Here is a 71,403-nt window from a genome sequence, read left to right as displayed (position 1 = left end):
TCAGACCAACCGCAAGACGACGGAGAAGTGCACCTTCCTGATTATGACTCCCAAACTCTACCAGCACCTCGTTTCAGCATCTCCTTAATATGTGGTCCTCGCCACCAGATCAGGTCCACAGTCAAGTAGGCAGTGTTACAGACGGGGAGAAAGAGCCTGGCAAACCAAACGGAAACAAGTGAAAGCAAAACGCTCACTGTAGAACCTGGGTGGTGGATACACATCCACTGGAAAACAACTCCAACTCTCTTATACGTTTGAAAATTTTCATAATAAAACGTCGGGGGAAAAAAGTACGCGAACAACCTAACTTGTCTTCTCCATGAGTTTATACACCCCTCTTCCAACGGAAGCGGGAGCTCTATTCCTAACTGGGTGTACACTAAATCATTAAGGGCACAATGACTTGACATTTGTTAAGAGTCAAGATGACACTTGCATCTTTTTGGACTGGAAGATGCCATCAAACCTACGCACACCTGTTGAGCACGCACTGCATGCGACAGAGAGGACTGGCGTCCCCAGGACGATGACCTCCTCCAAGACTCCTATCACTTTTAGGAAATAGGAAAACAAGTCTCTTCAGAAGTTTAAGGATTTCATCCAATATTTACTGGCTCATCGTTAGCAGACAGGCAGCGGTCTTTAAACTCCAGGTCTGGGCAGGTGGAGAAATGAGCCTCGGCCCCATCTACCGGGATTCACATCCCAGGGGCAACAAGGAGCTCCCTGACTCCTGGTTTCTGGCAGCCTGAAGTCCAAGCTTAGATTTAGGCATATATTTTAAATTTGCCAATTACAAACACAATCCCCTTGGTAACATGGCAAGGCCCAATCTTGGAAAAGAACACTCGAAAAGGCTCCTGACTTGAACTCATTATTTTGTGGTCACTTTCAACCACAGCCAGTCACCAGCTTGTAAAGAGTAACGAAATTATGGCTAAACTAGAGCTGAAAAACCCACTCCCACCTCCAGTGAAGCCGGCCACTGAGATAACCAACCACGACTCTCTCCTCATGGCTGTCTCTGCTATTTTTGTACTGTCCCATACATACAGATCACAAAGCCACGGGGCTGGTTCATAAAGGGAAGGGAAAATTACCTGTAAATGTAATTATGTAATTAGCTGTAAACATAAAAATTAGCTAACTTGAAAATTCAGATTTCTTTTTCTAATGCACCTTTTTATCTCTCAGAAAATAACTTTTCAGGCTAAAAGACAGAGCCAGAGTTCATGGGTCTGAATTCATCTGTGATCGGACTACCAAAGAACTTAAACCACGGAGGGCAGGCAATCTCTTCCAGGAGAAAAGTTTATTTCCATTGCTTTTTATCAGTGGGCAAACACATCTTACAGTATCACCGATATGAGATTTCCACGCTCAGCAGGTTACTTTACACACCAGCCCCAAACAGTAAGCATCAGAAGCATTTGGGGTCACGGGGTAAAAATGTAACACGCAGACTCAAAAGTAAAACACTGAGTTGAGTTTCATTTTGGATACTTACCAATCAGGAATTCTAAATTACATGAAATAAAAAGCAGTACCTCAAAACCACCACTACTGGCAGCACGAGTTAAGAGCATTTCCCATGCAGGGGACCTGGGCTCTAACTGGAAGGCCACACGAAAGTCACCCACACGGCCTGTCCCTCAGCACAAGGACCATCCCCGTTTCAGTCACAGGACACCTGCCCAGCAGAAGCGAAAAGCAGCAGGCATGTTAAAGACAGGAAGGGAGGAAGCAAAAGAAGAACAGGGTCAAACGCCACCAACGCTTGGAGAGGCTGTGGCCACACACTCCACGTGCAGACATGACCACAACTCAGGACTCCCTCTCTCCTAAGGTGCAGGGTTTCTGCACTTCCCAAAGGGCATCTGAAACCACACAGCAAACCCAGAGATGCTGCTGAGCGGGATGACCTCTTCAGAGCTTACAGGGTGGGCAAGAGGAGAGACGGACAAAGGGAGCTAGTAGGCAATCGTCAAAATATTTTATTACAAAATACAGTACAGGTTCACAGACTGTTTCCCAATGTTCTCTAACATGTACACGGCCGAATGAAGTGCTGCCTGGCAGTGGCCCACAAGACTCTAACTTCTGTAATGACTTCAGTCTCCTTAGAGTTACAGAGGACGTCTGTAACGGGCAGTGGAATGGAGAGACGGCCGTCGCCGCGGCTGGCGGGGCTCCTGACTGCTGAACAATAGCGTCGTTTTCTCCATGGCTTACAACCCACCAAAAGCTGGGACCCAATTCGTACAGAGACGAGGCAGAGCAGAGAGAAAACAACTCTGGCCAACCCAGAAGTCTCTGGCCACTACTTCTTGTTCCTGGGTTTTAGCTCTTCAGCTGCATTACGCAGGAAAATGTAATTTTTCTTCTGGGGATTATAAAATTCATGTCCCTAAAGGGGAAAAAAACACAATGATCTTATTTTCAAAAAGCAAAAGTTAGCATTTTTTATATGCCAAGTCCTGTGCTACGTCCGTGAAGCATAAACTCTCCTCCAGGGGAAAAAAACAGGCAGATGGAGGGAAAGAAAACCACACTTCAATCAACAGCATAGGCCTCAGAGAAAAGGTTAAGGACTTGGTGGGAAGTTGTCTTCATGTCCCACTTGGACGACCTTTTACATAGCTATTTTTCCCGAGTCAAGACTCTCTAAGCCACCAGCACTCTAAGCCAAGACAACGGCCCTCAGGGAGCGAGGTCTTGGGGACGAGGCATCCCACATGGCATGGAGAGAGAAGTGGAAGTACGCGGGGTGGTGGTGTGTCTGCTCCTGCCTGCGCTGAGGTGGAGGGGGGCCTGTGTAACTTCAGGGGAGCCTGGAAAACCAGGATCAGGCCAGGCTTTATAAAGGGCTCTGAACATCAGACTGAGGCCTTTGAACATTATCCCAGAGGGAAAAGGAATGGCAGCCACAAAGGCTGTAAATGACAATGACAGTGACATGAGAGATTTGTGTCTTAGGAAGACAGTGGAGTGCAGTGGGCAGGGCAGGTAAGAGGGACTTTCAGGTGACCCGAAGGGCCTCTGGGTGCACTCTGGCACCTGTACTGCAATGACATTTTATTTTCATCCCTGGACAGATGTGCTGAGATGGTTAATTCTCATTATGATGTGCGAAGTGCAGCTGCTCTTAAAGGCTGTGCTCAAGCAGCAGCGCATAACATTAACACACGTGGTCATGATTTCATGCTGGAGGCAACTGGCTTTAAACTAAGAACACTGGAAAATTCCTGAAGCAACTTTTTAAAAATTAAAAAGACAATAATTTAAGTAACTGCCACTGAGAGCTGATGTTAATTGCTCGGATGAATTCATTTTGAGCAGCCTTCCAAGCAACGAGCTTTCTCAGTTGTCTCAATTTACTACTATTTTTTCAATGCTTGCAATGCAGAAAGCCCTGAGTGTGATGTCAGTTAAACGCAGAGTTTTAATGCAGCTGCAGGCTGAGCATCTGAAGAAGAGGAGATCCACTGAAGAGCCCCATGGGGAAACTGAGGCCTCAAGCCACAATGTAGCTCCCACCCCAGCCAGGCAGAGCCAAAAAAGTGCACTCTTCAAAACTGAGCATGTGGCTTCCACGGGTGAGTGGATAAACAAACGGTGGTACAGCCACACCATGGAACACTACTTGGCAGTGAAAAAGAAAAAGACTACTAAAACACTCAGCAGCATGGGTGAACTTCAAAATCATTAAGCCGAGTGAAAGAAGCCAGCCAAAAAAGAATACATAGTATATGACTCCATTTATATAAAATTCTAGAAAATGCAAACATCTCTAGTGACGGAAAGCTGATCAATGGTTGGAGAAGGGGCGGAGGATTACAGTGATACACAGGAAACTTCTGGGGGAGATAAAAATGTTATCTTGACTGTGGTGATGGTTTCATGGGTATGTACAGAAATTGAAACTGATCAAACTGCACACTTCAAATATGTGCAATTAACTGCATTTCAATTAGACCTCAGTAAAGCTGCTTAAAAAGGCCCACATAAGCAAAAGCTCAGAGAGCGTGCATACTCCCACAGGCCAGAGCAGCATCCATAGCAATGTGCTGAACGGGCAAGAAGCATCACAGGAGACTGGACAGAGCTGGTGACTGCCCAGCTCTTCTGAGAGAGAGAGACTCAAAGGTGACACAAGAACTTACACCCCAGTGATCGGGCGGCGGTTAACTCAGAGGAACACGGAGAAGCGGCGAGCTGGGGGACAAAAGGAGACGGTGATGGGAAAAGCAGCCGGATTTGCGTCTCCTAAGTTAAGGGACTTAGGGGACGCCCAGGTGCAGACACCCTGATGGGACTGGGATAGGGGAAGTGGGGAACGAAGTCAGGAAGCAAGTTAGAAACGGCGAAGTCATCAGCTTACGAGGGAATGCAGGCATGCCTGGAAGAAGCCTACGCAGAGCCAGTCAGGCGAAGCCGGCGGAAGGCTGGCCTCTAAGAGGCGCCGAGAACAGAAGCTAGCAAAGGATGGCGAGGAGCAGTCAGAAGCAGTAATAAACAAGAAAACAGAAACACCAGAGAAACCAAAGGAGAGAGGTTTGTGAAGGATGCAGGAAGGAATGGACCACAGTACCCAACACACACAGAAAGGAAGCTTCTCGACTAGACGACGAGGATGTCAGCCAACGAGACTGACTACAGTTCCAGGAGGCCAGGACCCTGCAGCGGGCTGAAGAGGGAACAGAAGCCGTGGGAGCGCAGAGGGCAGGTGTTAACCACTCTGGACAAGTTTAACAGAAAGGGACACAAGGTTTCCTCAGGCTTGCTTTAGAAAGGCCAAAGTGTGCGTGCTAACCAACAGATGGGAAGGAGCTGGTGGGCAGGAGAGGAGAGAGTTTGAGAAGGGGCAGAAAAGAGCAGAATGGAGGGAGGGAACCTCGGAGGGAGGAGGGGGCAGGCGGAAGGAGATCAGGCCAGTGAAGACGGACTGTGTGGAAACCAACGGAAGGACGGAGGGGGAGGCAGAGCCTCTCTGGGCGAAGCTGGCGACCTCTCCAGTCAGGAACCTCAGTTGCAGTGGTCTGGAACCTCAGCACCTAAGTGCTCTCTCTACCATTATGCTGAGACACCTCAAAAATGCAGCCAGGACCCTGTCAGCCCTTCACTCCCCCCGGAAATGACAAACAAACAAAAATGAACGCCTCGGGCAAAAGCTCCATGCCCTGGCCCTGCTGACCCCTCCCGCCCCACCCCTTGCCGTGCCCACTTCGCCCTCTCCCAACAACCCCAGCATCACTGAATGACCACACTCTTCCAGAGTGGCGGCCTCCAGTTCACCTGTCTTTACCAAGAGCTTCTGGGGGGCGGGTTCCCAGGGCAAGGCTCAACACGCGTGCTTTCTCTGAGTCCCCACAACCTGCAAGGGAGGCCCTGCCATTTCCTTCCACAGTGAGGTGACAGTGACCTGCCCCAGGACACAAGGCAAGTCCGGAGAAGAGTCTCAACTCAAGCCCAGGCCCTCCGACCCGGAGAGCCCACAGCGGGCCTGGGAATTCTCACCTTCGACCAGTCGTAGCTGGAAGCATACGCAAATATGTTTCCATTGTGGTTGAAGCAGCAAGCTGCTATCGGCTGATCCAACTGTTCCGAAGTTTTTAGTTTTGTTCTGGCATCTTTGTCCCAAAAGCTGAATCTACCATCAGATCCCACGGTTGCAAGGGTGCCATGAACAGGATGGAATGCGATTCCATTTACCTGCAAGGAGTGACACGTACAAGGAGGAGTGGAGACAGCAGAGGGAAGAGAAGTCAGGTCTTCGCCAGTGCGTGCCCCCCACTGCAGTTAGGAAACAACATGCACATTTCAAGAGAGCAGCTGCTGGCTGATCACAGGAGGAACCAGCCACGCTTCCTCCGTCAGGCGCCAGCCCAGAACCGCGTGTCGTCTCTTGTCATGAACAGAGGGCAGCAGAAGTTAACAAGCATATAGTGAGCGACACCAAGGAGTGAACCTAGGAAAATGTCTTTCCTTTTTTAGCAAACAGCAACTCCTCAGTTTTAAGTAAGTGTATCAACTGTCCACCAGCACTCACTGAGCGGGTGGAAGACCCTCCCCAAAGTCCTAAGCTTACATTCAGAATCAACAGTGAGAAAACGAAGACAGTCAATATGTTCACAAAAACAGAAAACTGAAACCTACGGCATAAGCCGTTTGTCGCCGGACATGAACCCCCACAATGACAAAGTGATCTTCTCTGATCCCATAATGACTCAGCTACCACCTCCAAGTCTAGTTTCTAGACGTATTCTCAAGGTTAAAGTTTCTAAAAACATACCGCATAGATGTCCTGAGGAGCTGAAGTATTGGTTCCATTCGATCGATGACATTTGAAGGTGAAGTTATCTTTGGCACTGAAAAACAAAGCCCCAGCTAAGTTTTCCTTTGTAAAAAAAATGTCTCAAGTGAAAATCTGCAAGCCGACTGAGTCCCACTTACGGGTTTGGGGGGTTGATGTAGTGAATAGCGACTCTCCCCTCGATGCTGCCCAGAGCAAAACCAGTTGGCTTGTTCTGTTTGTCCTTAAAAATAGCCACACATCGATGCTACAATTTGAATAAAAAAAAAAAGTATATCATCACCATGTAAAATATAAGATTGCATAACTACTGTGAAGTTAAAGAATTTTCACCTCATTTTTGGGTTTTAGAAGAACCAGAAAGACATTACTCAAACATGGTATTTCTGTTCCTCTACTAAGCACTATTTTCTAATTTGAATAACCACTTGAATTCAGCCACGTGATTCTACGAATAAACTGTGCTTCTGTCTAGCTGCTGCTCTCCCTCTGCCACGGGGAAGGCCTTGCTGTCACTCCAGCAGTGCAGGTTGTCCTCAGGGCCTCCCAGCCCCTAGGCTGGTGCTGGCTCCCTCCTGGGGAGGGAGGAAGGCACTGCAGTTTTAACCCTCCACTGACGAGGTGGATGCCCTCCAGCAAGTCACCCCATGTTTCTGTGCCTGTGTTTCCCCAACTGGAAAAAGGGAAGTAGGGTCTCCCTGGCAATCACAGGGGAACAAGGGTAAAGTGGGACAGCAGCTGGGCCAGCACTTGCTAAACTGCAAACACGCTACAAGAAGGGAGACACTGCACTTGATCCAACATTGAGTTGAAGGGGCCCAAAGGAGGGTCCCCTGGACTCTATAGAAGATCCCACAGAAAGAGCCCAGGGCCCAGCCTCCTGGGGGAGAGAAGCAGGGACAGGTCCATCTGGGTTCTCACGTCCTCCTTCCAGTCATGACAACCTGGCCCAACCCAGAGGACGACCACTCTGCCCGAAGTGGACATTTTGGCTTCTATAAGGAGTTCTGGAGGCACTGGAGCTGGATCAGGGCCTGGGGCTAAGCCATACAAGAGAGGGTAAAGAGCAGTTTCGGTTATCATGATACATGCTAGAGTATGCGAATTTCCTAAGTAAGTGGAAAAGTGTAGGCTAGTTCTATCTCTGCACCATTTGCCTTTTTTTTTTGAACAGTAAGTGCATTAATTTTGTGAATAGAAAAAGAATTAAGGAAAAGAGACAAAATTCTGTAAGTTCTTAGAGGTCAGGAGGAACTATGGCCGGCAAGGCTGTACCCATTGTGCTCAGCACAGAGTTTAACACCTGGCGCACAGACCAGGAACCGCACCACTCCAGAAGGTGCCATTTACAAGAACACACTGCACAGTGGCCCACGCAAGGTTGACGGCACTCCTCACAAGTGAAAGGCCAGACTGCCTGGCACAGGGTGGCAGGAAGTGAAGCCAGACCAGCCTAGGTTTTATCAAGGAGTCTGGGATTTGTCCGAAAGGAACTGAGGAGTCAGTGATGGCTTTTAAGCAGGGGCATGGCAAGACCAGATGCGCAATTACAAGAAAGAGCCCCTGACTCATGGATGCAGAAGGGACGGAAGGAAGGCAAAGATCCAAGCTCTCACAATCATTGAAAGAGACTTAACTAGAAGTGGTGGTAAGAAGGGAGTGAAACAAACAGATTCCAAAACACTGGCAGGGTAGAAGTGAGCCCAGAGATGAACGAGGCAGGAGAAGAGCAAAGGAGGGAGGAGGGATCGAGGATGATGCCTAGATTTCTGGCTGAGACAGCTAAGCAGCAGAGGGCCCGCTTAATGAGACATGGAGCACACGGCAAGGCCCAGGCTTGGGTGAGGTGGCAGGGAGGAGCAGGGTGAGACTGGCTGTTCACTCAGCAAACGTTTACAGAAGCCTCCACACATCAGGCCCGGCACCAGAGGCGGGGAATGAGGCAGCAATGAGTACAGAAAACAGTCTCCGGTGTCATGAGCGTATGTTCCAGGAGGCAAAACAAGACAAAGTAAGTAAAATATGTATGTGCGTGTACGTCAGATATACGCACACGTTAAGGTAGCAATTCCTTACCACATCTATTAGATATCTGTAGCACTAGGGCGAGCAGCCAGGGAGAAGCCTGAGAAGAGGTGACAATGACTCAAGATGTGCAGAAAGTGCTCCTGCGTGTGATGTGGGACAGCTCTGGGCTGAGCTGTTGGAAGACACGCAAAGGAGCCGTCAGACTGCAGATGTCCTTGTCGGGGGGCAGAGGGGAGGTCTGCTGGAGGTCTGAGTCTCCAGACCACAAGATGCGCCTCAGCAACAGCAGTGGGCGGGGTGAGGCTTCACTCAGGCAGAGAAGGCAACGGCCAAGGGCAGGCACCTGCAGGACCTCAACATACAAGAACCTCCAAGACAGATGCGGCAGCAGCCAGAGAGGCAGGACGTAAGAGCCTGGGACAAGAGAAACCAAGGACAAGACCTACAACTAGAATACACAGCTATGTACTTGGGGGCGGGGGGCGCTTTGGGGAGAAGGAGAAAAAAAAAGACACCAAGGACATAATGTTCAAGAACACGTAAAAATAGCATTATGGTAAGACCCTGTTATGGTAAAATGAGTGCTGATCAGTATCCACTGGAATTACTGATGAGGAAACCACTGGTGGCCATGCCAAAAACAGTTTCGGTGAAGTAATGGGGGCAGCAGTCTCCACAAAGGAGGGTGAGAAATGAGTGGGAGGTAAGAAAGCTCATGCAATACGGCTGACTGCAATGGGAAAAAGGGATCCAGGGGGTACTGGAGGAGGGTGTGGGATCTAAGAGTCCATGGCAAGTGGAAGACCGAGCTGAAGAGAAAACTGCCTGGGCACAACGAAGGCACAGCTGAATCTGGAAGCTGTGAACTGATAATGGGACCGATCCATGAGATGCACAACTTCATTCAACAGCATGCAGCTATCCAGGGGGATGTTTGGAGAGGACAGGTAAGTTGGGGCTCATCCAGAAATGGATAGTACGTACTCACTAAATATTTGTGCTTGCATCCTTAAAATCATCCCCTACAAAAATACTTCTGGGTTTCTGAAGTACAACTGCACCCCCCATGTGGCACTGACCACAAACGACAGGGGCCACAGACACGCTTCCAGGCCCGACTGAGAATCACCTGATGCTTCAGTGGCGACTCTATCCTCCTGAACTCAGAAGGTTGGCTCTCTAATTGGTAGACGATCAGTCCCCTCTCCGCGGTTGCCACCACGGCCATAGGATATATCTAGGGAGTGGAGGAAAGCAGAGACATACTTAAAATGAAGGAGTGTGCTTCTTTCATACCAAAGCATCAGATCAATTTTTTTAGTCACAAAAATAAGCGATTTTTTTAAGTTTAAAAATCTAATGATATCAACACGTTTTTCATGAAAACCTAGAGAAATCATATTTGAAAGGAGAACATTCATATATTATTAAAAGACTCATTTTTTAAAACTGTAATAGACATGCATATTTAGAAAACGTACTGAGGAAGAGAGAAGAAATGAAACCAGCTACAGCATCCCTTCGAATGCTAAGTGGTGTTGGCAGTATGGTACATTTTACTCCAGTCTTTTCTGAGCACTGTACATGCACAGGTGAGTGTGGAAAGCTCTAAGGATTCGTGCCCTTTCCTCCAAGCATGCACCTGTCCCATGTGCCCGAGTGAGCCCGCCAGAGGGCTCAGCTGACCACTGCAGACTTGCTGGCCTGTTAGGTCACCTCCAGTGTTTCACCACAGTACACAGAACAAAGACCATCTAAAGGTTTATTTTTCTCCTGATAAAATCCTAAAAGTGGAATTACTGGGCCGTTGGTATAAAACTTTAAGACATGACTAAACAGATGGAGAAAGTTCTTGAGTTTCTCTCCCACTCAGAGATAGTCCCCCAAAATCTAGTAGGACATCACAAAGTTATTGCCAGGTTTCCCACAGCCATACCATAAACGTCATATACTGACGGCATGTTGCTAATCTGCATATGCTCAAATAACAAGCGACAAAAAACATGACACCAGTATTGAGGAATTCTGGAAGAGATGCAGCACAAAAGTCTCCTGCTTTATAAGATGACTGAGGCAATCTGAGCCATATCCCCTGTGTCTAGTGTTGAAGTTTCAGGGATTTTAGATTACCCTCTAATAGCAAGATGTTATAAGGTAAGAAACGCTATTTGCTTAAAGAAAATATATATTAAGGTAGAAATTCCTTACCACGTCAGCACAGTAACACCTTTCGGGGAGTTGCAAAACCATCATAGGATTTGAGGATCGTGTATCCCAAAACTAAAAGAAAAAAAAGCCGGCAGTAAGTGACCATTCAGAGCTAAAGCACAAGCAGTGTAGAAAGAAACGCCAGCCTTGGGCGGGCCATGCAGTCTGACAGCAGACCATACCTTCAAGGTCTTATCCCAGCTCCCAGTCATCACACAGCTGTAGTTCGGTGCTTTGATCCAATGTATGGTTTTAACGGGAGCATCATGCTTTCAACAAGACAAAACCAAAACCGATGAAGGTAAACATAACAAGGCACTCAACAGCTTTAATTCTAGAAATTCAAGGATGAGGAACTAACTTAAATATTGAGGGCATACCCAACAAAACCCAAAGGACTATTTTAGCCCCTCCTCACGACCAAAATACTCAATTTAACACAGAACAAGTATCTACCTTTCACTCTAACAAACTTGAGTTTGATTTTGCCCATAACTAACTAGTATGTGAGAGAGAAAGTAAGCCTCTCCCTCGGAGGAGAGGTTCAGAAATAACTGGTAGGGAACTCCACCAGTTTCATTTATTCTCTAAGGTGGCAGAGTTAAGAGATCGAGGAGATGCATCTAGCACCCAGCACTGTGACCTCAGAGTAGCTAACACTTTTCTAAAAATGTTTCAGTGTCAAGAGACCCCTCCTCAGAGTCAGAGCCTCTGGGTCTAGGTTCTCTCACCTTCACTCCTTCTGCCCTTCCTAGCGGTCGTCACACAAGCACCTGCGGTGGCCCCTGAGCAGGCTGTAAAAGCTCCATGGCCATGAGGGAGTGGCCCTCTCACGGCTGCCTCTCCCTCAATGCTGGCGCCTGGTGGATGGCAGGCACTCAACAAACACTCGTGGAACGAACAGGTGACCAAAGGCAGTGGAACAAGGCAAGTCACATACGAGTGCTGGATGTCACACACGGCAACACTGAGGAGCACCTGTGACATTTTCTTTAATAGATTTGTGTCACTAACTCCTTATGACGCCATCCTCATCTACACATACATGGAAGACCCATGACAGAATAATCTGTGAAATGCTAGTGAGAATGTGAATGGTTATGAAACTGGTGTTATTTTTGAAGTACAATTGATTTGGTACAGTCAAACTGCATTTTTCCCATCAGAGTCATTATAACTGAAGAGTCACCCCCCCCACCCCCGCACACCAGCCTTGCCCCCCTCTTTGCAGAGGGTGAGTTTCTATACCTGTGCAATCTGTATCGCCTGATTACTGTTGAGGTCCCACATTTTGGCAGTTTTATCACATGATGCTGTAAATACTTTGCTCCCATCCTAAAATAAAATGGAGAAAATCTCTCATTCTAAGAAAAATAAAATCTCTAAATGTACATTTAGATATTAGGGTGAACATAATGAGGCCGGTTTTGTTTCGAAATTTTTATTTTTCCAATTTTTGGGGGCTAGTGTATTGCAAACTATAATGTCATATATAAAACACACTTTCAGCCCTATTGTTTATTATTGATTTATTTTTCTAAGAGCTACTACATAAACAGGATAAAAAAAATTTAACGGGTACTTAAAGTTATATTGTGAAAACCACGTCTCTCCCTACCCCTGACCCCTCAGAGCAGCCACGGGCCACTGTGTACCCTCCAGGAACAGCCTTTGTACAGCACGTATCTATGTGTGTACCAGGGGCCACTTCAAAAATCTTTTCTGATTTTCATCAATTTGAAGCCTTCATAAAAGTTGCTAGAAGAATACAATCAGTGCCCATAAACCTGCATTCACCAGGGTAAACGTTTCGTCACATTTACTGTTTCTCTTCCCCCTCTCCGTATATATCTATATCTCTATCTAAATCATGACTTTTGTTCAGCTCAATATCTAACAGCATTCCAAATGCATGCAATAAAACTACACTAACTGACAAAAGTCATCGGTCCTACAGAACCTATAGCTTAAAAAATTAGCAGTCGTGTAACAGTTTTCAACATATTCACGTACAGAACTCATACAGTAGGTCAGTCAAACAGAAGAAGCACAAGGTAACTTAAAATGAGAGGAAAAGTACTGAATCGAAAGTCTAGACCAGTGGTCAGCAAATATTTTTCTTAAAGGGCTATACAGTAAATATTTCAGTCTCTGCAGGTCAAAAGGTCTCTGCTGCAACTCCTTCACTATCACTGCAGCTTGAAGGCAGCCACACACATTGTATAAATGAAGAAGCGTGGCTAAAGTTCCAATAAAACTTTATTTACAAAAGCAGGCAACGGCCCAGTTATGGCCCATGAAGCACGGTTTGCTGATCCCTGGCCTAGACTGTTTCCTTTCTGGTTCCATAGCTCAAAGAGATTCACTACCATCCTCCCCCAGCAAAAACTTCCTCCCAACTGAAGTCACCAGTCCTCTATCGGAAAAAAGGGAGAAAATCTGCTTCTCCATTAACGAAGCTATAAGGAGAACTTTGCTGGTCCTTGGAAACATATCGCCGTCTGGAGTGAAGGCTGAGGCGGAGGGAAACCGTGGCCTCTCCATGTCGTCAGAAATGACGACCCTCCCAGCCATAAGCAGCACTACAGTGTAGCGCACGCCAAACCCCAGTGGACATACAGACCCCAGCGCACATACAGATCTAGAAGCTAAGCCACCAAAGGGCCGGGCGGAGGAACGACAGCTAAGTGCTGCCCGCCCAGCTGCTCCAAGGTCTGCCTGCCAGGGCCGCACAATGAGCCGTGTCCTCGGACTGCCAAAGAACCGCCTTCACCACGCTGGGCTTTCACGCCTCACAGGAGCTCTGGCTCCTGCGCTTATGCGCCCTCCTCTCCCTGAAGGCCACCCCTCCCAGGCTGGTGCGCATTCCCGCGAGCCCCAGGAGGGAGGCTGCCAAGCGGACGGGCCCTGGAGCCAGGAAGCCCTGGGTGTAGGCTCAGCCTCTCACCTACTACATGCCTCCAGCAAGTCCCTCAACCACCTCCTGACGGGTCCCACGCCAGTCACTATGTAGACTTAACCGAGCCATCCCGACTCCACTGTCTGAGATTCTTCCTTGTTTCGGTGTTTGTCCTGAGAGACCAGGAGTCCCATGGGCACAGAAGACTCGCCCACCTCGGCTACTGTGATTTCCACCACATTCCCAGTGGTTGGCACACGATGATAGGTGCCTGATAATTATTTGCTGAATTAAATCACGCTATTATCGGTTGTAATTTTCATTATTATCTTCATTTTATAAGTGAGGAAACAGACTCAGAGAAATTAAGAACTTGGCAAAGTCAAAAAGTAGAGGAGAGAGTTGAAATTTGAACCTAGGCCTGGACGGGAAGAGACAGACAATGCTCAAAAAGCTAGAGGCACATGGTTTACTTTTCTGTAAAGATTCAGCTCAGTTCTTGCCTCTTCTGTGAAAGGCTCATGGCGCCCTTCCCAAACCTTTCCACTGCGTTCTGCGCTCCCTCCAACCCAGCCCCACTCCTCGTGCCTCTCTCAGAACTCAGCTCACTGCCTGGGGCTCTCCATCCCACGTGGGAGTCCTCCACTGGATGGGGGCACAACATGCAGAGAGGAAACAGCTGTACACATTTTTGTAAATGCCAACAGCCACTCAGTAACATTTGAGCGACACAACTCCTGTATCTGTTAAGTCTATTTCTTACCATAATTTATAAGAAAGTTTACAATTCTGATCCATTACCTGATCAGTAAAGAAAGACAAGCAAAATATATTAGAAACATTTAAAATCTACTCGAGCTGCTACTTTTCCATAAACTAACAATAAGGCAAATTAAAAATAAGTTGTATCTGTAATAAACGTGTCACTTTTTAAACTGTTTTCATATATCTATTATTAGCCTCACAATAACCCAATCAAATCTATCAGGAATACAAACAACAGAAAGGACTTTAATCACTCTCAGAGCTAGTGATTAAAACAGGAGCAACTATGGCTCCTGAACCAATTCAAAATATTTATAAAATAGTAGAATCATTTATTATTTATAATAAATAAATTTATAAACAAAATTACATAAATGTATGGTGCAAATAAAAATGGTGATGTAAAATAGAGGAGTCTGGTGTTTCTCCTGAAGTTAAACATGCACTCGCCATATGGCCCAGCAAGCCCGCTATTGGATATTCACCCAAGAGAAGCGAAAACTTGTATTCACAGAAAATCCAGTACACAAATGTTGACAGCAGCATGACTCACATGACCAAAAATGGAAAACCACCCAAATGTCCTTCAAGTGGTGGACGGTACACAGGAGAACCCGCGCAATGGAACACTGCTCAGCAGTGAGAAGACACACTGCTGACCTGACCTGTGGGACCTCGACTGCATGATGCTCCAGGAAGCCAGACACAAAAGGCTACACACGGGATTCCGTTTATACGACATCCTGGTAAAGGCAGAACTACACGGACAGAAACTCATCAGTGGTTTCCAGGGTCTGGGAGTTGAGACTTGACTACAAAACGGCAGGAGGGAATTCTGAGGCTGAGGATCTGTTCTATCTCTTGACCACAACCCTACGCATTTCTAAAAACTCACAGAATCATACACTAAAAAGATTCAATTTTATTGTCTGCAAATCATATCTAACATGACTAAAAAAATACACACAAGGCCTGGGCAGGGCCTCGAGGCTCAGCTTCCTTAGCATGGAGGAGCACCCACCTGCCTCTGACCTCATCAGGGCCTGTCTCCTCCCTCCTCCCAGGTCAGCCACAGGCAGGAGGGAGGAGAGCCAGGCTGGGCCCCTCCCCTACTGCCTGGGGGCCACTCCACAGCCGCAGCTCTCGCAGCTCTCGCTGCACTTGCCACAGGTACCTCACTCCCTGTTGGTTCCTTCGGAAATGGTCCCTTCACTAAACCCTCCCCAATCACCCACACTCGTCCCAAAAGGAAAAAAAAAGAAAAGCTCAGAGCTGAATAAACTTGAACACATTTACTTATACTGCTGACGTTCAGGATTTGAGAGGAAAAAGAATTCCAAAAAACAGAGGCCAGCTGGTGGCATAGTGGTTAAAGTTCACACACTGTGTTTCAGCAGCCCGGGGTTCATGGGTTTGGATCCCGGGAGCAGATCTACACACTGCTCATCAAGCCATGCTGTGGTGGCATCCCACATACAAAATAGAGGAAGATTGGAACAGATGTCAGCTCAGGGCTAATCTTCCTCACAAAAAAAGAAAAGAAAAAGAATTCCAAAAAATCAAAACACCTCAAAAGTCTAATACAGGCATACCTCAGAGATATTGCAGGTTTGGTTCCAGACTATTGCAATAAAGGGAGTCACACAAATTTTTTGGTTTCCCAGTGCATATAAAAGTTACGTTTACATTATGTCTTTAAAAAAACCAATGTGCATACTTCAATTAAAAAATATTTTACTGCTAAAAAATGCTAACCATCATATGAGCCTTTTGTAAGTTGTAATTTTTTTGCTGGTGGAGGCTCTTGTAAAAAGCACGGTTATCTGCAAAGTGCAATAAAATGAGGTATGCCTGTAATGGAAAAGGATTAATTTTTTCCATAGGATTTATTTTCTGGGATAGTAAATTTCTAGCTTCTTTTTTTAAAGATTGGCACCTGAGCTAACAACTGTTGCTAATCTTCTTCTTCTTCTTTTTTTTTTTCCTTTTTCTCCCCAAATCCTCCCAGTGCACAGTTGTATATTTTAGTTGTGGGTCGTTCTAGTTGCGGCATGTGGGATGCCGCCTCAACATGGCCTGATGAGCAGTGCCATGTCCACGCTTAGGATCCGAACCTTTGAAACCCTGGGCCGCCAAAGCGGAGCTTACAAACTTAACCACTTGGCCACGGGGCTGGCCCCAAACTTCTAGTTTTAAAACAACATAAGGTCGTGGCACATTTAGAGGTAGGAAAGGCTTCAAGAAATTATCTAATCCCTTGCTCAAGGAAACATGTCAATAAAATAATGGATTTTTTAATGCAAGAAAGGCTTTCAGAGAGACCAACTAAAGCTAACATGACGAAGGGTAACTGCTACATTAGGAACATCAATAAACTACTATATTTACAGTCAGAAACTTAGAATTGGTATAATGTCCACACACACATGCTATTTGTGTTCTGAGTTACATAAAAATAGAAACACATAAACATTCCGAATTACACTCTACACTGTGTAGAAGAAAACACTGAAGCTGCATGAGCCTTACGTCACTCCAGCAGACGTCCAGGACAGGCCCCGTGTGCATCTGCTGGGCTTTTGGAATAGTCTGTCCACTGTCTTGAACTTCCCAGCAGCGAACCTACAGTAATGAAACAAATTGATGCAAACACAGCAATTAATGTATATCACATGCACTGCACATCTAATAACGAATGGGATACAATTTAAATATAATCGGACTCCTCACATCAACTTAATTAACTTTAAGAACAAAGCAACTGAAAAGTATGTGCAAGTAGCTATTTTCCTATTCCTAAGCTATCAAATATACAAATTCTACTACTTATACTTAAAACCACAGATAATTTTCTCATCACATCTATGAGATATAACTGTCTACTAAAGTAGAACGTTATCCATTACCATTCAGAGAATCTAGACCAAAGGGGAAACTGATCTTTCTTCTCTGCATAGTTTACTCTGATTTTTTATATCATTTTTTTCCTGATTATATAAGTAATGCATTTTACTTAAAGTTTTTTATCACAAGTCAGTAAAAATGACCTTAATCTGACTACAGATAATATGGTTAATAGCTCAGTGTGCTTTCAGTCTTTCTATGTACATATATTGTCCTCAAAAAGCAGATTACACGGTATCTTCACTTTTTTATTTTTTTGATTTATTTTTTAAGTTTTCTGACTTTAATATTAGTCTGACATAGCATTAGTAACCATGCTGCACTGAAACATGTAATGGTACAATCTGAACCATGACTTGTTAAATGTTATACCCCACTCCCCCCAGAATATTTAGGCTGGTCCTCAAGTTAACAATGTGTAAGCACACAAGCATGATCAGTTATGGACAGCCTCCCATACGAACTGCTATTTAGCAATACACAAACTGCCTCCAAGATTTATGCTTACAGGTAGACATTCAATTATACCAATAAAACAGCCTATCCTGAAAATATGGGCACATTTTAAAACATCTTAAGACAATTCTCTTAGCCATAATAGTCCCACAGTATGACTGAGTAGTAAGAATCTACTTTAAAAGCAAAAGAACTTAATCAGTATAGTGCATGATTGATTCGACATAGTTCCCAGGGAAGAGACCAGTCACTTGATTGCAGACTCCTCCATACCAGCCATCGTCATTCTTCTTTATTACATGAATGATTGCACCCTCCATAAATGATAGCTCATCATCTTTGTCTTTTGTATAATCATATATTGCCACAACTTTCTCAATATAATTCTTGGGGGCCCAAGCAGGATCCCCATCTGCATATGGATCATTATACTGAACCACCGCAGCCTCCTCATCTTCATAATCCACTGGAGGTGGTGGTGGCGGAGGTGGAGAGTGATCAAACATGGTAATGTCCTCTGGTGGGGGTGGGGGTGGTGGAGCTGGACTATCAGCAACTGACTGGTCCAACAGCGGGTGGTGAGGGTGTACGCACAGCAACGGGAATGCCAATACTGCTGCTTCCACTGTTTTCTCGACTTCCACTTCCTCCACTACTTTCACTGTGTCCTCGGTCTCTGATTTGAAGCTGTCCTGCCTGGACTATGCTGACTTCCGAGCCTAGGAGGACTTGTCACGCAGTCATTAGGAACTGGTGGGGGTTTAACAAGTTCCAGGGTTTTGTAAGGAGTATTCCGCCCCAGCGTTCCCTGCCTAACGTGGGAGGACTCGGTGGCTTCTGAGTAGGAGGATTTGTTCTCGATAGAGTGCCAGTTCTTGCAGGCTGGTTATTTCCACGCTCGACACCATGGTCCCCATCACCCAGCACTGTACAGTCAACAGGTTTCCGAATCTACCTTACAGGGCGCTCCATATTTGTGGGTGCTATTTTGTGAGTTCTTGATGTATTCTTTTTTGTTGTCAAAATACCAATCTCTCTTCAAGCCAGTTTCTCTTTATGAAATGTCCACAGTGTGTGAAATATGATTGATGGAAGATGACATTCTCCAAAGCTGAGAGGCCTGGATATCCAGCAACTGGAGGACATTGTTGGCCAACGCACTTATTTGATAAGCAACACTAGCTAGGGACTGGGTTGTGCAGGCTTTGGTCTCTTCTAAAGCTCTTCTCTTGTCTGCAGCCTGTATGTAGTTGTTCTTACAGTAGTCGGCCACCAGGATGACGTTCTGGTAACTCTCTCTCAGTGCCCTCTTCCCAGACGGGATCTCCTCCTCTAGTAACATCTGCAGCTCTGCCACTTTCTACCCCTCCACAGCGCTTCCTCTCTCATTAAAGAGACAGAAGCAGCAAGGTCCGAGGAGCCTCAGAGCACCTCACAGCCCGGATACAAGCCCCCTACCCACCCGGTATTGTCAGTATCTTCACTTTTTTAATTGCAGCTTTTCTCACTTGCATTGTTAGCCTATGTGCCATTAAACAGTCTTCTTTTTTAATTTTTGAGGAAGTCTGGCCCTGAGCTAACATCCATGCCCATCTTCCTTTACTTTATGCGTGGGACGCCTACCACAGCATGGCTTGATGAGCAATGCATGGGTCCGTGTCAGGGATCCAAACCCGTGAACCCCAGGCCACAGAAGAAGAGTGTGTGAACTTCACCGCTCAGCCACCGGGCTGGCCCCTCTTCTGTTTTTCAGCAGCAAATCAACTGAAATCTTTCAAGAAACTACATGTAGACAGCAAGCCTGCTCAGTCATGACTACCTTCCTCCCCCTACTGCTCTCCTCCCCTCAGCCCCCAACTGCCTCCCAGTAGCAGGTCACAGGTTGAAATCTTTTCCAAAAACTGTTTTTCTTTTTAAAGATGTTTTATTTTTCCTTTTTCTTCCCAAAGTCCCCCGGTACACAGTTGTATATCTTTAGTTGTGGGTCCTTCTAACTGTGGCATGTGGGATGCTGCCTCAGCATGGCTTGATGAGCAGTGCCATGTCCGTGCCCAGGATCCGAACCGGCGAAATCCTAGAACACCAAAGTGGAGCATGCGAACTTAACCACTTGGCCATGGGGCCAGCCCCTCCAAAAACTCTTAAAATGGTATTCCATCACACAGACATACCATAAATTATCATTACTATTAAGTATTACAATTTTCAACATTTTCACCTGCACGAGGACTTTCTGAAATGAGGCAGTATGAGGTTCTGGCTCAGAGTACAGAGCCCGGGCCAGACTGCACGATCAGCATCCCCCTTTGCCACTCACTCAGCCACAGGACCTGGGCCAGTGACTGGACTCCCCTAAGCCTCACATCCTGCGTCAGAAGACGCAGATGACAGCGAGTTCACAGTGCTTCAGCAGGTGTGGAGATCAATCCAGACAGCTCATAGCAGGCACATTATCGAGAGCCTCCTCCAGACCCAGAAGGGGAATCACTGAGACCCAGGGAATAAACTTAAGGATTTCCAACAAATATCGCTGACGACCCTCCAGAAGAACTGTGCCAATTTACATTCCTACCAGCGGTATCTGTTAAGGTTTCAGCTTATCCTCACTGGCACCAAGTAGTATTCTTTTTATTTTTGTTAATTTGAAAGGAAAAAAGTGTCAATCCGGTAAATCTCCATTTGTCTGATCACGAGTGTGACTGAGTGGCCCCAGCTGACTCTAACAGGCCCCTTGCACTCCTCTGTGAAAGGCCTCCTCATGTCCTTTGCTTACTTTGCCACCAGAGTTTTTATCTTTCTTTTCATACATTTTTTAGTTTTCTTGGCAAGTATAATGTCTCTGCAGGATGTGTGCTATTATCTAAAGCTGAAAAAGTTTAACATACGCCGGAAGAACATTTTCAGGATGCCTAGAAGGGCAATTCAGGTACGCCATCAGGACGACATTCACTCTCCATGAAGACTTCATCTGATTTGGGAATATGCTTCCAGACGCAGAACTAGACTAGGAACCTGAGCTATGCCCACAAGCTGGCTTTCTTAACAAACAGTGCGACAACACGGGAGGGCTGCCATTCAGAAGGGTTCACACCCTCAAAACTGATTTCTTAAAAAAACCCATGAACAAGCCTTAACTCTACTTTATTCACTTGGGAAAGAATGGGGCCAAAAGAAAAGCTAACCTTGCCCATACAAAGAGAGACGACGCATAGAACATGCATTTTAGGAGCACTTACATCATTAGCCCACGATCCTGCAATAAGAAAGTTCCCCGGCAAGGTGGGTGGGCTAAAAGATAGACAACCAATGCTATCATCAGGAGAGGACGTCACTTCAATATCCTGGGGGGAGAGTTAATGTTAAAATGTATGCATCATCACAATTTCATTCAAAACTGCTTTTTTTTCTCTCTAAACACCCCATGGTGGACTTTCCTTATGCTCAGAAACTAACTGCATTAGACCTTTCTCACTTTGATGAGAAAGGGGAGGAGTAAATATGCCAGGGAAAGTGCTAGCCCTGCTGGGACTGAAGCAGCACTCCCAACGACATGCCCACAGCCACGTCTTCCAAACAGCGGCCCACCAGTTCACTCTCGCCCCAAAGCGCTTCATCAGTTATCGGCCGCCTCCCTCCCCTGTAGAAACTCTGATTCAACGGTTGTGGGCTGGGCCCCCGGGAACGTGCAATTTTAACAAGCACCTCAGGGGATTCTAGTGACCCAGTAAGTCAGGGAGAACAGGACACTAGTCCAGGGGACACACAGTTTCTGTGCTCCAGGGTTTGAGAAAGCGGGCTAGACAAAGTTTCAGAGCTTGCAGCCCAAAGGAGGTTCCCACGCCATCTGGGTTTCTCCCACTGTCACTGAAGCGGGAAAGCCTGGCCTGCACTCTGTCCACACACTCCTTGAAGCTTCCGTACTACCTTCATTGGGTTGTGATTATCTGTGGTTGTGCTGCCAAACATGCTGGTCCCACTAGTTCCAAAACCTGAGGTTGTTCCAAACAGACTCATTTTGGCCCTAAAAAATAACGGAAAACGTTAAGAACAGGTCCTTTCTTAAGTAATAAATATCACTGAGAGACAATATAAAGATAAGTCACAGAAGAGAAATAGACAGTCTAAATGGCTTCATGTCAGACTTTTCTCTCCGGAAGTGATCTAAATATATAATAAACAGAGTACTTCTTAAAAATAAATTCTCTATTTTAGGATAGGTTTTCACAAAAAAATTGTAAAGATAATAGAGTTCTCACACATCCCACGCGTATCTCCAACTCCCCCCTTCCCGCCCTCCCTCTCCGCGAGGCACCCCAGCTCTGACGATCTCCCCCTGCCCGTCAACAAGCAAGCTCCCCGCCCGCCCCCCCCCCACCCCCACCCCCGGCGCATTCCTCCAGCTGTCCCTGCAGCGTGCAGCCTGCAGCCTGGGATGACGTGCCCTCCCCCAGGCCGCCGGCTGTCTGGGTTTCACTCCTCGGCTCCCAGGGGAAGAGTGGCCTCCTGAGAGCTCTCTGGCGTGCTGGAAATGTTCTGAAACTGCACCGTGGCGATGGGCCCTCAACTTCCCAAACCACCAAAAAGGGCGCCGTAAACGGGTTACGGCTGTAAGTCTTCCTTCGACACAGCGATCAGAAGCATCTCTTTAAAGACAGTCGCCTCCTCGGAGGCGTCCCTGCCTCCCTAAGGGGACACCCGCGCCCGCCCGTCGCGTCCCCGCTTTCTGCACGGCACCTGCCACCATCTGGGAGTTCCCCTCTGCGGCCCGCGTCTTCCAGGGAGAGGACCAGCTGCCGAGGGCGGGGAGCCGCCGGGGTCCGCCCCCAACAGGCCCGCGCCCCCGTTTAACAGACCCCCGCCCGGGGAAGCGTGTGCGCGCGCGCGTGTGTGGGAGCATGTGGGCGCGTGTGCAACGAGCACTCGGCGGAGGAGACAGAACAAAGAGACTCAGCTCGGGGAGCGGCGAGAGCACCGCAGGCAGTCGAGCAGCCGCCGGGGAGAGGCCCAGGGACGCCCCGCGTACAACGGTCGGGCGGGCCCCTCCGAGGAGCAGCCGGCGCGTAGCGGGGAGGGCCCAGCCGGCAGACGCCTCCACCGGCTCCCCGACCCTCCCGGGCCTCAGCTTCCCCACAAGGCAAACGCCGGCTCAGACCCGGGGTGCCCCGACGGCCCTTCCCGCCCTCGCGTCTCCCGGGGCTGTGTCGGTCGCCCGCTCGCGCCAGCGCCTCGCCGCGGGAGACCGGGCCCGGGACCGGCCCGGGCGCGCCATGGCGGCGGCCCCGAGCGCAGGCGGCACGGGCCTACCTGGGCGTCGCGCTGCAGCGGGAGGGGCGCGGAAGGCTGCGAGCCCGCTGCGGCGCGGGGGCGGCGAGGGCGAAGCGCGACCAAGGCTCCCGAGAGCCCAGGTCTCCTCACGCCGGCGGAGGAAACGGCCCAATTACCGCGAGACACAGCGCATGCGCCCCCTAGCCACTTCCGGTGCCACCCGGAAGTCCGGGAAAGCAGAAAAGGCTCTTCCTCCAGGGAGGTGATGGCACATGCGCAGAAACGCTATTGAGGCCGAGGAGAACTCCTTGTGCCAGCAGTTTGCGGATTGGTCGAAAGCTGATGTAGCCGACGCTAGCGGGCGCAGGAGCGCTTTAATAAATCTGCCGTCCTGACTAGTGGAGGGTAGTTAGTATTTTCTCGTGTGAATTAAAAATCTAGTAGAATTCTGAGGCTGCCAATTCAAGTCCAAGGCCATCTGCCGAGAAGCTGATAGGTCGCTGCCTGGGTTCCTGTCCTAGCATCTCTGTTTGCCGCCTCGGGTATCCTGAGCCATCGGGGCTTTTGGACCTCTTTCCAGCTGTGAGATAGGGATAACGATGCCTAAGTTCCGGGGCTGTTTCTTCATTAGGTTCGAGTGAAGTAAGAGACGTGAAAGGTTTTTGCTAAGTGTAAAGTTGCATAAACATGTTAAAGGGCTGTTAGGACACACGTGCCAATTCCGCATATTTCAGGTGGTTGCTTTGTTCCCCTTTTCGGATTGTCAGAAGGAAACAAAGGGCGGAGGAGGGGGATCTCCTGAGGTTGTGGTACGTACGCTGGATCTTCTCCGTTACTACTCAGTGTGGTCTGCATACCAAGAGCCTTAACATCTGCAGGGGGCTTTAGGATCCGCGGAATCTAGTCATAAAATGCAAATTCAGGAGGTCCGGGGTGGGCCCGGGAACCCAAATTTCTAGCAAACTGTCAGCTCGGGGTGCAGGGACCATGCACCACAGTTGAGCACGAAGGATCTAGATCAGTATTTAGAATCATTTGGGGCAGCTTTTAAAAGGCCGGCTGCCTGGGCGTCACCCTCTGATTCTGATTTGGTTGATCTGGGGTGGAACGGAGGGAATTAATATTTTTACAAAGCTCCCCAAGTGATTCTAAGATGCAGCCAAGATTGAGAACCTGTACTCTAGATAATGATAATGATAATCGCTCTTTTGAACACTAGATGATCCCTGCCCTGTAATTTCCAGAGCAGCCCTATAAGGGATTGTAATAATCATTTTATAGAAAAGGAAAGTCAGGCTGAGAGAGGAACATGAGTGTCAGACGTCACACAGCTGGGAAGCAGAAGAGGTGTGAAGTCTGTCCCGGGCCTCACTCTCCTCTCAGCGAAACCTTGGAATCACCTCTGACAAGTACCCCGGACTCAAGGACGCCTCTCCTCATTCTTTCCCAAATGGATCACCTCATACCATCTCTCTTTAAACTCTCAAAGCTCTCTGCATTTATCATATTCTGTCTCATTAAATAGTGCGTGTATCTGCCTTGTCTAGCTTCCTAGACTTTAAACTTTGTATCTTACTCCCAGGTGTATCCTGTACAGCACTAAGCACAGAGTCTTACATATATTTGGTGTTTAATATTTGTTGAATTATATTGTTCCATGCCACAGAGTCTCCCAGAAGCCTCTATTATGACACAGATTTTTGTAGATGCTGGTTGTTCAACATACTTTAAAAAAATCTTTCTGCTGTTTAGGGATATATAATTTACAGACTGCTTTTGTATTTACCATCCATGGAACAATAGCCGCGGCAGGCACACCCCAATATAGTAATACCTAACATTCCTTGACCCTTTCTAAAGGGTGTTATTCAAACACACTTTACATGAATTCTCTCATTCCATCCTCACAATGACTCTTTAGGGTAGGTATTGTTATTGCTGTTATCCCCGTTTTACGGTTGATGAAACCAAAGCCAGGTTGTAACTTGTCCCAGCCACAGATGCAACGAGTAGAAGTGGCACTGAGATGCCAGCAGCCTGCCCCGCAAACTCTCCACCCCCACAGATGGCCGACTGCGGTGTCCCCTCACTTTTCCCCCTAGAAACAAGAAGGGTGATCAGTACAATCTGTAGCCGTGGCTATGATTACTGAGCCATAGACTAGAAGTGAAGCAATACTAAAAATAAAAAAATAATTAAACTTAAGTTTGGGTCATGGCTTTGATTCACACTGGTTTACCCTTCTGCAATTTTTCTTTTTTCAAAAATTTTTATTTTTTTATTTTTCCGTCTTCTCCCCAAAGCCCCCTAGTACATAGTTGTATATTTTAGTTGTGGGTCCTTCTGGTTGTGCTATGTGGGACGCTGCCTCAGTGTGGCCTGATGAGTGGTGCTAGGTCCACACCCAGGATCCAAACCAGTGAAACCCTGGCCCACCAAAGGGGAGTGCGAGAGAACTGAACCACTTGGCCACGGGGCCGGCCCCCACTTCTGCAATTTTTCCATAGAAGACTATTTCTAAATGACTATACAGTTTATGTTCCATTTCTAGGTGAATGGAAACTGAATGTTTATAATTTTAATATTAATTTCTATTCATTTGAAGTGATCTTTAACTTTGAAATTTTTTTCCCTTTTTTGAGGAAGACCGGCCCTCAGCTAACATCCGTGCCCATCCTCCTCTACTTTATATGCAGGATGCCTGCCACAGCATGGCTTGCAAAGCGGTGCATAGATCCACAGCTGGGATCCAAACCGGTGGACCCTGGGCCGCCAAATTGAAACATGCAAATTTAACCACTGCGGCATTCGGCTGGCCCCTTTAATTCTGAAATTTTAATTGGAAAATTCCAACATGTTGTTTAAGGTTTTATAAATAGCTCCATTGCAAAGCAGCACACACGAAGTGTAGCTTTACAACGAACTGGGGCATCTGGAGCTGATGATGCAAAATGGATTTCTGTCAAGAAGTGTCCCACGCAGAAATCCTCACTGTTTCCCCCACCTCTTCTGTGGCGTCTCAGACTCTTCCACCCCAATCCTTAGAACAATGACTTGAAAATATTTCAAGGAAATGCCACCCAAAATAGTGGAAGGATTCGAGAGAACAATAGAGCTTCTGCCAGCAGAGGGCGACCTTGGCTTGTTTTTACAGGATTGCTTGCTGGGGATGCGTATCTAGGACTGTGAACAGAAGTCATGTTTATCAATACTTTGCTACAGACATTCCGTTGAAAATAATTTTTTAGCACACATGTACATGTGGCTTAGCTTTGAAAGCATACGTTCTTTTCAGCACCACTAAACAGGTGTCTACAGCAAACGGTTCAGCTGAGACACTCATTAAAGGAAGTCATAGATGGAAATCCTGGAGGGTCGTTTTGCCTATTTTGTAGAAAGTACAATATGTTTTTTCTCCCCATGAAATCGTGACTTCTGAAACCACTTAGCATCATCAGTGATGACAGTTAAATTTTCCAAAAACCTGGGGATATTATATGAGTTTTTATTTTACAAGGGTGATTATGTGCCCTTAAGGAAAAAACAAGATTCTCTGAACGTCTTTTTTTTAAAGATTGGCACCTGAGCTAACAACTGTTGCCAATCTTTTTTTTGATTTCTGCTTTATCTCCCCAAACCCCCCTGTACATAGTTGCATATCTTAGTTGCAGATCCTTCTAGTTATGGGATGTGGGACGCCGCCTCAACGTGGCCTGATGAGCGGTGCCATGGCCGCGCCCAGGATCCAAACCCTGGGCCGCCGCTGCGGAGCACGCGGACTTAACCACTCAGCCACAGAGCTGGCCCTGCTGAACATCTTTTTGTTGCACCAGTTTTTAGTCATTTTAATTATAAACAGACTCCAATCCAAATGTTCTTTCTTGACTAAAATTATGGAAATATTCAAAATAAATACGTTAGATGATGGCAGAGGGGATATCTGTTGTTAGTTGCCATTTTGAATAGCTTCCTATGTCACAGTAATCCTTTTTAGGAACAAATCTTAAGAATTAGAATTCTAGATGATTCCCAAATAGCTACTAACATTGGTTTTTCATCTGTGTCTAATAAAGAAAGGCAGCAAAGCCAAACTACAGTGTATTTTCCTCTCCTCTCATTTTCATTTCCTAAATCACTGAAAATTATTTTAAGTAAATTTCCAGTTGTAAACTTGAGATCAATTTAATTATCCAAACTGAATGTATCTAGAAGCCTCTTTCAGTTTTTTTTTTTCAAATTTTAATGACTATTGTAGATTCTTCATTCCTTCCCATTTTGACAGTATATCCTAATCCAGACATTTTGTGGCTTTACCATGTTTTTCTAAGTCAGTAATTTTCTTCTTTACAAAGCTTGTCAAAGTTCAATGATATTGTTACATGTTAAGGGAGGAAGTATGGTATAAATTCAAAGAAAAACTTGTGATTTATAAAAACGTTTTTAGAATTTTTGATAATCTCAGAAGTCAGTCAAATGAACAGTGTACCAGAATGGTCTCAAAATGAAATGTTTGGTTCTCACGTGACCAGGGAATATAACTTAATTGTTGACATCACAGTCTTGTCATCAGGGGGCCTTGATCTGACACCTAGTCAGCAATAAGAACTGTAGACCTTTCCAGAGCAGCATGCACACCCGGCCACATGTGAAGCACTTTACATGTTCCAGTGCGGTGGTTAAAGCATGAGCTTTGGAGCCAGACTCTCTGGGTTTAAGTTCCAGATCCACTACTTAGTAGTTATGTGACCTTGGGAAAGTTACTTAACCTCTCTGTTCCTTTGTTGTCTCACCTGTAAAAAGGGGATGATAAGAAAAGTACCTAGCTCATAGGGTTTCTGTGAAGATGACATTAACGTTTGTAAAGCATCTAGAAAAATACCTGTGCATAATAAGTGCTATATAAGTGTTTTCTTTCATTATTATATTACCTTATTTAGTACTTACTAGAACCTCTCCAGTGAGGCTAGCTTCGCAAGTGCACAACCTGTGGGTCACACAGGCCCCATGCTAAGAAGGGCCCTGTGCTTTGTTTCATTATCTGCTGCTGTCGTCTTGAAATTCTTAATAACTTTTGAACAAGGGACCCTACACTTACATTTTGCACTGGGCCACGCATTTTCCATAGCTGGTCCTGCCCTTGAGGTAGACAGTATTATCCCCATTCTGCCATGTTCTGTGCATGGAGCTTCAGACAAGAAGCATCCTGAGAGTTCTCGCCTATAAACTACAGGTGTAATTAATGACTTGCAAGGTTCTTGGGAGGGTGAATAAGATAATGTGTAGGGAGTGATTGGCACATATAAGTTCTCAGAAATGGTTATCTATTACTAACATTTATCTTGACAAAATAACTAACCCAGCATTTCTTTTTTTTTTTTTTAAGGATTGGCCCTGAGCTAACATCTGCTGCCAATCTTTTTTTCCTTCTTCTCCCCAAAGCCCCCCAGCACATAGTTGTATATTCTAGTTGTAGGTCCTTCTAGTTCTGCTATGTGGGATGCTGCCTCAGCATGGCTTGATGGGCGGTATCATGTCCACACCCAGGATCCGAACTGTGAAACCCTGGGCCACCAAAGTGGAGTGCATGGCCTTAACCACTTGGCCACGGGGCTGGCCCCTAACCCAGCATTTCTGTACTTGTCCTATATATATTCTTGCTTACAATTACAAGAAACTTTTCAGTGTAGTCAAAAGTTTACTGAAAGTACAGAATAAAATCATAAACATCTCTGGATGACGTAAGATAGCTTTATGAGGGGAAAAGATCACACCTTTACTCTTAGAGAAGGGCCTCATTAAAATCTGAGGCTTCTGTATATCCTAAAACTGAAAAAATTCTTTGTTCTATAAACCTAGACTACAGAAGAATTCAGGTGACTTGAACTTGGGTGAGAACTGATAAAACACTGGAGAAATTTTTCAAATAAATATATTATTAATAAAAAGTAGGGGAGTGATGTCAGCATCATGGTGGAGTGTACTTGCCCCGGACTCTCTCCCCTCCAACATACAACAAAAAGGGGCAACCATACTCCAACAGAAGATAATCTAACAACACAAAAACCTCGGAGAGACACGCAGCCGCACAATGGAGGGCGGAGAGGCTGGAACCCCCTTGGAGGAGCTGCAACAGGGTAAGAGAGAGCTTCCCTCCCCTAAAGACTGGGATCACTGCAGCAGGAGGCTCTGTGAGGGAAGGAGCCATGGAGGGGAAATGCATCCGTGGGATCACCCAGGATGCCCTAGGGCCCTTGCAGCCTAGAGGGAAGCCCTCTAATGGGGCGAAAGCTTTGGCACAGGGCGGGGGGCACTCATCAAGCCAAGACCCCAGGAGACCAGCTAGCGAGAGCTGATGGAGAAATCCCATAGAAAGCGTCCCTCCCCCACCTGCCTGGTGCCATCTCGGCTGAGGGCAGAGGGCTCAGAATATGTGGCTCTCGACCCCCACCCAATGGCGATAGGCTGTAACTGCAACCAAATAATATCAGAATGGGAAACATCTGTCCTTCCAGCTGCAGACACTTCATCAAATCTCCAGACCAGAAAGAAAACGACAAGCACCCAGAATTCAGTCCTGGGGATGCAGAAATAAGTAAACTGAATGACAATGAACTCAAAATAGCTATCATCAAAAAACTCAACAAGGTAAAAGAGAATATAGAGAAACAATTCAACGAGCTCAGGAGCTACTTCACAAACGAGATTGAAACTACAAAGAAGAATCAGTCAGAAATACTAGAGAGGAAAGACACAAGGGAAGAGATAAAATAAAATATGGATTCCCTGATCGCTCGAGTGGACACCATAGAGGAGCAAATCAGCATAATCGAAGATAGACATGTTGAAGTGCTCCACACAGAGGAGAGAGAACTAAGACTTAAAATAAATGGAGAACGTCTTCAAGAAATATCTGACTCAAAGAGGAAATGCAACATAAGAATTATAGGTATTCAAGAAGATGAAGAGAAGGAGAAGAGCAGAAAGAGTGTTCAAAGAAATAATAGCAGAGAACTTCCAAAATCTAGGGAAAGAGAGGTAAATATGCGTGGAAGAAGCTTCCAGATCTCTAGATTTGTCAATGTAAAAAGACCTACTGCAAGGCATATAGTAGTAAAAATGGCAAAAATGAATGACAAAGAAAGAATAGTAAGGACAGCAAGGCAGAAGAAAATAACCTACAAAGGAACCCCTATCAGACTTTCAGCAGATTTCTCTGCAGAAACCTTACAAGCTAGAAGAGAATGGAATGACATATTCAAAACTTTAAAAGTCAAGAATCTTCAGCCAAGAATACTACTGTATCCAGCAAAAATATCCTTCAGATATGAAGGAGAAATTAAATCTTTCTCAAACAAAAGCTAAGGGACTTCATAGCCACAAGACTACCCCCCCCCCAAGAAATCCTCAAGAAGGCCCTCATACCTGAAAAAATTAAAAAAGGGAGAAAGGGGTCACAAAACACAGAGTAGGGAGATAAACAGGTAGACAGAATCAGAATAGGATATAGTTGAATAGCAAATATTCAACTATAGCATTAGGCTAAAGGGAAGGAAAACACCAAAAACAAAAACAATCTCGTCACTTTAATCACAAACTCACAACACAAGTTGGAATAAGATATGAGAAAAACAACTTAGGAGGGGAGGAGGAAAGGGACTGAATGGGTTTAGACTAAGGAAATAAGAGGCCATCAGAAAATGGACTATCTTATACACAAGATTCTGAATACAAACCTCAGGGTAACCATTAAACAAAAAAACAGAACAGAGACACAAAAAATAAATACGGAAACAACAAAGAAACACATCATAAAAAACTACATAATTCAATGGGTAGACAAAAACACACAGGATGAGAAACAAAGGAAATGCAGGAAAACTGGAAAATGAGTGATATAATGACAGCATTAAGCCCTCATACATCAATAATCACCCTAAATGTAAATGGACTGAATTCTCCAATACAAAGACACAGAGTGGTGAGATGGATTAAAGAACAAGACTCAACAATTTGCTGCCTCCAGGAAACAGACCTCAGCTCCAATGACAAACAGAGGCTCAGAGTGAAGGGGTGGAAGACGATACTCCAAGCTAATGGCAAACAAAAGAAAGCAGGTGTCACAAACTTACATCAGATGAAGTAGACTTCAAGATAAGACAGGTAAAGAGAGACAAAGAGGGGCAGTGTATAATGATCAAAGGGACACTCCAACAAAAGAAATAACACATAAATATCTATGCACCCAAGACAAGAGCACTAAAGTTCATAAAGCAACTATTAACAGAACTAAAAGGAGATATTAAAAATAACACAATAATAGTAGGGGACCTCAACTCCCCACTCATATCAATGGATAGATCATCCAGGCAGAAAATTAACAAGGAAGCAGTGGAATTCAATGAAAAGCTAAACCAGTTGGACTTCATAGACATATATAGAACACTCCATCCAAAAACAGCAGCATACACATTTTTCTCAAGTGCGCATGGAACATTCTCAAAGATAGACCATATGTTGGGAAACAAGGCAAACCTCAATACATTTAAAAAAATTGAAATAATAACATGCATCTTTTCTGATCATAAGGCTATAAAGTTAGAAATTAATTACAAGAAAAAAGCTGAGAAGTGGACAAAGATATGGAGACTAAACAACATGCTATTGAACAAGCAATGGATCATTGAAGAAATTAAAGGAGAAATAAAAAATATCTGGAGACAAATGAAAATGATAACATACCATACCAACTCATATGAGATGCAGCAAAGGCCATATTAAGAGGTAAATTCATCACAATACAGGCATACCTTAGCAAACAAGAAAAAAACCAAATAAGCAATCTCAAATTATACCTAACTGAATTAGAAAAAGAAGAACAAACAAAGCCCAAAGTCACCAGAAGGAGAGAAATAATAAAAATCAGAGCAGAAATAAATGCTATTGAAACAAAAAAAAGCCAGTAGAAAGGATCAATGAAACAAAGAGCTGGTTCTTTGAGAAGATAAATAAAATTGACAAACCCCTAGCCAGGCTTACAAAGAAAAAAAGAGAGAAAGCTCAAATAAACAAAATCAGAAATGAAAGAGGAGAAATAACAACAGACTTCATGGAAATACAACGGATTATAAGAGAATACTACAAAAAACTATATGCCAGCAAAACAGATAACCTAGAGGAAATGGATAAATTCTTAGACTCTTACAACCTCCCAAAGCTAAGTCAAGAAGAAACAGACAATCTAAATAGACCAATCACAAGGAAAGAGATTGAAACAGCAATCAAAAGCATCCCAAAGAATAAAACCCCAGGACCAGATGGCTTTCCTGGGGAATTCTACCAAACTTTCAGAGAGGATTTAATACCTATTCTTCTCAAGCTATTCCAAAAAATTAGGAAGATGGATCACTTCCCAACACATTCTATGAGGCCCACATCATTCTGATACCAGAGCCTGACAAGGACAGCATGAAAAAGGAGAACTACAGGCCAATATCGCTGATGAACACAGATGCAAAAGTTCGCAACAAAATTTTAGCAACTCGAATTCAGCAATTCATCAAAGGGATCATACATCACGCTCAAGTGGGATTCATACCAGGGACACAGGGATGGTTCAACATCTGAAAATCAGTCAATGTGATATACCACATCAACAAATTGAGGAATAAAAACCACATGATCATCTCAATAGATGCAGAGAAAGCATTTGACAAGATCCAACAGCCATTTGTGATAAAAACTCTTAAGAAAATGGGGATCGAAGGAAATTACCTCAACATAATAAAGCCATATATGACAAACCCATGGCCAACATCACACTCAGTGGGCAAAAACTGAGTGCCATCCCCCTGAGAACAGGAACGAGACAAGGATGTGTACTATCACCACTCTTAGTCAACATAGTACTGGAGGTTTTGGCCAGAGAAATTAGGCAAGAGAAAGGAATAAGAGGAATCCAAATAGGGAGTGAAGAAGAGAAACTCTCGCTGTTTGCAGATGACATGATCTTATGTATAGAAAAGCCCCAAAAATCCATCACAAAACTAATAGAAATAGTTAACAACTATGGTAAGGTTGCAGGGTACAGAATCAACTTACAAAAATCAGTTTTTCTATACTCCTATAACGAACTTACAGAAAGAGAACTCAAGAATATGATTCCATTTGCAATCTTAACTAAAAAAATTAAGTACCTAGGAATAAATTTAACCATGGAGGTGAAGGCCTTATACGATGAAAACTATAAGACATTACTGAAAGAAGCTGATAATGATATAAAGAGATTCCTTGCTCATGGATTGAAGAATAAACATAGTTAAGATGTCCATACTACCCAAAGCAATCTACAGATTCAATGCAATCGCAATCAGAATCCCAATGACATTCTTCACGGAAATAGAATAAAGAATTCTAAAATTCATATGGAGGAAACAAAGACCCTGAATTGCTAAGGCAATCCTGAGAAAAAAGATCAAAGCTGGAGGTATCACAATCCCTGACTTCAAAATGTACTACAAAGCCATAGAGATCAAAACAGCATGGTATTGATACAAAAACAGGCACACAGACCAATGGAACAGAACTGAAAGCCCAGAAATAAAACTGCACATTTATGGACAGCTAATCTTCAACAAAGGTGCCAAGAACATACAATGGAGAAAAGATAGTCTCCTGAATAAATGGTGCTGGGAAAACTGGACAGCCACATGCAAAAGAATGAAGGTAGACCACTATCTCATACCATACACAAAAATAAACTCAAAATGGATCAAAGACTTGAAGATATGTCCTGAAACTATAAAACTCCTGGGAGATAATATCAGTAGTACACTCTTTTGACATTGAACTAAAAAGGATCTTTTCAAATACCATGTCCTCTCAGACAAGGGAAACAAAAGAAAAAATAAACAAGTGGGAATCCATCAGACTAAAGAGCTTCTGGAAGGCAAAAGAAACTAGGATCAAAACAAAGAGACAACCCACCAATTGGGAGAAAATATTTGCAAATCAGATATCTGACAAGGGGTTAATCTCCATAATATATAAGCAACTCACACAATTGAACAATTGAAAAAAAACCCAACTCAATCAAAAAATGGGCAGATGATATGAACAGACATTTTTCCAAAGAAGATATACAGATGGCCAACAAACACATGAAAAGATGTTCAACATCACTAATCATCAGGGAAATGCAAATCAAAACTACAGTAAGATACCACCTTATGCCTGTTAAAATGGCTATAATCACTAAGACTAAAAATAACAAATGTTGGAGAGGGTCTGGAGAGAAGGGAACCCTCATACACTGCTGGTGGGAATGCAAACTGGTGCAGCCACTATGGAAAACAGTATGAAGGTTCCTCAAAAAACTAAAAATAGAACCACCGTATGACCCAGCCATCCCACTACTGGGTATCTACCCAAACAACTTGAAATCAACAATCCAAAGTAACATATGCACCTCTATGTTCACTGCAGCACTATTCACAATAGCCGAGACATGGAAACAATCTGAGTGCCCACCCACTGACGACTGCACAAAGAAGATGTGGTGTATACACAATGGAATACTACTCAGCAGGAAAAAAAGACAAATTCATCCCATTTGCACTAACATGGAAGGACCTGGATGGAATTATGCTAAGCGAAATAAGCCAGACTCAGAAAGACAAACACCAGATGATTTCACTCAATGTGGAATATAAACAAACACATGGACAAAGAAAACAGTTCAGTGATTACTGGGGGGTGGGGGATAGACACCGGGGTTGAAGGGGAGCACTTATGTAGTGACAGTCAAGAAATAATGTACAACTGAAATCTCACATTGATGTAAACTATTATGAACTCAATAAAAAAATAAATTAAAAAAATAAAAAGTAGGCTCAAAAACAAAATGAAAGTGCTGAAGACTACATCAACCCAAATATTTATTCATAATAAACTTCACTAATTTCACAAGTGAATGACCCGGGTGTGAGCCCGACACTGTGAAGGCGAAGGAAAATGTAACTAAGAAGAAATGGCAGGACACTAGAGTTCACGTGCAACCTCTCACATTTAGGTTATTATTATCTTTATTACTAATAAGATACTTCATGCCTTAACATTAGTTGTATTGTAGAAAGTAAATAAAATATTTCTGTAGACTTTGATGATATGCATAAAATATTTTTTCAAGTAAAATTTAGAAGTCAAAATAATATAAATTCTTCTATAATTTACTTTAGAACACATAAGACAGAAATCAATCTCTACAGAGACAGATAAAATAAAGCCTTCTAAAGACAATCAGAGTACAGCATTTGTTTCGACAAAAAATATAAGTAATGGATAATTATTTTACCTCTATAGAGTTAAGAATATATGTTCTTTCCAACACAGTATCTACCTCTGAAAACAAAACCAATGAAAAACTTTCTGCAATCACAAGATATATTCTGATAAATTTTTATATCCATCCTCCAAATTTTAATTTGTTAGGTAAGTACACCCTGGAAAGATAATCTGATGATAGGAAGGTCAAAGCTTGAATTTCTGCCTTCATTTTAGAGTCGGCCATGATTTCCATCTGTCAATAAAAGCAAAATGCAGTCATACCAGAGTCTTTTGCTACAGTCTTGTCAACTCAAACTAGTAAATCTAGACTTGTTTTATTCTCCAAAACCATGGGCAATAGCCATTAAGTCAACCAGAATATTCTAGAGCTGCTACAGCTAAAAATATCAGGAGAATGGTCAGTGTGGGTGCCTTTGATAACTAGGAATGGTCTGAGGTCTTTATACTTTCTGTCTCCTCTTTTCCCCCATAAATTATGATACAACCACAGACAATGGGTATATAAGGATGAGGATAAAAATAGATTAGCTCCATCCAGCTGATCTTATCTATTAGCATTCATAATTCAGTGTTTCAGCAACCAATTGCTGTCAAACAACCCCCACGCTCCTTGCTGGTTATACAAAATTCCAAGGAGGATATTTTCAAAATGTTACTTGAACAGCCACTAGTAAAGTAAAAGGCGATAAAGCACACAACACTTGAACTTTAAAAAGTAGTATACTTCTCTTCTCCAAAATGGTTGGCAAGTGACATAAGGTCTTTTCAGGATACTGTCAAGTTTCATTTGGTCCCGTTTTGTCAATGGAATTAAAGCATCTTTAGGTATGTTTAATCTGGGAAAAAAATAGATGAAAAAAATCAGTAAAACAAAGTGCTTCTATAACTTGCAGGTCATATATATGTCATTTGTATTTATTGTGCTATTTCAAGAAACTCAGAAAGAACAGATAAGAAAATTAGTACATAATGTACTACTGAAATTTCACAAGATTGTAACCTACCGTTAACTCAATAGAAAAAAAAAAGAAAAGTAGTACAGATCCACCTTTTTTTTAAAGATTGGCACCTGAGTTAACAGTTGTTGCCAATCTTCTTTTTTTTTTTTCTCCTTCTCCCCAAAGCCCTCCAGTACATAGCTGTATATTCTAGTTGTAGGTCCTTCTGGTTGTGCCATGTGGGATGCCACCTCAGCATGGCCTGATGAGTGGTGCCATGTCCAAGCCCAGGATCGGAACTGGAGAAACCCTGGGCCGCTGAAGCAGAGTGCACGAACTTAACCACTCAGCCACGGGGATGACCCCCAGATCCACCTTTTAAATCCAGAATTGTGAGACTCTATCCCAGAACAGCAAGTGTTCAAGTTCATAGTGGAAATCTGTTCTAAGGTGTTGTTTCCCTTCATGTCACACTAACAGGATGATGACAAGGAGGCTGACATTGGTTATAAAACAAATGCCAACAGCCCAACATCATGTATATCGACACCGAGGCAGCTCCCAGAGCTCCAGTCCTGAAGCCATGAGTGCTGATATGCACGGCCAGCAGCGAGATTCACTGAGATTTTAGGTTCCCCTGAGTCCTTAACTCTGTAATTCATTGAGAATTTTCTGGGCCTTGGAAGTTAGTCTATCACTTACGCACACACATCCCTATCTAGTTTTAAATTTTTAAAAAGTAGATTGTAATTTTATCTTGGTATACTTTAAAAACAGAAAATGAGAAGTCCAGGATTTATGGCATGGACTACTTTTTGAAGTCACAAATCCCAGATTTCCCAGTAAAGCTCCAGTTTCAAGTAGTCTTTTTCAATGTCCCCATAATTATGACCACTTGCCAGTGGCAGCTCCTGGACAGGGTGAGAATTTGATTGAAAGGGAGGCCCAGAGGATTTCCCTTGGAGCTGTGTTTGTGTGGCTGCCGCAGTGTTTCTCTTTGATTGTACATTGATTTGGAGAGGGTTTTGCGGGCACTGACGGAATTTATGAGATGCAGCTAGAGTTTCTGCAGGCCCCCACCTTGACAATTACCAAATCACGTGTCCTGAATTTGTGTTAGAAATGATCATCACACAAATAGATCACCCCTAAGGGACTCTGACCATGACAGATACACTAAAATGAAGAAAACTTTGATTCACTAGAGTGTAAATATTCAGAAATCAGAAACTGAATGTTTTCCTTTGTGTCCTCATTTTGTAAGAAGTGGTGGTCACCCAAAACTCATCCCCTATTTAGGAAACAAGCACTTGTTAGCACACTCACTGCTTGAAGAAACCCAATGAACATGTTTAAGGTCATTCTCACTGGCCAATTAAAACAAAAATAAAACATTTTTAAATATCACATTAGCAACATTAGCAGAGATGAAGAAAAGTGATAATGTCCTGTGCTGAGGGACACATGGGCTCTTACTCTGCAGGGAAAGCAAAATAATTAGCCTATCCAGAGGGCAGTCGAGGACTTAAAAATGTGCACACCCTTTGACCCAGAAATTCTGGGAGCTCAGCCTACAGGACTAGCTAGAGCCGTGGGCAAAGACTGAATTACAGGGCCCGTCGCAGCGCTGCCTACCAGGAGAGATCTGGGAACCGCCCAAATGACCAACTTTGAGGGGTTGGTGGAATAAACACTGTACATCCGGAATTCCAACTCAGCAATAGGAGTCATTAAAATGAGGTCGCAGAAGAGAAATGTATTTATTGATATGGAAAAGTGGTCACATCGTGCCGTGTGAGAAACGGAGATTACAAAATAACACGAGAACGTGACCCCCTTTTTGCGAAAAAAGTTACAGCGAGGCAGAGAAAATAACCCACAGGGGTAAAGCGGTTCACCTGTAGGTGCTTTTTTATCTTGTTCTTTAATATTTTTTTCTATAATGAACATATATAGTAAATTTGCCAACCTTTAGGTTCCCAGACTTTAAGTAGTCTTAAAATGAGATTTTTTTATGAAATTAAAATTTTAAATCTATAATAAAATTGATTCCTATGGCAAATGTTATTGTCAATGATTATCATTTAATTGGAATCAACATCTTACACTTTCTAAGTGTAAAGAAATTTACAAAATACTTTAACATTAAAAGTAAAACAAAAAACATTTTCTAGCTAGCAGAAGTTCAATTAACCAAATTCTTTTGTTCAGTGTTTCAGTAGTTGCAACAGAAACACTGATGCATTTAATTCATAATTATGTAATCCTGAGTCGCAGTGAACAATACCCATAAGGAGCCTCAGGAGCGTTCCCTCATAACGTAACGACTGTTTAGCTTATTGTTACACAGGACAGAGAGTCATCATTTCACATATCCCGGCTCTATTAAACCGTCCAACCTTTTAATGTCAGAAGGGAGGAGCCCAAGCCATCTAATAGCCGGAACTGTGAGATTATGGGCTTCAAAAGACATGGACTGGAACAAAGAGCAAAAGTAGATTAGGTGAGACTAAATGGCAGAGAACTAGCATACTTGTTTTGCAGCCAAATTTTTTACTTATTAAGAAGGACAAATACTAAAGACTTCACTCCCCCAGAGCCCACAGAATAAGAAAATCACCCAGAGCTTCACTAAGCTGGACTTTCAGTGAAGGCTTTAAAACCACTCTACAGTATTGCTCTGTTGGTTTTCTATAAAGTAAAACTGCAAATGAACCCGTCTGGCCTGCACTTATTATTGTGTGTGATTCCATATCTTAACACCTTGCTCCACCATCCCTTTCACCTGCTGTAAACATACACATCAGGGACACTCAAGGTGTCTACCAGTGGTTTCCAAACTTTACCCCTTGGGGCCCAGCCGTAGGGATTCAGATTCACAGGTCCGCATGGGGACCGAGATGTGGATGTCTAACAAGCTCCCCGGTGATGCTGAGGCTCACGGTCCAGGACTGCACTTTGAGAACCACTCATGTACGGCAGTTGCAGACTCTGGTGGTCTTTTCATTTCTCCTCGTGGTGGGAGAAAAGGGAACTGGCAAAGTCAGAAGTCAAGGCTATACAGCATGTTCAGAGCATATCTGGCGATCAGACAATGTTGTCACCCCACAGCCCCACAGTTACGTGGGCAGCAGGGAGAGTGGAGGATAACAATGCCTCGTGCCCACAGCTAACCCCACTCTGTCACCTGCGGTCACACTGATCACACCGGGAGCTGGAATCACAGCTACTGAACCAGGCAGGCCTAGGCTAGGGCAGTAGCTCCACTGGTATCTCTGAGGGCCCTCAGATTCCCAGGGGCTCACAAGTAAATGCAGAAATCACCCCAATGAATATAAAATACCTCAACAGTGGGAAAAAGAAAAGTGCTTTTCCATACTTACCATAGATCCATACTTATAAATACACATTATTTCTATGCCTGTTAAAAAGAAAGTTACTGTCAAAATTAGCCTTCTTGTATCTTACAGGTTAGATAAATTGCATTCTCAAATTATATCTAACATCTGCAATTTTATCTTCGTGGGCATTACCAGAGAAAAATTTATGGTTCAGCTTAATATGGCAAAAAGAACGATAAACTGCCTCAAAGAATTAGTCATTAATTTTAATCTAAAATCATCCTCTTTAAAAATATTTTAGGAGAGTGTTCTAAGAGCAGAAAAACACAACTACAAATATGATTTAATTATGACTATTGTTTCAAACAGTCCCACGATAAATTACCATGTGGATCAGCGTCTACCAGAGTGAAAATAGGAACGTGAAACACATCCCACAGCTTCTTGACTAGAAGTCTTGTGTTCAGATCAGGTACTCCCTTTCCCTGAAAACATAATTGAAATGACGCATTTTAATTCCAGTACAGTGAAATCGATAAAACTATATCCTTACTTACTAATAATTTAAAAGCTGGATTCCCTCACCTTAAGTTTCAGGTGGTAGAAGACCGGCACTGACTGTGGAAAAAACTGTACAATACATACAACAGGGCGAAAAAGCCCACATCCATTCATAAATCTGACTCCGTTTTCCCAGTCCTAGGATATATTTCAGCAGAAACGGAAATAATGAAAATCCTACCTAGGAAAAGATGTCCACTGCAGTGTTACTTCAAATGACACAAACTCCTGTAAATAGCCAAAATATCTGACAACAGACACAGGGAGGGGCAGCACAGCACGGCGGTGATATGTACCAGCTGCAGGGCAGACGGCCCGGGCAGAATCTCGGCTCTGCCCCGTCTCAGCAGCACGAACCGGAACGAGTCACAAACCTCTTGGTGGCTCAGGGCTCGTATCACCTTATCAGGCTGTTTGTTATAGGAAGTAAATTATTTAATAGTCATAAAGCACTTAGCGGAGTGCCTGGTTTAAATTTGGGATTCTATAAACCCAAGTGGCAGGACAATATTATGAAGTCATTAAAAGAATAATTATGTAGAAAAGTAATTTAAAGAGCATTACAATACTGTTAAGAGAGAAAAGCAGAAAATCCAGTGAAACATGGAGCAGAGAAGGAAGCAGGCAGAAATTAAGAATGGGTTTTTCTTTTCCTTTTTTTTTTGAGGAAGATTAGCCCTGAGCTAATATCTGCCACCAATCCTCCTCTTTTTACTTAGCAAGTCTGGCCCTGAGCTAACATCCATGTCCGTCTTCCTCTATTTTATATGTGGGATGCCTACCACAACATGGCTTGCCAAGCGGTGCCATGTCTGCACCCGGGATCCAAACCGGTGAACCCTGGGCAGCCACAGCGGAATGTGTGCACTTAACCATTGCACCACCAGGCCGGCCCAAGAATGGGGTTTTTATCACATAGCTCTGGGTTTGAATTCCCTCCCTGCCAATCATTAGTGGGTGATACTGTGCCAGTTTCTTAGTCTCGTTAGGCTGTGGCTTTATTTATAAAATTGGGATAAATGTGCCCGTCACACAGAGTTAGGGCACTATGGCAATGCTATCGTCTCAAATCCATATTTCTTTTTTTTTTTTCAAAGATTGGCACCTGAGCTAACAACTGTTGCCAATCTTCTTTTTTTTTTTTTTCCTGTTTTTTTCTCCCCCAACTCCCCCAGTGCATAGTTGTATATTTTAGTTGTGGGTCCTTCCTGCTACTTGTCCTGTAGCTATCAATGGTGACACTGTGGTAGGTTCCACACACTGGAGTCATTTTGACTCATTCCTCATATCCCGTGGTCACCAAGTCCTTTCGAATTGACCTTGCAATATCCTTTGTTTCAGTTCTTTCTCCTTAGTCATCCCTCTTTCATCCTCACAGCAAGATCACCACCTGACAGCCTGCTGACAGGCCCCTGACTCCAGTGAGCCCCCTTGCTCTAACGAGGACGCTGCCACACTAACCCTTGCCAGTTCCTTTGTCACTAGTGCAAACACTTCTGTTAAGTGCCTGACATTTCTGCACTAAGTCGGGATGCCTCCCTGGGAGTGGCCAGGCCTTCCAAGGCTCCGTTCAGGTGCCGGACACCCCACCTCCTCTCCAGGGCCGCCCTCCTCACTGCTTCCACAAACATGCCTCACAAGCATCTACTTATTGCTAATCTAATAAGCCCGAAGAATTTTAAGTAGATGAGCTCTTTTTCCTTCAAAGAACTAGGTTTTTATCCGGATCTATAAAAGCAGAAGGCCGGGATGGGGGAAGGGAACCTGACACATTCTGTTATTCTGTTAGCATTCCCCGACTCACACCGCAAGCTTCCTCTATCCCCACTCTTTCTGTCCTGCTCCAGCAGATGTCGTCCACCACCCAGTTTCAGGAACTCAGCCCACATCACCCTGCAGTGGGCAGCTTACTGCCCTTTGCTAACCAACGCCTGTATCTCCCCATGTGTTATCTCGACATATGCTTCTGTGTTCTTTGCTATTCTTTGCACATTATGTGAAAAAAAAAAGAGCAGGGTAGCCGGCCCCATGGCCACGTTGTTAAAGTTCCATGCACTCCGCTTCGGTGGCCCATTTTTGCAGGTTCGGATCCTGGATGCCAACCTACTCCTCTCATCAGCCATGTTGTGGAGCTGACCCACATGCAAAATATAGAGGAAGAGTGGCACAGATGTCAGCTCAGGGCTAATCTTCCTCACCAAAAAAAAAGCAGGTTCCTTTTGACTGAATTAATGATATTACCCTGGTACACAAACTCGTGTGAGGAAGAACCGGGAGCAGCTCTTGTTCACCCAACCCCGTCCAAAGCCCCCAGCGTGACCACGTTAAAGTCGAGACAAGCAGCCCCAGCGGGAATGGTGTGAGGGTGACCCAGAGCCCCCGTAACCTCGCTGTGGTTCTGGAAAGTCACTGGTATTTAAGAAGCAGGAGCATCATCACGATTTTAGTCAGATTTGAGGACGTTTACATGAACACCTTAGAAATTCTTGTTCTGCAACCCCGAACATCACGTTGAGAACAGAACGCTCAGCAAGCCGTAAAGATGATGTTACGATCCCCTCTTACCAGTCAGCAGAGAAGTACGTGAGTCTTGGAACTACAGTAGAGCAGGTCACATACCGTGACGATGACGCACGGAGACATCCTGCTGCAGAAGTTGTCGTCCAGGAGTCGCTGAAATGTCGCATCTTTTTCCACGATTAATAGAAATTTCGCATCTGTGATTAAATCTGTGAAGTTAAGGCTGATAAATTGAAAGCAAAAGTATTTCAGTTTAACCACCAACTAAATAATGTTTCCGTATAGGTCAATTCAAAAACAGCTATAGAGTATTTCCATTTTCACCCTCAAATATATAAACAGATATCTATTCATATATTTAGATATCTGTCTTTCCTACCAGATAGTAAGCTCCTAAAAGAATTCGAAAGAAGGGACCGCGATGTCTTCATCTTGACCACTATATGGTCTCACTTGTTCATTACATGTTACGAAAGCTTGGTTTACCAAAATAATGAATGAACATCCTAGAAGGTTAAATAGTTTTCCCACTCAAAGGATACTCCAAATTCCTTGGATATTAGATGATACAGCAACAGCCTAAGGTAACAAACAATACAGTTTTCATTTTAAATAAGAAGTATAACCACATTTAAAAATTTATCACAAAAATCCTATATTTTCATTTTTCTTTGAATATACCAGTTATCAGAGGTTTATCCTCAGTAAGAGAACAGTAGGAAACAGATTGACTCCTCAGTCAGACAACAGACACTTGACCCAAACTACTGCCCAGCAGGTGGGAATTTCTTGGAAACTTTGTAGATAATGCGGTTTAAAAAGCAGAAACTGATGAAGGAGAGACTCCCTTATGAAGGAGCTCACAGGCATCATTGTGCCCCTTTCCAAACCGCTGCCTAGTTTACTCCTGTCAGCTTTCTACTGCTAAAGCCTAGCAAATAGTCCAATATTAAACATAAGAATTTCGGGGCCAGGAAATGTTATGAAGATTATACAAATCTCTATGCTAAAATGGTCAAGCCACACTCTACCCGAAATCAACAGCGTTTTAAGAAAGAATGTGCATGTTTGTTTATTTCAATATGACGTTTGACAACTGGCATATTTTGAACTTATGTAATGTGCAACCCCACAGCGCACACACCTATTCATCCTGCAGTTTTATTTTAAAATCTTAAGCTCCAAACTACTTGACAAAGCAGGAAATAAAATACATTTCAAAAACAAAGAATCTAAAAGAGAGTTAAAGCATGTGAAAACATTAATGCTTACTGTTGTACAGCTGCAATACACTTTGGTGCCATCTTCCTCGATATACCTTAAATTGCCAGCAATTAAACCTTTTGAAGTAGATAACTGAAAAAAAAACCAGACATATTTGAAACTTTTTTCACTAAGATATTTTATGTTGCTAAGTCATTCCTCAATGTTCACCTGCTAAATTATATGTATTTTAGCCCAGATTGGAATTTAAGAAATGAAGTGGAAAATATGTAAGAATATTTAGGAATAAAAAATATTTGGTCATTCATCTATTTTGGTCCATTCACCCACGGTAATATATTGAGAAGATTACTTAAATTCATAGTGAGAAAAATATAGTATCAAATAATATTAAAAGAAGGCACAGGTTACATTTATTCTTCCATCACAATTTTTATATAAACATTTTGTCTTAAAACAAAATGTTTTGTGTGAAGTGCTACTTACTATATGCAGACTCCTCCTCGGCACTTTTAACATACAAGAAACGTCGGTGACAATACTGTCCACAACAGTCTGGTTACCAAACAGCTGGCTGTCAGTGTAATATATGTCTCTATGAAAATTTAAAATATACATTTTGAATTAACAATAGACTCTTTGAATATAACAAGTATTGGAGTATTATTTGAAGAAAGCTTTAACTGGATGAAACACAACATATAGACTAAGTAACTTATTACCCATAGTCTGGTCTTGTGTAACTTTCAAGACATATAATGAAAGTCAATCCAACTAAACCTCACATTGCATTTTCAAGAGTAACTTACCAGAACGACGTATTTACCTCTTGGTTGTGTAAGTGTTGCTCTGCACTAATTTGTAAATCATGGACAATATTTTAAGAATTAGCGCTGGAAAATAAGATATAAAAAACAAGTTACTCATCATTTCTCTCACTAATTCAAGCCATTCTGCTAACCTGTCCCCTGTTACTTTCCATAACATTAAAAAAAAACATCTTTCCAAAGGAGAAGTGTTAAGCAGAAAATAAAAATGGCCTGAAGAATCAGATAAAGTTAATTGCTGTATGAACAGCAAAACCGACAGTACTTTTCCACTGAACCATGTAGATCGAAAATTTATTTTAGAGTTATAATTTACTTCCATGATTATCGCCAATGCAAAATTCTATAAATTTATTTCACGTACAGGGGTGGTCTACCAGAGGACAAGCAAAATTCTTTCACTAGGAACAACTGAAACCCAGAAGGTAACCAAATTCATTTATTTCATTACTGAAAGAGAAGAAAGATTAGTTTACCAAAATTTTTAACTGACTTTGGAGAATCGCTTTTGATTTTTCTTGTGGTACAATGAGAAACCATCTGAAGACCCACAGAATCTTCAAACCTGCCATTTTGTTTAAAGCAAGGGAATAAAATAAAGAAGAATTAACTTCTGAACACCACACAATATACATCATTTAAACCCACATTTCTTCTCAACGTCAGCACTGAAGCTTTGGCACAACCTTGTTTAAGAGCTTAGATAATTCCAGGTGGTAATTAGGCAACTAGTTTTGGGACGTACAGAGGCACTGAAAGTGTGTAAAATAAACGAATTAAATACCTTTGATTATGATGTGTTTTTGTGCATGTCTGTGTGTGTATTTCTTTCCCGGGAAGACATTTAGTGTATGTGAACTATTTTCAACTATTTCACAATTTTAATCAGCATTTTGCTCACTTCAATAATTTACTCACTTAATTTTACTCAATTTAATACTGTTTTGAAATATCTTATTTGATTTACCTCCGAAGTTACATTAAATGAAATAACAATTTATATTAGGCTGTTAAACTGAAACGTCAGGCCTGGCCTAAAGGTGGCAGAAGGCACCCGGCAAATAGGCCAGATGTCCACTGCCTCACGGCCGGATGAAGTCCATCTTGCAAATATGACGCAAAAGTTCATAGTTTCCATTAATTATATTGAGCATAAAAGAATACTTAGTGACTAAAGAGCCTCAAAATTACTTTTATTCTGTTTCTGTAACTCCTACTGAGAACTATTTTCGTAGCGTATTTCCTTACTCAATGGAAAGGTTCTACAGGTTGAGGATCTGCAAAACACAAACCATATAACCAGGTTCCAGGACTCTGATAAAGCCGTGTGCTGATTTGACCCTCTTGGGCACAGGACTTAGCAGGGGGGGATCTGCCAGGAAAAAGGGCCATTGAAACGGGCTCTCTGTTCAGGACACATTTATTTAGGTCCCGGTGCCAGGAATGGTTGCAGCTCCCCAGAGCAAGCAGATTGAGACGAGAATTCCACTGGCCGCATCTCCCTCTTGGAGCACTGGAAAGCTTAGATCTGAGTGTGGAGCCTATTTTTAGCAGGACTGTAAGCCTTTATCATGTGCATTTTGAGTTCTCACCTCTTTCTGTGCTCCATTTTCCGTTCCTAGCATTGTTTTCTCCTGGCCTTATCTTTCACACCTACTTCTAGTTTACAGAACTTGCCTCTATGGTATGTGATTTTGTAAACTTCCTTAAATCCTTTTTGACAGAGTAAAGGCAATAAAAAGAATGATATCCAACTGGAACTGTAACTTGAATAAATTCAAATAATGACATAGATATTGCATTTAAAAAGAAAAAATGCAAAATGCCCACTTCATATTTTCCCAGCTGGACCTGTCGTCGATGGTGATTGCAGGAGCTTCATTTCTTGCCAAGCTTGTGATTATGTCTCGGATAACATTTTCTATTGATGCAAGAACCTGAGAACTGAAACAATAAACACACTATGATTCAATCTTTATTCTAAATTAGGCCTCTACAATATGTGACATTTCCCCAGACCAATAGTGAAATAAATTTTTGTTTCATTGGTTGTTTTTTAGGACTAGGTAATTCTTGTCAAAATTGGTCTCTCCCACTAAATTCTGACATCAGTACTGCATTAAAACAACAACTGTATTTACAGTGTTCACTTACAGAGAAATTTCATTCGCTTGTAATTTTACTCAATTACCAACTTAAGTAATATCTCCCTTTCAGATTAAGGACTAGACAATATAATTTATAAATAGATTTTAATCTATTTAATGTTCACATTAACCTACTTGAATACAAACTCCTTGACTTGAAATACTACTGATAAATGTTTTAATTAAAAATGTTGTAATATTGGCTTTGAATTTAATTTCTCTCCCAAAATGCAATGCAAAAGTATTTCAAAAGGAACACTCGCTGTTGTAGCACATTACCCTAACTGATCTCATGCCTTAAATCAGCCTTTCTGAATTTTAGTGGCACAAAAAGAAAAACGTTTAATCACTATCATGAAAAGTCTTGGCAACTATTACACCACTTTACAGCAAAATGTTAAGACTTAGCCCAGTTTTCTGTCAGCTGACTTTTAATTTCACAAGCCATCAGCTTAAAAAAATGCTGTTGGGTTATAAATGCTATTAGCATATGCCTAGGAAGAGAAACCAAATCAAACCTAGAAAATGGCCAAAGCCTGGACGGTTCTGATTTCCACAGAAACTTCAGAGCTTCAGTGAAAACGCACGGATCAGAAAATAAATTTCAAAACATTCAGTATTTTGTAATATTGAGAGGTAAACGCTGACTCAAATATCTCATTTTTGAGTTTGAAAAAAAGTGGCAAGACAGCACTATGACCAACTCTAGATACAATCGGATTAATTTACTTCTGGAACCCAAACAGAGGACTCCAGCCTCCCGTCCCTTCCCCAGGAATGTCCCTCAACGGAATCCGTTTGTGAAAATGTTTGCTTGTGGATTTTTGCCTTTTTGTTTTGTTTTTTGGTAGTTTGCTTGGGCTTAAAAATTAAAGACAGCAATTTGTTTAGACTGAAAAATCTTTGCTGATAAACCGAAAAGCGGATCAAGGGAGCAAAACAACAGGGCATCTTGGGCAAACGCGGTCCCTCCCGCCCGCATCCGTGCTGCAGGGCATCCCCGGGCCGCCTCCATCAATCAGCCCCGGGCTGGACCAGCCGAGCGGCAGCCCCGGCAGCGCGCTGCCCGACCGCAAACCATCTAAAGCACGGACATTTTAGAAACCACCTAAAATGCGCCGACCTCCTTGTTCATTTTGATAAAACACACTTATTGAGTGAGAACTCACAACATTCATCTTCCCTCCCTTTCTCTTCCCAAAAAATAAATCTTGAACACTTAAGCTAAAATTTTATCTCCCCCCAAACTTTTTCAACATCCCGAAGTCAGACGGCGCCCTAAACTGCGTGACCCGTAAGGATCGCAGGAACCCTGCGAGCCCAGCAGTTGGGACGCTCCTGGAACACTGCACAAGGAACATTCTAGAAGACATCAAGGGGGCTGTCCAGGCTTTTTGAGTTTAAAACACGAGTTAACAGCAGAAAAGGGGAGTTGAAGGAACACCCTTTTGGGGTTCGGGGCGGGCGGTCAAGGGGGCCACAGCTCCGAGTACCTGGAGGCCGGTCGCGGACCCCCGCCCGCCCGCTCCGCGCCGCCGCCCCGCAGGGCGGCCAGCAGGGAAGCCCTGTGCTGGTCCACAGCCGCGAAGAACGAGGCCTCAGGCCCCACGGGCGCAAAGGCCATGAGGACAGGCGGCAGGAAGCGCTCCAAGAGCAGGACCCAGCTCGGCCGCCACCGCCCACCCGGAGCGCCACCTCAGCGGGTTACCGCCAGGGCAGCGCTCTCTTCCCGCGCTTTCCCGCTGAGGCCCACGCATGCGCACACCTCATCACCAGGCGTGGCTGTACACACGCATGCGCATAGCATAGCACATGGAGGCGGTTGCGCATGCGCAGGCCTGTGTCAGGTGAACACAGTGTTGGGTTCTTCCTGGGTCATGGTCTGGCGTATCCGGGACCAGCGGGGTGTGCGTACGATGTTTGAGCTAGATTTCCTAGAAATGGGTTTATGTAATTTTGTTGACTGCTTACGGAAAATAGTACCAGCGATTTTTCATTAAAACAGTTATAGCGATCTGTTGCCAGATACAGTTCTAGGCACTGGGTTCAGCTGTGATCAGGGCAGAGTTCCTGCCCTTACTAACATTTATATAGTGCTTGAGGGCTTACAAAGCCCGTTTCACTCAGCCGTCTCTCTTTTCTTTCTCTTAACCACCCCAGGAGGTTCCTAACTTGATGGTGGTGGTTTTGCAGGAGAGAAGTGAGGGCCACAAGCTCAGGCAGGCCTGAGTTAACATCCTGGCTCCATCACTTTGTAGGACCGCCAGATGCAGCCAATTAAAATGCAAGACACTCAGTTAAATTTGAGTTTCAGATAAACAGCAATTATGTTTTTTTAGGATAACTAGGTCCCATGCAATCTTGGGGACTAAAAAGTTATTTCAGTGTTTATCTGAAATTCAGATTTAAGTGGACGTCCAGTATGTTATCCAGCAATCCTGCCGTTGGACCACATCCTCCCCTTGCAGATTTGGTGAGCTGTGCCTTCCCCCTACTCTCTGGCAGCCTTCTGGAGCAGAAGACGGGAATTCTGAAGCCCCAGGGAGGAGTCGTGCCTCTGGGGACCACGTCCTTGAGAGAGAGGACAGTGGGGAGAGAACCTGGAGTAAGGTGGCTCCACGGCCTGCGGGGGCCAGGTCCTGCAGGGATGGGGTCCTGGGGCCTTTGCCCCAGAAGAGCCAGCTGACAGCAGGCCCACTCCAGAGAACTATTTTGTCCCCTTGGTTCCTGGTTACCCTAAATAGTAATGGCCTCCCTCTGTTCTTAAGCATGGCTGCCAGTGCCAAGCACTGTGCTGAGGTCTTTGTTGTCATTATCACACACACCACCTCGCCGCCTGCCCTGCGCTGGGCAGTGTTAGTCACTGAGGGCACAGCTGTGAACAAGGCAGGCAGAGTCCTTGCCCTCAGGGAGCCCGCAGTCTAAGGGGAAATGGGAATTGAGGACAAATAGGTGAATACGACTTAAATCACGAAGTTGGCAGGGTGAGGCGTGTTCTACGTCAACAACCGTAAGTGGAAAAATTATTCTCGTTTCCCACATGAGGAAACTGAGGCTTGGGGAGGTCGAGCAGTTTGTGCAACCTTGCAGCGCAGTGAGTGACAGGGCTGAGAGGTAAATCTTGACCCAAATTGGAGCTCTTCCCACTAGGATAGGAGGCCCTGCTGAGGGTCTGGCTGGGACCGTGTCATAGTTTCCTGGGGGCCTCTCTGATGGAGGAATTACCCCCTGGCCTCAGTTTCCCCCGTTCCAGATGAGGGCGTGGCAGCAGGTGAGCTCTCGTTCATCATCCGCAATGAGGAGCAGCATATAAAAGGCCTTTGAAGGGAGAGGGCAAGTCAGTGACACCAGCGGGCTTGTCTGCTGGGAAGTTCCTCTCTCCTGGGACTGGAACCATCTGTCCACTTGTCTGTGTCTCTCGTGAGGACAGACCCTTCTGTATCACGTAGCGCCACACTGAGCCAGGAGCCAGCGGCCTCCCTAGATCTGACGTGAATTGAAAGGGCCTGACCGGGCAGGGGCCCAGGGAGGGGATCAAAAACAGCGATGGGAACAAACCCATCATAAACCTGGCATTCCTGCAGGGAGAAACCGCAAGGTGCAGACTTGAAAGGGCCTTGCTGGGGTTCCCACTACGGCAAACGAAAGCGGGAGGGAGGCGTGAGTGTGGCCTTCCAGGCAGCTGCATTTCTGCGTCTGGACAGCCAGCCTCGCTCGGGTGACTGCATGCCTCAAAGCCAACTATCCCAGCCCCGGGCCACCAGAGGAAACCAGAAAAACCCATGCCACCGCAGCGAAAGATTGCAGGTGAAACCGGCAAACACCACTACGTAGGGCAGTCCCGTTCCTGAGTTCTTTCTCCCTGCTATTCAGCTGTGGCGGCACAGGCACAGAGAGGGCTCCCAACGCTGTGCTCGAGTGCACGCAGTTGGGAAGAGAGAAGCTTTTCCCCAAACCCCACTTGCCTCCAAACCCAACCTGACGTGGGCCGGAGCCTCCATGGGGGTTAGAAAGAGCATCATTTAAATTAGGTGCGCTCGTCATTTTCACCTGTAATGCACCAAAAAAGGGAAGGAGGGGGAGAGGAAAGGGGAAGCCCTTGCCGAGAACCAGACAGGAGAGGATGCACACCCGTCACACTGAAACAAGGTGGTTTCTTTAGCAAGTGTAAGTGAATTTTCACATATTATAGATGCTTAAGAGAAAAGAGCAAATGCCATAATAATTTCTTCACTTCTTGGGGTTTTATAAGGTGGGGTTTTCTTTAGCTTTTAAAAAAAAGTATAAGAATGATATATGCTTCTCTGAAAATATTTACATAATTCAGAAGGTGTGAAAGAAATCCCCTGTGGCCACTCACTGCCCCCCTTCGTTCTCTGCTCTGGCCTCTGATCCTTCTGACCCTGGAATTGCTCCTTCTTGCCCACAGGGCCTTTGCACTTGCTCTTCCCTTAGCAGCTTGGAATGCTTTGTCCTTTTTCTCTCCCTCCCCTCTGCCCTCCGTCCCCAAATCCAGGCCAATTCTCCTGTATCCTTCAGATCTCAGTCTGGTCTGGCCATCTCCCTGGACTGCCCGTTAAGTCTTGACCCCTGGTTTCCACCTGTCTTGACATGCCTGCATTTCTCTACCCTGTCATCCCAGGAGAGCAGGGGCTGAGCTCATCCTGTGTCCCACAGTTCCACTGTGCCTGCATAGGGAAGGCATTCAGTAGTGTTTGTTGAATGAATAAATGATTGACTCCCCATGGGGTTATCTCTGTTGCCTATTTGTAGTATTTCATCCCAGGCATCTTTCCACACATGCCTGAATCGGCATAATTTTTTATATGAATAAGACCCTACTCTACATTCTTTTGGTATTGCTGCCACTGGTCATAATAGTAACTGCAGTTTGCTAGTGGTCAGACACTGGGCCAAGTGCCCCCCAACAAAACTTTATGTACTCCCTCCCATTTTACAGGGGAGAGAGTTGAGGCACTGAGAAGAAGAACTAAAATGACTGAGTTTCATAGAGATGCAGAGGACAGAGCGCTGACAGGCACAGTTTCTCTCTTCTTGGCCGCTGCATGAAATTGCCTCAAAGTCAAGGTGACTTAGAACTGATGAATTAATTTGCCCATTTTTCATAGCCGGTGATTAACTAGCTGGGTGTATGATGTAAGGCAGGTCAATAAAAGAAAATTAAATTGAATTTTAATAAGATCACCAAAGTATTTGTAAGCCTTGGGTCATCTTATTGACGAAGGCATGGTGTCTATTTTTAGACAGAGAGTGCTGTGATGCACCAGCACGGGCCCAACGCCAGCCTCCGTGACTGTCAACTCATGGCCAAACTTTTTTCATTTACATCCAACCCTCCCTTCAGATCATTTGGAAGCAAATCCCAGACATCATGTTCTCTCATCCGTAAGTATTTGAACATGTATCTCTAAAAAATAAGGACTCTTTTAAAAATAGCCATAATCCTATTATCATACCAAAACTTGTGTTCACAATCATCCTTTAATATCACGAAATATTCCGTCACTGTTGAAATGTCCCCAGTTGTTTCATGAATTGTTTTTATTGTTCTTGTCCAGGTGCAGATAGGTTCCATCCATTCCTGGCTGTTGGTTGATATGTCTCTTAAGCCTCCTTAATTCTGTAAGTTCTCCTCTTTTCTTTCCCTTGCAATTTGTTTCGTGAAGACACCAAGTCATTTGTCCCAGAGAGTTTCGTGCAATTAAGAGTTTGTGGATTGCATCCCTGTGGTGTCATTTATCGTGTTTTTCTGTCCCTGGTATTTCCTGTAAATTGGTGGTTAGATTTACGGGCTTGACTGTTGATGGTTTGATGGGATTTTTAGAAAAAACATTCCGTAGGTGGTTTGTAATATCTAGGACCTCCAGTGTGACCTTCCAGGCCCTCTGTGGCTGGGGCCTCCAGCTTGACAAGTTCCCAGCGAGCCTGGGCCTCTCATTAACAGAAGGATAAGCCAAGCCTGGGACACTCAATCTCGCTCAGCAAAGTCCCCGCAGAATTCAAAATCCCTCCACAGAAGTCCCTCCCATGGGAGGAAGTCCAGGGAGAGCTTGAGAAGCCACAGTCTTCCCGCACTGCGTGGAGCCGTCCTGTGGGTCTGCGGGGGTCCTCCGCCTGGCTCCCTCTCTGCCTGCTGGCACGCCCTAGCCTGACTCATCATCTCTGCTTTTGCGTCCTTTCTTCTTCACACCCCAACAGGCTGCTTGTCCCTTGCCTCCGCCCACCCCCTTTGTCGGAGCTGCTGACGCCGTGACCTAGGGACACCCCACCACAACTGTTTCCAGTTCTGCTCCAACGGCTAGCCTCTGCTTCATTTGAAACAGATTTGCTCTGATTTAAGGAGACTTTAAAATTTTTAAAGTAATTGTCATCCTCCCCCTCTGCTGCTGGTTTTTCTTCTTTTATTGTTTGTTTTCCATTTTAAAGACTGCTGGGCAAGTAGTTTTGATAGAAAGGGACCTTTTCCAAAAGACCAGAGGCATATTCGTTGCCCAAAGCCGAGGTAGTCAGACCACCTCCACTTGCCCGTCTTCGCTGTGCGCAGGCTCAGCGGAAGGGCTCCTGATGGACAGATCAACAGATTCATGATCCGTCAGGCACACGGACACAAGCACCTTCCTGTGCCCCAGGCTCTTCTGGGCACCAGAGATTCAGCAAAGGGCAAGATCACTAGTTGCCCACACACACATTGCTGGCATTTTGGTGGGGAAGACGGTTTATAAAGAAAAAAACAAATACACGACATCAATTCAATAGTGACGTGTTCTAGGGAAAACAAATCCAGGTGTCTGGAGAGCTAGGGACCAGGTAGGAAACAGCAAAGAAGGAGGATGGAGAAAACCTGAATGATGAGGAAGAGCCAGCCACACACAGAGGGAAGAGCACGTGCCAAGGTCCTGATGAGGGGTGTGCTCAGAGAGGTTAAAGATCAGAGAACAGGCCAGCATTGCTGGAGAGGATGGGTACAGGGAGGGGTGGGAGAGGAGGGCAGGGCTGGACCATCGGGGCCCATGGCGCGGAGTTGGGACTTTATTCGAAGGCAGTGAGTCCAGCCGGGGCCACTTTGTCCCACAGGACAGTTGGCAATGTCTGGGGATATTTTGGGCTGTCACCACTTAGGGAGGGGGGTGCTACTGACATCTTTTGGGAGGAGGCCGAGGATGCTGTTAATCATCCTGCAGTGCACAGGGCAGCCCCCACAGCAGAGAATGAGCCAGTCCCAAACGTCAGCAGGGCCGAGGTTGAGAAAGCCCGGTCTGAAGGGAGCAGGAGGCCGTTGGAGGGTTTGGAGCTAGGGAACGATGCAATCTGTTAAGAAAGGAGAATGGATCACAGGAGTGAGCGTGGCGGCAGTGAGACTGGGGAAAGGAATTGCACCCGTCCGGGTGAGTGGGGCTCCTGGACCAGGGTGCTGTCCTCGAAGCTGGAGAGAAGGCAGATGTTTTGGGATTCTTTTTATTAAAGTGAGCCATGGTCACACATGTTTTGGAAATGCTATATGCTTCAGCAAGATAAGCAGTCCAGCATGAATCCCAGGGCAAGACTCATTGGGTTCAAACCTTGGCTTTGCCACTTGTTAGCTGTGTGTCATCTTGGGCGAGATTCTCAACCTCTCTGTGCCTCAGTTTCTTCATCTGTGAAATGGTTCTAATAACAGTACCTACCTCATAGGGTTAGTATGAGGAGTAAACTGGCTCATATACGCCTGGCTCCTTGCAAAGACTCAGGAAGCGCCATCTTTTATTAGAACGTGTTCCTCTCAGGAGTGTCACCGTGCCTTTCTGCAAATTGAAGTCTCCGAGACGTCCTGCAGAAAAATCTTACCGATTTCCTTCTGATTTGAACTTGTTTAACCTGCATTTGCCAAACTCATGCTTTCATGACCTCTCCTCATGAACACTCAGAAAAACCAGAGACCCTTAGAACACATTTTAAAAACAGCTTTATTGAGATATAATTCACATATCATGAGAGTCACCCCTTAAAGTGTACAATTCAGTGCTTTTTAGTAAATTCACAGAGTTGTGCACCCACTGTCACAATCTAGTTTTAGAACATTTTTGTCCCTCTCAAAAGAAACCCTGTACCTATTAGTTACTTCATTCTCTCCTTCTTTACGCCCCCAGCAACCAATAGTCTATTTTCTGTCTTTATAGATTTGCCTATTCTGGACATTTCCTGTAAATGGAATTGTACAATATGTGGCCTTTTGTGACTGACTTCTTTCACTCAACACGATGTTTTCACATTATAGCGTGTGTCCACGCTTCATCCCTTTTTATGGCCAAATAGTAGTCCACTGCATGGATCGACCACGTTTTGTTTATCCGTTCATCAGTTGATGGACGTTTGGGTTGTTTCTACTTTTGTGAACCATGCTGTGGTGAACATTCAGGTACACGTCTTTGTGTAGGTTCACGTGGTTTCATTTCTCCTGGGTGGACGCCTGGGAGTGACATTGCTGGGCCGTGGGGCAGCTCCGTGTTTAGCATCTTGCAGGAGAGAGCACTCTGGGAGCTGTGTTGGTGCTGTCGTTTTGTCTGCTGTCATTTTCCTGCCTCCTCCCTCCTCTCTCCTCTCCCCCCACCCTCCCACCATCCAAGCAGCAGGTCAGAACGGGCCCGCTCTCCAGCTGTGTGAGCCTGAGCAAGTGACTTACACATCTCTGAGCCTCCATTTTCTCACGTGTAGCGTGGGGATAAAGGTGAGATGAGGTGATTCACGGGAAGCGCTTGCTCTGCTGTCCAGCAGGCGGTCCCCTGAAGCTGAGTCCCTGCTGGGAGCATCTGTGAGCAGGTGCTGTCAGGTCCTGCTGCTGGGAGCATTCTGTGCTGGTGGTCGGGGCAGATGGCTGGCAGACAGCTCTGCAAGGAGAACTCCTGGACCTGTGTCCCAGGCAGGATGTAGGACAGGCACGTCCTCACCTCCCCAGATTTCGCCAAGTGAGTCTCTAAAGCGATTACAGTGACATGCACGCCCAGTGGAGTCCTCGTTGCACCCATCCTTGCCAACGCTTGACAGTGACGGCACTTTTTACTTTTTGCCTATCTGAGGGTGTGGAACGGTGTCACGTTATGGCTTTGATTTGGGTGCCAGGCACTTTCCCCAGACGACTTCATTTAGCACCTACCGGCACCTTTGAGGCAGGTGCTAACCTTCTCCCTGGGGTGCAGAGGGAGAAGCAGCTTTGCGAGGTGAAGCGGCTGGCCCATAAGGTGTGGACTCAGGGAAGCTGGCTCTGATGCCCGGCTCGCAGTCGAGGCCTCCGTCTGCCTCCCATGGAGTCGAAGGCTGGCAGATAAACACGAGAAAGCCTTCAGGGTGACTATTTAAGGCCATTAAGAAATTTCAGAAACATGTTCATCCTTTCACTCAATAAATATTTATTGAGCATCTACTCTGTCCAGGCTCTGCAAACAAATTAAGTCCCATCCCCAGGGCTTACAGTCCAGCTGGGAAACAGAGCACATAGACCTGTAATAGCACACAGGCTCTAGGAAGAAAACCGGAGCAGGACTAAGAGGCTGGACAGTGATGGGAGTGACGTCTCTGTTGGGAGGTCGGGGCAGCTGCTCAAGGAGAGGGCGTCGTATGGAGACCTGAATGCAGTGAGCAGTGAGCCAGGGGGCTACCTGTGGGAAGAGCTTTCTTGGGGGAGGGCACAGCAAGCACAAGGCTTTGAGGGGGAGCATGATTAGGATGTTTGAGGAACAAGGAAGTTTGGGTGGGCAGAATTCTAAAGCTGGCCCCCAAGATTCCCATCCTCTGGTTGTTCAACCAAACATGAATCTAGGTGCTGCTGTGAGGGGACTTTGCGTTCATGATTAAAGTCCCAAGGCGGTTGACCTTATGATGTGGCTGAGCCAGGTGGGCCTCATCTAATCAGGCGAGCTCTTTAAGAGCAGAAACTTCTCTCTGGCTGGAGGAGGCAGGAGAAGTCAGAGGAATTTGAAGCTGAGAAAGATTCACTGTGCTATTGCTGGTTGAGGATGGAGGGAGCCACGTGACAAGGTGGCCTCTAGGAGCTGAGAGCTGAACGCCATCAGGGAAATGGGGACTACAGTCCTACAACCACAGGAATGGGATTCCTCCAGTTACAGGACAGGCTCAGCAGAGAACTTGCTGTATTTCTTCCCTGCAGAACTGTGAGCTAAAAATAGGCATTGTGGAAGCTGCTAAATTTGCAGTAATGTTACACAGCATGGAACACGGATGTAGAGGCCGTGTGGCTAGAACAGAGGGCACAAGTGGGAGAAAGAGGAGAGGAGGCCCAAGAGGTCACAGGGCCAGAGCCCACAGGGCCATGTAGGCTGTGGCGAGGACTTTGGCATTTGTGCTGAGGGACACAGAAAACCACCACAAGTCTGTAATTCTCAGACCTCCTTGACCACTGCTCACGTACTTGCCTTCTTTTCATTTTCCATCCTGCCCAATGTTCATTTAGTCGCTACACCCCACTTCCATGTATCTGTCTACCGATGTGTGTATGTGAATTGGTTGGGGCACTGTTGATTGTGAGTGACAGGAAACCACACGAACTACTTAACCCCCAAATCCGGGGACTTCAGGCTTAGCTGGATCCAAGAGCTCAAATATTACTTTCATAAATCTGTGTCTTTCCATCTCTCCACTTTGCTTTCTTCTGCATGTCTTCATTCTCAGGTACGGTCTCCCCACATGGTGGCTGAGATGGTAACCAGCAGCTGTGAGCCCACATCTTGTCATCTTAATCCAACAGAGAGACCCCACCTTCCCCACACGGTTTCCCTGAAAGTCCTGGGATGGCCTGCATTGGCCCAGCTTGGGTCACATGACCACTGCAGAGCCAGTTGCAAAGGCTGGGGGTGGGCAGATAGAAGAAATTGAGCGGCCAGGCCTCAGCCATGTACCTGTTCCTGGATGCAGTGCATGGGGTGGGGGGAGCAGGGGGCTTCGCGGCTTCAGGCCTGTCTTGAAACCCCCTGGGCTGAGAAAGGGCATGGATGGTCCTTTGGGGTCCTTTAGGGGGTCACTGGGATGCTGTGAGCAGCAAAAGAGGGAACAGATGCTGGTGGGGCCAAGCAGATGTCCACTGGAGTGGCCAGCTCCACCCACGCTGCTGGGTGCCGTGGGGCCTGCAGCAAAGACACAGCTTCTGCATGGAGATTCCAGAACCTCACACCATGTTCCGCTCGGGTCACAGGGCCCTCATCTCTCCCCTCGTTATCTCTGTATCCTATTAGATCTTGGCACAGGCGAGGGAGTTGTGGAAATACCACAGAACCCTGCCTCTGCCCCGGTTGTTTACTGGAGAAGTAAATAAAGAAACTCAGCTGAACAGATGCTTGGACCGTAGAGCAGCCCTGGGAGGCTCACGCAGCAGAGTCATCTTCATGAGCACACAGACGCCAAGCGGAGCAGCTCAAAAGTCTGTCCAAGCCCCAAACAAACGAGGACCCGGAGCCAAACTGCGAGGCCAGCTGGAAGGTCCCTGGCCAGGGAGGAGGAGCCCCGGGCTGGGGGTGTTGAACAGGATGCTCCAGCTCCCTGCCTGTGTGGAGGGTGGGGGTGGACACCCACCGCCTATCTTCTCCTTGTTATTGTTTTTTTCTTTTCCTTCTTCTCCCCAAAGCCCCCCGGTACATAGTTGTATATTCTAGTTGTAGGTCCTTCTAGTTGTGGCATGTGGGACGCCGCCTCAGCATGGCCTGATGACTGGTGCTGGATCCACACCCAGGATCCGAACCGGCGAAACCCTGGGCTGCTGAAGCAGAGCGCTCGAACTTAACCACTCGGCCACAGAGCCTGCCCCTCCTTGTTACTTTTTAAAGGCTTTAGCTTTTTTAAATGCTTTTTAAAGGTTTTGGAGACAGGTCTTGGAGGACAGATGTGCTGGCTGGTTTGGAGACTGTCCCCTCCCCAGACACCAGTCATCAGTGTGCTTGGCCTTACAATGGCCTACAAGGATGTTACCCGCCTCCCTCCCTCAGCCTCAAACTCCATCTCTTGACACCCTCCTGCTGCTGGAGCTACTCTGGGAACACGGGCCTCCTTGCTGTTCCTGAAATAAACCAGCATCCTCCTGTCTCAGGGCCTTTGCGCCTGCCGTTCCCTCTGCCTGCAACACTCTTCCCACACATGGTCCTGCGGCTGCTCCCTCACTTCCTTTAGGCTTCTGCTCAAATGCCCCCTTAAGACATGGGACTTCTGGATGGGGATAAGTTATGCTGCGGTAACAAACACCCCCAAACTCTCCACATCCGGGCACAACGAAGTCCATCCCTCACACAGGACGCATCCAGGCTCATTGCCCGGGGGCTCTGGTGGTCCCTGGGAGGCCCCAGCTGAGCGAGGCTCCATCTCAGGTTGTATTTTCGTGGTCACGGCGGCAGCAGGAAGGGCATGTGGCTCTGCGGTTCCACTTGGGAGCCACATCTATCACCTCCGTCCACGTTTCATTGGCCAAAGCAAATCACAGGGGTCCAGGAGGAGAACAGCTCGACGCCACCCCTTTTCTTAATCTCCCTGAGTCGGCTGACCCCACCTGCTTGAAGGCTCTTCCCTGCGCTGTTTGCTCCCCAATGCGTGTTATATTTAGTGGTTTATTGTTTGCCTTCCTCCCCCAAAATCCAAGCCCCGCGAGGGCAGGCTTTGTCCGGTTTGTTTACCGCTATAGCTGCAGCCCTTAGAACACAGCCTGGTATACAGTAGGCACTCATAAGTTTTAGTCAAATAAATCACTATTAATAGGAATAGTAAATATCTAAGGATGCTTGCCATGTGCCCAGCACAGTGCTAAGTGCTGTTCATGCATTAACTCATTTGATCCTCATCTCAGTCCTATGGGTCTATTATGACCCCATTTTCCATACAAGAAAACTGAGGCTCAGAGGGGTTGACACACTTGTACAAGGTCACACAGTGAGTTAGTGAGCTGAGCTAGCCTCTTGACCTCTGAGAGGCCCTCTGGGCCCAGCTGCTTGTGACCGGGGGCAGAGTCACAAGATCCAAGTATGGCAGCTGAGGGTCCACCACCTATGGGAGCGGAGCCTGGGAGCATGTGCAGAAGACAGAGCAACACTGGCAAAAAGTAATAAGGGTGTCATCAATTATTGGGGGCCAGAGACTGTGCTGGGGAGACATGTCTTATTTCATGCTCCCCAAAGTCGCAGGAGTGGGTATTGTTCGAATCCCCCCTGAGCAGAGGAGGAAACCGAGTCGTGGTAGACTTTCCAGGGACTGCTGGTCTTGAGGGAGGCTGGGACTTCGGCCCTGGCTGTCCAGATGTGGAGGCTGGAGACCTGACCACACTGCTGTCCTGCCTCCCCGATCTGGCCATCGGGGCGTTGAGAAAGATGTGTGATCTGCGTGCTCATCATGCGTGAGGCCCCTCGGCTGGACCAGCTGCCTCGCCCAGCCTTCCAAAGCCCCGCCACGGAGATGGGATGAAGACATTGCTTTATGGCCTTGCAATGGTAGTTCCGTCTTTCCAGCCCAGAAAAGTAGAGTGAGTTTCGTGCTTTCTTCCCATGTATGCTTGTACTTCTGCCCAAGCCTGTGCCCAACCTCCCTTCTGGCTCTAGCTCCCACCCCATAACCCTCCTTGCAGTGTGGCTGCACTCCTGCCATCATCATATGGGTCAGGTGCCTGGGTTTCCATCCCAGCCCCATTGCTTACTGGCTGTGTGACTCCGAGCATGTGTCTTACCCTCTCTGAGCCTCAGTGTGCTCATCTGTGAAGTGGGGATAACCTTCATCCCTGCCTCAGAGGGTCGGGAGGATAGAATGCGTCGGCAGCGTAAAGATGGGTGCAGCAGGTGCTCCAGAGATGGGAGCGAGCGTCATTCCTGAGGATGACAAATGTCTCTTCTAAAGCATTCGGCGTCCACAGACGTGAGCACAGTGTTAGTCATCGCCTCACTGTGGGGAAAAGCAAACCAGTTGCAAACACTCAAAACTCTAATGACAAGATTGATTCAACGTTTTCCTATACACGGTAGGAAACTCTGCAAGCTGATGTGGCGAACAGAGTCCTGCCCCGGACACTGTGGGTGAAAAGCCCGGTGTCACATGAGCTCCCTTTAGTAGATCACATCTGGAGGGACTTCACCTTCTATCATGTATATTTCTGAAATGTGTGAATTGTTTGATAAGGCAGGGGATTATTTCGTAATCAGGAAAAAGGGAAAGAGAAGTGAGTCTCATGTAACGGAAGTCAACGGGGACATTCGTGTTTCTGTGACTTTGTCTCCCCCCACCCCGACTCAGCTTCAGAGAGTTTTGGGGTTCTTAAAGTGCAGGTCCCCATTCCTGGTGTTTTTTGGAACTCTTGAGTGAAAACAGCTGCTGAGTGAAAGCAGAGTGGATGGGTCCTGTAGGTTTCGTTACGGCCGCCTTGTGAGCGTCGCCCATTTCTCTTCTCTCGCCCTGTGCCTTGCTCAGCCCCCTGTCTTTAAACAAGGTTAGGTGCCGCCTTATTTGGTCGGATAAGTGGGAGTCGTCCCCTGGCCCCTGGTGGAGGTGGCAGTGCACGAGGACGTACCCTCTCTGCCTCGAAGACTGCTGACTCCGGGCTCCCTCGGAAAGCACCCCCACACGCTCTGGAACTGCGGCATGGGGCTGCATGTGGAGGCGGTGCTGGCAGCTGGACAACCCCTTGAACTAAATTATCCCAATGCCTCTTGGCACCCCTGCACCGTCCTGTCCCTCGGGTTCATTCACCAGTGCCAGCTTTTCTATCCAGCAAGTGCATTTCCTTAAGAAAGACCACCAGCAACTCAGACCTTCTCAGTTAACTCAGTAGCGTGTTGTCCAGGTGAGGTAAACCTGAAAAGAAAAGAGCAGGGAGGCAGGCAGGCAGAGGGGACCAGTAACCCAGTCTGTGCTTGGGGAACCTCGAAGGTGACTGTCCCACCATCATGGGGCTCCCAATGGCCAATGGCTTCTATTTCCACTGCGTCTGAAGGGGAGTGGGTTTGGCATCTCTTTCAAGAGGTTGGTTCAGGGCTTAGTGGCCAGGACCAGAAGCAAGACAACCTCCCTGTGAGGAGCCCGGCCCCAGCTACAGGCTTCCGTGGTGGCTGTAGCATGTGCTCTATGGCCAGAATCCCTGGGTTCACACCCCAATTCTGCCAGTTATGTACTGTGTGAGCATGGGCCAATTATCAGTCTCTCTGGGCCTCAGTTTCTCTGTCTTTAAGATGGGGATGGTAAAGTACATTCCTCAGGTTGTCAGGATTAAATCAGTTAATACAAGTAAAGAGCTTAGAACAGGTCTTGGCACATGCGAAGCACTCAGTAAGTTTTAACCGTCATCATTACTACCACTGCTTTTATTATGATGATAATGACCTTTCAGTTGTGATGAAAATGTAGGCCGATACAAGCACACGCTCAAACTCCGGTCACATCCTTTCTGCATCCATTTCCATAGATTTGATCACAAGATGTGTCTTTATTGGCTGAAGCTTGTATTCTGGCCTCCTTCAAGATCCTGAATTTTGCTGGCTGGAAAATCAGTCTTGCCTCCCGAGAATTCAGGAATCCCACGCGTTGATTTTGCTCCAACCATCCTGCGGTCTCCCCCATGGGGCTATTTCATCCTCACTCGGAGTGCACCTTGCTCCTCTGTTGGGCGTCACTGTCACCACTTCCTGGGCACAAGCTCCTCCAGGCGTCTTCCTCGCCCCCCCACCCCGCCCCACCCCGCTTCTCCCTCCTGCAGCTCCCCAGGCCTCAGCACCACTCCTGTGGGGCTTAGATGGGGTCTTCTACAGAGACCCAACCACCTGCCCAGTCTCTGCTTTGTAAGTGGGGCCATCAGATCAGAGAACTTCTAAGATCCTTTTTACTCCAATGTGGATTTTTGGAATACAGCTAAGAAAATATTGGTGAGACCTTTACAGAGAAAATTACAAAACGTTATTTAAGGACATGAAAGAAGACCAGAATAGATGGAGATATATGGCATATTTGTGGATGGAAGATTCACTGTTATAAAGATAAGAACGTGTCCAAATTAACCTAAATCCAATGAAATTCCAATAATTATTTTTGGATTTCTCATTCTTTTTTTTGTGAGGAAGATTGGCCCTGAGCTAACATCTGTTGCCAATCTTCCTCTATTTTTTTTCTGTGGGACACCACGACAGCGTGGTCTGAAGAGTGATGCTAGGTCCAAGCCTGGAACCCAAACCTGTGAACCCTGGGCCGCCAAAGCAGAGCACACCAACTTAACCGCTATGCCACCAGGCCGGCCCCTGGATTTTGCGGGCTTAATGGAACTTTACAAATTGGTTCTAAAACTCATGTGGAGAAGCAAAGGGCTAAGAGTAATTTAGACAATTTGGAAGAAGAAGTTAGGGGGACCTACCTTACGAGACATTGAGACATGTTACAAAGCTCTAGTTCTTGGGAGAGGCTGATTTTGAAACAGTGACGGAGACATTGCTGAACGAAACTTGCTCTGTGACTCGGGTGACCGTGAAGATGAGGGGAGAGGAGGAGCCGCTCAGAAACACAGGGCTATGATGACCGTTTTTCCATATGTTAAAAGAAATTTCATTCCTCCCATAGATCATACCCAAGACTCAATCCAAGATGGATTAGAGACCCGTGTATGAAAAACGAAACTTCGAAAAGAAGACGTTGGAGAAGCGGACTTTGGGTAGGGAGAGATTTCTTAAATACTCTGGGTGGGAAAGGTAAGAAAGACAAGCGGTTAGGCTGTGGGTCTGGAGTCCCCCCAGCTCTGCCACCTACCAGCAGTGTGACCCTGGGCACGTTGCTTCATGTCTCTGTGCCTCGATTTGCCCCTCCCGGAGGTGGCTGAGCACTTTCACAGGTGCTGTGAGCCTCCCCCCCCCCGAGCTCTTCTCCTTGCTGGCAAAGCCCGGCCCCCAGCACGGAAGATGAGCACTCTGGCTAACTCCTTGCTCATGAATTGTGGGGCCAAGTGGAGGGCTTGTGCCCCAGTCCCGGCAGGTGAGACCCAGGGGCCCATGTGCTGTTGGCTTGGGGGAAAGGCCTCCCTCCCTACTACAGAGGTGGACAGGAACAAACACCGTTCGTCAGGATGCTGTCACATCTGTGTGTGATGCCTGGAGCTGCAGCAGCATCTCGTGACTGTGAGGGGACACGCTGGCCTGCAATGATGGGGAAGAGCAAGAAGAGGGAAAGAGCCTGGGTCCTGGGATGCTGATCCCACCTGGGGCCACCTGCCAGTGGATGTCACCTGCTGAGAGAAAATCCATTTTCTTTATTTTTCAACCCACTTTTAACTGACTGACCTGTGACCCACTGTCAGATGTATTCTGACTGATGGAACTATTGTCCCTGTGTCCTGGGTTTGCTGTGAGGATTAAATGAGGTCACGGTGTTTGTAAAGCGTTTAGCACAGAGCCTGGTGCCTGTGAGGGCTCGATCAACGTCAGCCCTCCGGCTGCGGGAGCACACAAGGCCCTCAGCACTGCAACTGTCGTAAAGCTGATGGTAAACAGAGACCCTCCTGCAGCACACAGCACGGCTAAGACTCTGGTTAGAATTCAGTGTGCACTATCTCACTGAGTCCTCATAAAGGTCATTTGAGGTTGGTGCTGTCACTTTCATTTTACAGATCAGGAAACTGAGGCTCAGAGAGGTTAATGATTTGCCCCAGGGCCCTTAGCAAGAAAGTGGCGGAGCTGGGACTTGAATCCAGGCCTGCCTCCTCAACTCTGGAGCTTATCTACCTTGCAAGACTGTTTGTCGTGGGACAGGAGTCCTGCCGTTTCCTGTCCCAGGTGGAGGCACTTTTGTGCAATCAACAAACTCAACACAGTGAAGTGCCCCTCCGCTCCGGGAGCTCCCGGCTCGGAGGCTTTAGTCATGTTCCTGCTACCCCGTGCGCTGCGGCTGGTCCTGATGCTCCCCAGAGACTCTGCAGCAAAGAGCCAGAAACCCCTGGCGCAGATGCCTCACTAATAGCATTAGAATGTTCTTGTCAAGATGGATTTCTTTGGGGATGGCCAAGCAAGCCACGTACTCAGCTGCTGCAGGCAAAGGACAGACGTGATGTATCATCAGGGTCTCGGCGACAGCAGCTGACACTTCTCCTTTGGTCTTTAGGGCCCAGCATGTGAAGAGGAGGCTGTCATTTGCATGCCAAATCCCACGACATTGGGGGAGTTTTGATCATTTTTGATCACTTTGGGCTTTCCTCCCACGTTTCTGTCATTTCCTCCTTTCTTCTATGGTCACTCTCAGCGTCAGCTTGTAAGACCTCAATCAGTGGGACATCACATGGTATGCTGGCCCCACCCTCTTTGGGGTCTTTTCATCTGATCAGCCCACAAAAGGGACAGAGAGGTGCTGATCTCTGGTGGTCTTCCACCAGGGGAGATCCCTGATGGTCTTCCCATCTCTTAACATGACCTGCTTGACGGAATCCCCCAGACCATGTGGAAACCCCGGGTCAGAAACTGCTGTTTCTATTTGCCTTTAAATTCGATCCCTGGCTCGCTTTGTGGATTTCCTTGGCTAACATCACCCTGGACACCGCACAGCCGATTCCCTCCAGAGCGCTGGAACTGGACACTAATGGAGTCACCACCGAGCTCCCCGGGGGCTTCAAAGAAGCGAGAGAGGCTAAGAGGCAGCAGCTGAGCTCCATCAGCCTGCAGCCCGCAGATCGCAGCCTCCCTCGGGACCGGGCTCGTGCGCCTCATGACTCAGTGTTGGGAGATAATTGCACACAGATCTGTTTTCTCTTTTCTTCTTATCCAGTTATCTGCAACTCTAAAATACCGACCCTCTTTTGCATGACTTGCAAAAGCAAAGCCGTCCATATGGTCAGGTGCTTGTAAAGCGCTGTCTCGATTAGCTTCTCGCTGTGTCCAGCTGCAGTCACTGGGGGGATGGCATCTACCTTTTGACCCCGTCGAACATTCCATCTTGGGGTTCTAGGTTCTTATGTGCTGGTCACAGATGAACGACATCGTATTTTAGGTTGTGTTGATCTTTTTGCCACTCACCCAACAGGAGGCAAAATACGGTATTCGAGAGCCCCCTCCCCAGGTGGGCTGAGCCGGCTGGCGAGGCGCGCTCACGGTCTCTGCTGGGGCTCTGAAAGCTGAGCCAGCAGTGTGGTACGAGGATTCCACCTCCAGGCCAACCTCATCAACTGTCTCTCTCTACCACCATTTTGAGACCCCTGTTATAACGTTCACTGCTGTGTGATGGCATTTACTTTGACCAAAGTGTGACAAAGTCACAAATATATTCCCTGTAGGACTTTTCTCACTGTCCCTTCCATCTGAAAGTTCCACATTTCCAAACAAACTGTAAATCATTCCCCTTTCAGCTCGTGTCCACCCCTTTCCCTTTGGGCTGCTTTGTTTTTCTTCCTGTCGCGTCTGACATCGTATCGTATCTCGTACCGTATCTCACTCCCGCTCTGCTGTCTGTCTCCTCCCGGCCGATGGAGGCCTCGCGCGTCTGTTGGCTGCTCCATTGCCCGCGTCTAGCATTGCAGGAGCTCAGCCAGCACTTGATGATCAATTGCATTAATCCATTCGCTAAATATTAATTAGTGGATGTCCCACCGTGTGGGTGGAGTAAGGTGGAAGACACGAATATGGTCCAATGCTACCATTTATGGACGGCTGGGTGCAGACGCTGTGCCAAGTGTGTGTTGCACATTCATTATTGTGTTGGACTAAGGAGCAGTGGGGCATGTGGTCAGAAAGCTGGCCAACTGCCTGGGTCAGTGCTGGCCCCAGCGCTTACTAGATCCGGGACCTTGGGCAAGTTGCTCAGGCTCCCTCCGTGTCAATTTCCTCATCTGTAAATCTCCCTCATCTGGGGATAATATTGCTACCTGCCTCAAGTGGATGTTGCCCGGATTAAATGAGACAGTGCATGAAACACACATAGAAAGATGCCCTGGGTGGGATACGGGCTCAGCAAAGGCAGGCTTTACTAACACAGCAGCCCTACTCACATTAGAATCCCCATGTAGCAGACTAGGAAACTAAGCGAGCTTGTAAGCGGACAGAGCCAGACAGACCCCCGTCCTCAAGGATTTGCAGTTTAGTGTGGGAGAGGAGACAGATGCATAAAAACTCTGCTGTGCGTCGCATTGCGCCTAAAAACACGCAAACAGTGAGCTTCATTTCCACCATTCAGGCCCCACTCCTCCCAGGAGACTGGCTCCAGAGCCTGCGCCCGGGTCGCCAAACTATTCCATGACTTCTGGAATGGCTGGGACCATCTGTCGTTCCAAGAGAGTCCCCTGCAGTTCAAGGACACGGGCTGGGGGTGACCTCAGTATCAAGTGGTGTAAGCATTTTATGCAAAGAGCAGGAAGTTTGAAGAGGGTTCTGTAAAGGAAAAAGCTCCAGTAATACACATCCCAACCCAGTGGCCCCCCCGGGGTTGGTTTAGGGTGGGCATGCTGTTCCATTCCTTCACGGGCTGAGCTCAGTTATGGGGTTTCCTGGTGTCCTCCAGCTAATGTCTGTTCATCGACTGTGCTGCACGTCTGCCGTGAGAACGCCGAACCTGGGGACTGAGAAGACAGACGGCATACCTCCCACGCACGGAGTCCTTCAGCTGCGATGACGTGCTCCTTGCGGGGGAAGCAGTTTGCTTCAGCCTCGCCTAAGAGATCTGCGTGCCCCGAAGAGCGAGCTGAGACCTGCCTTAGACGAAGGGCCTGTGAGGGGAGGCATCACTCGGGCCTGGCCTTTGAATCTCGCCGATGGTAGTGTTTATATTCTTAAAACCTGACTGAGCAGACAGGCGTCTCATCAGGTGGGCCTTGTTTGAAGAGTTACGTCATCAGCTAACAGTGTCTGCAGACGCTTTCCCGGAGACTGCTGGGGGTGGCCAAGGGCTGGTCTCCTGTTTGTCTCAAGGTCGCTCACGGCGATAGGCATCAATGGGCCAGGCACTGGGGAGAGGAGAGAAAGGCTAGCGATAGTTGTCAATGTTGATGAGTACTTCCTATGGGCCGTGCATTGTGCATGACTTATTTATAAGACTCCTTGTGAATAGGAATTGTTATCTCCGTCTACAGAAAAGCAAAGCAAGTCTCAGAGAGGCTAAGTAATCTGCTTAGATCACACAGCTGGGGTGCTTGATGTCTGGGATGTCTGATTCCAAATTCCACACTCTGATCCTTCATTGGTCCACAATTCTTCCATTTGGAAAAGCAGGAAAGAAGGCAGCCTCTGAAGAGAAGAGGGAAAAGCGAATGAGAGGACAGGAGGATCAGAAGAAGAAAGAGTTGCAGGTATTAGGGAGTAAGGTTCGGTGGCCTTGATGATTTGCCCCAGGCCTCCCAGAGGAGCCCACACCTGTTGGGCAGGAGTGTCAGCCTGCAGCCAGCGGCAGACCTCCAAGGGGAAATCAGAGGTGTAGCCACAGAAGCAACTTCAAAAGCAACTGTGTGTGTCAGCAGGAGTCTTTAAGTTGCAAGTGACAGAAAACCTAATCAAACCAGCTTAACAGAAAAATAAATATTGGCTCACTTAACTTACAAGTGCAGAATAGATGGCTTCAGGCAAGGCTGTGTCCAGGGACTCCAGCAACACTTCTCCCCGTGTTGTCTTGTTTTTCAGGCAGGCACTTTCCAAAGACGATGGTGGTCATCAGCTCCAGGCTCAGGTCCAATGCTCTCAGTAACTCCAGTAGAAACAATTGCTTTTCTCTTGAGAGTTCCAACAGAATTTCTAGGACTGAGGGGTGCCGACTGACTAGCCTAGCCTGGGTCATGTGTCCATTCCTGAACCAATCACTTTGGCCACAGAGGGACACAGTGCTTTGATTGGCTCACCATATACAGAGCCAGAGCCAGCCACACCTGAACTCCATGGACTGAGAGGAGGGTGGGCCTCCAAGGGAAATTTCCAGAAGAAAGTGTTAGGCATACTGAGGACAGAAAACGAAAACATCAAATGTCCTCTACAAAAATGTTTTATTAAATAAAAATCTCTGCTAGGGTCCGCTCTTTCCCATTTCTGTCATCACTGGCCTGGCTGCAGGATTCTGGTGTACCCTCTCGCTCACTGGCTCGCAGCCTCGTGTAAACCAACCGACGGAACACTCGTCCTGCACCTTCCCCTGTCCCACTTGAACAACATTTTCTCCTCTGTTTATAGAGTAATACGTGACCACACTGGAAAAGATAAAGATGAAGAAAAAAACTGCCCACAATCTCACACTCAGAGGAAGCCACATGTCCTTCCAGTATTTCTATATGCACTGTAGATACTTTTTATACAATTACGGTCGTTGTATGTATTCAGTTGTGTGCACTGTGGCCTCACTTTAGTAGCATAACCATTTCCCGGCACCAATAAAAGCTCTTTGTAAAGACCGTGGCGGCTGAGGCTGTGGGCTATGAGTCTTGTGCCCCACACCGTGGCCAGGAGATCTGGGTCCAAGGATTGGCAGCCCCCACTGGGGCCCTGTGGGATGAGCTGGTGAAGAGCAGCTCCCCAGATGAGGGGCGTGGTTCTGCTCTATTTGGACAAAAGAGTAGATGTTGCTGATGCAGGCTCCGTGAGCCAAGGAGTCAAAGGAAAGATTCCTCAGACTCTCAAGGTCTGATAGGAGTGCTCCTTTATTCAGAGAATAGCATGGGGACAGGACCCACCGGCAGTGAAGAGCTGCAGGCATGGGTTGAGGGGAGGGCTAAGTTTATAAGGCACAGGTATGTGAATTATCTCTTTACAGGACAAAGGAAAGATTTTGTTAAAAATCATTAAAATGGTATCAGTGCAGGTGGGGTCTGGTTATCAGGTGGTCCTGTAACTTTGGATAGGAATCAGGTCGAATCCGGTCAGGACGCCGTATGCTCCCCAGAGGATGACATAGATCAATGTGCAGGACAGGACACCTTGGGCTTCTCCCTGGGGAAGCCTTGATCCTCATCATAAACCCCCCAAACCCATTTGGCCCTGAAATCCTTTGGAGATATGAATGATGGTCCATCTTCTGGAACTACTTCCGGCTGTACAAGGTCGTAGAGCTGTCCCTAAACGGGGCCATAGGGGTAGAGGCAGGAAGTTCAGTGGACCGGAAGGCTGCGCCCACGGAGTCCAAGGCTGGCAGGGTATACAGAGCCTCCGGAGACGAGAGAATCATTTAGGGAGATGTGGTCCAGGAGCCAAAACTTTGTTGACATGTGGAAAACAAAACGAAATAGACAACAAATTATAATATGAAATCCAAGCAATATGATTAACCCAGTGAATCAGGCTTTGACAGTAGTCCCGAGACCTGTCCCTGACCAGGAGATCAACCAATCATTTAGGGATGAGGTGGGGTCAGACATGGATTTAATTTGGTGACTCATATCAGATAGGAAATTTGTTTACGGCTTCCGTGTGCCAGATGACACTTTCGATTCCTAATTGGGGAAGGAAGATTGAGGCAAGGTGGTCATACCAGTGGAGGACAGTGTGGGTCCAGCGTTGTCACAGGTTGGGTAGGTTAGCAGGAGGAGATATAGTAAATGTAGTTCTACCTTGCATCCAGACGAAACCTAGGGTGCGTTGTCCACTCCATCCAGGTAGCAGCCAAGGCCGTAAGTTGGAGCCACATAACCACTGATTGCCGTTAGGGGCTAACCAACGCGTGCTGGGCCGTCTATCCCAGTCAGTCCCAAACCAATCAGTATTTCTTAAGGCTATGATATGAAACTACATGTAACGGGGAATTTGTCCCATAGGTCAGGTGCTGTTAGGCCCCGTATCACAGGTGTGATTAGTTTGTTCCCAGCATAGAGTGGCCTTTTGACTGAGTTGACCACTGGTAGGAGTGAGCCAAATATATTCGTCCCAAATTTGATATAGTCCATTCTGTGTGTATCAATAGGTTGGGGACTTTACCTTTGGAACTTCTTGTTTATGATCCACCTGTGACAAGGCAAAACTCGTTAGTATTTGGGCAGTAGAGTTGAAGGAAAAGGTTTGATTGTGGCCAGGGAGGTCCCAAGTGTCAGAAACGAACGACCACAAAGAGACATTATGATTAGTAAGAGATGAATCTTGTAGAAGAGAAGAGCTAGAATCTAATATACACAAATGTGTACTGTAGCTTGTACTGAAACATAAGTTTTCTCTCTAAACTCACCCTCATTTTTACAAAAGATAGCCAAATTAGGATTAAATGGTTTGCAAAATAAGTGTAGTTTCAATAAAACTTGGTCCGAGTATTTGCATAAGTGCAGGAAGAATAGCAATTGATCATATAGGCTCTTTAAAATCTGCTTTGCTGGAATTCTTTAATGAGGAATCTCAGACTGAACTTTAAAGGCCTCTTGAGGCCAGGAAAGCCAAGCCAAGGACTTGCCATCATTGCTACTTGATTCTCATTCCCTCAGGCCTGCCTCCACGTCCCAGCGTGGCCAGAAGACACGCTGTTCAGGTTCCCTGCTGCATGGCCCCTGCTGGCCGATCCCTGTCCTTCTCCAAGGCTGGGCTCACTGTGAAGTTCTCCGTCAATGTCACCCATGTTTCCTTCCCGGCTGCGAGCATCTCACCCTCTTCTCCCCCTCACTGCAGACATCATGTGTGGCCCCAGACTGCCGTGTCTTAGGGCTTATCTAGGCACGTGTCCCACCTTCCCCTTGAGGCTGTACCTTATGCAGTAGTTACTTGATGAGCGTTGGTGCTGGA

General features: G+C 46.0%; 2 protein-coding genes and 1 pseudogene across 3 annotated transcripts; all 3 read right to left on the bottom strand.

Annotated features, from left to right (window-relative positions):
* Positions 1 to 1,974: 1,974 nt before the first annotated feature.
* On the bottom strand, positions 1,975 to 23,072 carry RAE1 (ribonucleic acid export 1). Its single transcript, XM_014831970.3, has 12 exons — positions 22,881 to 23,072; positions 21,501 to 21,597; positions 20,813 to 20,917; positions 16,746 to 16,838; positions 11,801 to 11,887; positions 10,735 to 10,821; positions 10,553 to 10,624; positions 9,474 to 9,581; positions 6,457 to 6,563; positions 6,296 to 6,371; positions 5,521 to 5,715; positions 1,975 to 2,410 (listed from the first exon to the last, which is right to left on the bottom strand). The coding sequence occupies exons 2-12, from the start codon at positions 21,588 to 21,590 to the stop codon at positions 2,324 to 2,326; spliced, it is 1,107 nt and encodes a 368-aa protein (XP_014687456.1). The 5' UTR covers positions 21,591 to 21,597; positions 22,881 to 23,072; the 3' UTR covers positions 1,975 to 2,323.
* Positions 17,639 to 19,064, bottom strand: LOC106825270 (abl interactor 1 pseudogene; annotated as a pseudogene).
* An 11,814-nt stretch (positions 23,073 to 34,886) lies between the features above and the next one.
* Positions 34,887 to 48,365, bottom strand: SPO11 (SPO11 initiator of meiotic double strand breaks). Of its 2 annotated transcripts, XM_014831370.3 has the most exons (13): positions 48,235 to 48,365; positions 46,425 to 46,538; positions 45,071 to 45,159; positions 44,594 to 44,660; positions 44,254 to 44,362; positions 43,816 to 43,899; positions 43,086 to 43,122; positions 42,643 to 42,752; positions 39,848 to 39,947; positions 39,505 to 39,542; positions 38,521 to 38,597; positions 35,908 to 36,019; positions 34,887 to 35,415 (listed from the first exon to the last, which is right to left on the bottom strand). In XM_014831370.3, exons 1-13 carry the CDS (start codon positions 48,363 to 48,365, stop codon positions 35,296 to 35,298), a joined length of 1,188 nt encoding a protein of 395 aa, XP_014686856.1. In that variant the 3' UTR covers positions 34,887 to 35,295. The 2 variants fall into 2 exon arrangements, with proteins under 2 accessions (XP_014686856.1, XP_070341529.1); XM_070485428.1 differs by lacking the exon at positions 46,425 to 46,538.
* Between the last annotated feature and the right edge of the window lie 23,038 nt (positions 48,366 to 71,403).

The sequence above is a fragment of the Equus asinus genome, chromosome 15, assembly GCF_041296235.1.
Source record: "Equus asinus isolate D_3611 breed Donkey chromosome 15, EquAss-T2T_v2, whole genome shotgun sequence".
In the NCBI taxonomy this organism is placed as follows: Eukaryota; Metazoa; Chordata; class Mammalia; order Perissodactyla; family Equidae; genus Equus; species Equus asinus.
The sequence above is the reverse complement of the archived record's forward strand: the minus strand, read 5'-3'. Positions and strand labels throughout refer to the sequence as shown.

Excerpts from the sequence above, each read along its gene's own strand:
- RAE1 (XM_014831970.3), bottom strand. The coding sequence starts at position 21,590 with ATGAGTCTGTTTGGAACAACCTCAGGTTTTGGAACTAGTGGGACCAGC. Across the intron at positions 20,918-21,500 it reads ATAATCACAACCCAATGAAG|GATATTGAAGTGACGTCCTC; the intron begins GTAGTACGGAAG and ends CTCTCCCCCCAG. Across the intron at positions 11,888-16,745 it reads TGGACGTCTGCTGGAGTGAC|GATGGGAGCAAAGTATTTAC; the intron begins GTAAGGCTCATG and ends ATTTTATTTTAG.
- SPO11 (XM_014831370.3), bottom strand. The coding sequence starts at position 48,365 with ATGGCCTTTGCGCCCGTGGGGCCTGAGGCCTCGTTCTTCGCGGCTGTG. Across the intron at positions 45,160-46,424 it reads TCCAGCTGGGAAAATATGAA|GTTTGAAGATTCTGTGGGTC; the intron begins GTGGGCATTTTG and ends ACAAAATGGCAG. Across the intron at positions 35,416-35,907 it reads AACCATTTTGGAGAAGAGAA|ATGGAAATCATGGCCGACTC; the intron begins GTATACTACTTT and ends TTTTATTGACAG.